The sequence below is a fragment of the Pipistrellus hanaki genome, assembly GCF_964339955.1.
Source record: "Pipistrellus hanaki genome assembly, chromosome: 5".
NCBI lineage: Eukaryota > Metazoa > Chordata > Mammalia > Chiroptera > Vespertilionidae > Pipistrellus > Pipistrellus hanaki.
In genome coordinates, this window is record NC_140507.1 from 75,259,381 (window position 1) to 75,316,445 (window position 57,065).

General features: G+C 38.8%; 5 protein-coding genes and 1 pseudogene across 6 annotated transcripts; 5 read left to right on the forward strand and 1 right to left on the reverse strand.

The window, feature by feature from the left end:
* Positions 1 to 1,290: 1,290 nt before the first annotated feature.
* LOC311623529 (olfactory receptor 7E178-like) lies at positions 1,291 to 2,235 on the forward strand (the record flags this gene model as incomplete). Its single annotated transcript, XM_084885723.1, has 1 exon — positions 1,291 to 2,235. One exon carries the CDS (start codon positions 1,291 to 1,293, stop codon positions 2,233 to 2,235), a length of 945 nt encoding a protein of 314 aa, XP_084741849.1.
* A 10,386-nt stretch (positions 2,236 to 12,621) lies between these two features.
* LOC311623530 (olfactory receptor 7E178-like) lies at positions 12,622 to 13,566 on the forward strand (the record flags this gene model as incomplete). The annotated part of the gene is made up of 1 exon (XM_084885724.1): positions 12,622 to 13,566. One exon carries the CDS (start codon positions 12,622 to 12,624, stop codon positions 13,564 to 13,566), a length of 945 nt encoding a protein of 314 aa, XP_084741850.1.
* A 3,370-nt stretch (positions 13,567 to 16,936) lies between these two features.
* LOC311623347 (olfactory receptor 7D4-like) lies at positions 16,937 to 17,478 on the forward strand (annotated as a pseudogene). Its single transcript has one exon. The product of its transcript is annotated as an olfactory receptor 7D4-like (transcript).
* An 8,787-nt stretch (positions 17,479 to 26,265) lies between these two features.
* Positions 26,266 to 27,210, forward strand: LOC311623528 (olfactory receptor 7E24-like; the record flags this gene model as incomplete). The annotated part of the gene is made up of 1 exon (XM_084885722.1): positions 26,266 to 27,210. One exon carries the CDS (start codon positions 26,266 to 26,268, stop codon positions 27,208 to 27,210), a length of 945 nt encoding a protein of 314 aa, XP_084741848.1.
* An 11,948-nt stretch (positions 27,211 to 39,158) lies between these two features.
* On the forward strand, positions 39,159 to 40,127 carry LOC311623348 (olfactory receptor 7E178-like; the record flags this gene model as incomplete). Its single annotated transcript, XM_084885350.1, has 1 exon — positions 39,159 to 40,127. One exon carries the CDS (start codon positions 39,159 to 39,161, stop codon positions 40,125 to 40,127), a length of 969 nt encoding a protein of 322 aa, XP_084741476.1.
* A 5,954-nt stretch (positions 40,128 to 46,081) lies between these two features.
* On the reverse strand, positions 46,082 to 47,014 carry LOC311623543 (olfactory receptor 7D4-like; the record flags this gene model as incomplete). Its single annotated transcript, XM_084885740.1, has 1 exon — positions 46,082 to 47,014. The coding sequence occupies one exon, from the start codon at positions 47,012 to 47,014 to the stop codon at positions 46,082 to 46,084; it is 933 nt and encodes a 310-aa protein (XP_084741866.1).
* Between the last annotated feature and the right edge of the window lie 10,051 nt (positions 47,015 to 57,065).

The window sequence follows — 57,065 nt, forward strand, 5'->3', positions numbered from 1 at the left end:
AGGGATGCGGGAGGTTGGCCAGTCAAAGAGATATTGTGGGAGGGATCCAGGGCTTCTCTGGCCCATTGCACTTAGTCCTGATCGGCCAGATCCCAGCAGCAAGCTAACCTACCAGTCAGAGTATCTGCTCCCTGGTAGTCAGGGCACATCATAGCGAGCAATTGAGTGGGCTAAGCATACCATTAGCATACTATGCTTTGATTGAATGGAAGTTCAGACGACTGGACACTTAGCATATTAAACTTTTATTATAGAGGACTAGAGGTCCCTTGCATTAAGATTCCTGCAATAGGGCTTCCTGTTGTGGTCTCCGCTGCCCCACCTGCTTCCCTTCCTTCTCTGCTGCCCCACTTGCTTGCTTCTTCACAGCTTCACTCCCTTCTGCAGCTCTTGGATTTTTTCTACACTATCTTCAGACTTTGCTGTGGCCTGTATATGCAAATTAACTTGCCATCTTGGTTGGGTTAATTTGCATACTTGCCCGAATTGGCTGGTGGGTGTGGCTTGTGGGTGTAGTAAAGGAATGGTAAATTTGCATGTTTCTCTTTTATTAGAGAGAATAATTGATGCATTCTAAATTTATACGATCTTTAAGATCAGTGGTACTGTATGATTTTGTGCATTTAACACAAACATGTTTTTCAAAATGTAAAGTCCACTAAGAACAAATAATTATATGTGAATTATATTTGAGGGGAATTTGACCAGACAATCCACACATTTAAATAAGCACTTATCTCTGTGGAAGATGAATGCCATAAAACCAAATAAAGATGAAAACCTAAATGATAACTGCCATATAAAAATGCTATGTGATTATTAATATTTTATTTTAAGTTAGAATACAGTTAATGTGGTTTTAGCTCCTCTATACTACATTCCAAGTTAAAAGCATTTCTTATACTGCATTTGGGTGAGATAAAGTACATCCAACTCTTAATGTCTTTTAATGATAATGATTTTTGTCTTAGAAAAGAATATTTTTCCTTCAAAAGTGAAAGAATGATATTTTACTCTGTTCATGGACTTGTAGACTCAAAATGTTCTTTTACCTCTAATATTTATTGACCCAGTGTCTCTTAAGTGAGTGTATATGGAAACAGGTGAATAGCCCAGACATTAATATGGAAAGAGTTCTAAAAAAGCTAACTGAGAAATGCCACTGAAGGTAATAAAAAGAGAGGGTATATGGTCCTCAACTGTAAATATTTTATTTATGTATCATTTGAATCCAAAGTATGGACACCTGTACACTTGTTCCATTTATTTAATAATCTCTTAATTTTCAAAATGTGTCCTATCTGCATAGAAAAACAGAATCTAACAGGTGATTCAGAATTCTTCCTCCTGGGACTCTCAGATGATCCAGAACTGCAGCCTCTTCTGTTTGGGCTGTTCCTGTCCATGTACCTGGTGACCATGATCGGGAACCTACTCATTATCCTGGCTGTCATCTCTGACTCCCACCTCCACACACCTATGTACTTCTTCCTTTCCAATTTGTCCTTGGCTGACATCAGTTTCAGTACCACTACAGTTCCCAAGATGCTGCGGAACCTCCAGACTCACAACAAGTCCATCACCTATGCAGGCTGCCTAACTCAGGCTATCTGTTATTCTCTTTTTGGATGTTTAGACAGTCTATTCCTGGCTGTGATGGCCTATGACCGGTTGGTGGCCATTTGTCAGCCCCTACACTACCTAGTCATCATGAGCCCTCGCCTCTGTGGCTTGTTGGTCCTGCTGTCATTTTTCATCAGCTTTTTGGACTCCCAGCTGCACTACTTGATAGTGTCACAACTTAGCTTCTGTGCAGATGTGGAAATCCCTAATTTTTTTTGTGAGCCTTCTCAACTTTTCAGCCTTGCCTGTTCTGACACCTCTACCAATGACATATTGATCTACTTTATTGGAGCCATCTTTGGTGGTGTACCACTCTCATGGATCCTTTTCTCTTACTATAGAATTGTGTCCTCCATTCTGAGAATGCCATCATCAGGTTCAAAATATAAAGCCTTCTCCACCTGCGGCTCTCACTTGTCAGTTGTTTGCTTATTTTATGGGACAGGCCTTGGTGTGTACCTCAGTTCAGCTGTCTCATCTTCCCTGAAGAAAGATGCAGTGGCCTCAGTGATATACACTGTGGTCAACCCCATGCTGAACCCCTTTATCTACAGCCTGAGGAACAGAGACATCAAGAGTGCCCTTTGGAGGATGGTCAGGAGAACAGTCTGATCTCTATACCTGTGCTATCATTTTTGTTCATAGACTGGAAAAAGCAGAAAATCAAACAATAGGAAATTCTGAATATGGCCTTGCCATTGTTGCTCAGTGGTTGACTGTTGACCTTTGAATCAGAAGGTCACAGTTTGATTCCCAGTTGAAGCATGTGTCTGGGTTACTGGATCAATCCCCAGTGTGGAGCATGCAGGATTTAGCTGATCGATGATTCTCTCTTATCTTTAATGTTTCTCTCTCACTTCCTCTCTGAATCAGTAAAAATATATTTAAAAAAGAAATTCTGAATATGTAGTCACATAGTGTATACTGTGTTCCTATATGGCTCTTTGCTTTCTGTTTACATAATTTTTCCTTTTAGCACAACTGTAATGGAATTGGGAGATTAATTTGGAATCCTTACTTAAGTCATAGCTCCTTCAGGATTATGCATAGGACCTCAGTATACCCTTCTCACTTTCCTTATGTACTACCCAAGACTCTTGGTTATGGGCAGTCTTGTTTCAATCATTGTAAATAGATACAGATATACAGCTTTGTGGGAGGGTGTTGGGGTGGTAGTGGGTGGATGGATTGAAGAGAAAAGAAAAACAAAAGAGGGAGAACTCATGGACATAGACAACAATGTGGTGATTGGGGTGGCGGTGGAGGTGGAAGACTGCATAGAGGGGATAAATGTGATGGAAAAAAGGAAAGATAAACCATAGCTCTCTTTTTCTGTTACTTATTCTTTCTATACTTTCGCCAGATTCTTCTCTGTTTTTTCATATTTTTGCTCCTTCATTATTGTGGTCAGATTCTTGAGAAAAATGGGGTGATTATTTTATTTCTTGTTCAAACCAGAATATCTTGAAATTGAATGGTTTAATAACATATTTGAATAAATTCTTATCAACAGGAGTTTCCTAGCAATACTGGGATATATGATTCCCAACATTCCTTATAATTCCTTCCTGCATTCTATCTAACATCTCTACATCAAATAGCCCAACTTGAAAAGACAAATACTGTATAACTCCACTTATATGGGGCACCTAAAGAAGTCAAATTCATAAAGACATGACATAGAATTTTGGTCTCCAGGGTCTGTGGGAAGGAAAATAGGGAGTTAGTATTTAATTGGGGAATAAGGAGTTTCATTTTTGCAAGATGAAGAGAGTTCTGGAGATGGGTGGTGATGATGGTTGAACAGCAATGTGAATGTACACAATACCACTGAACTGGACATTCAAAATTGTCCTAGATTGTGAGAGGGTGCAGACCAGGCCAAGGGACACCAGTGGTCCACAATTAGGACCAGAGAGGGAAGCAGGAGATTGGCAAGCTGGGGAGGGACTGTGGGAGGTCTCCAGGGCATATCTGGCCCATCTTGCTCAATACTGATCAGCCAGACCACAGCAGCAAGCTAACCTACTGGTCGGAGAATCTGCCCCATGACGGTTAATGCATGTCATAGTGACTGGTCTGCCAATTGACTTTCAGCCTTCTGATGGCCAGTGCACATCATAGCAAGCGGTTAAGTAGCCTTAGCATATCTTTTTTGTTCAGGGGCATGCACATGTCCTTTTTTATTTTTATTTTAAAAAGAGAGAGAAGTTTTGACAATAGGACAGGAAGGAGTAAGGTCTAGAGGTGCTTTGTCACAACTTGGAAGTCCGTTCTTCAGGTGATGGGTGTTACGCCCAGACTTCGTGATCCCCAAGGACCACCAGGGAGCCAAGACAGATGCAATAAACAAAAGAGCCTTTTCCATGCTAGCATGGGCTCTGTCCCACTCACGCCGACAGCATGGCAGAAGAGAGCGAATTTCGCCAAGCCCGGGGGTTTTACTCTGGTGGTGATGTCACTGCTTTGGCTGACCCTGATTGGGCTAGGGTCCAGTTAATGGAGGATAACTCCGCCCTGCCCCACAGTGAAGTAAGGAGTTTTATATTATACTTTCATTGTTTGAACTGCTGACCAGATGATCGGATACTTACCATATTAGGCTTTTATTATATAGGATTTTTGCCCTGAAGGAAAGCAAACATACATATCAAAGGTAAAGTTTGGTAAACAGTAAATTATCAGGTTGGGGGAACTGCCCTCAGCTGTTCAGCTGTTAGGCCAGCAGCAGGTAATAACATGTAGATTTTCAGGTTTGGAGAAATACTTACAGCTATTCCAGCCAGCAATAATATGTGTCTTCAGCCCTGCTGAAGCTTCAAGGTCCACCCACCTTTTGATGAACTTTTTGCATTTATGACCTGGAATTAGCCTCCAGCGTGTGCCCTGACTGGAAATTGAACCAGTTACCTCTTGGTGAATTGCCAATACTCACCCACACCAACTGGGTGCCAGACGAATTTTTAAAAATATATTCATTGCATTTCACCCAAAAGCAACCAAATATACATTCTTTTCAAATGCATATGTAACATTTTCAAGAATAGACCACATGTTACACACAAAACAAGTCTCCAAAAATTTAAGAAGATGAAATCACATCAAGCATCTTCTCTGTCCATATGATATGAAACTAGAAACCAATTTAAAAAAACAATGAAAAAGAAACGGAGATGTGGAGGCTAAATCACTTGTTATCAAATAGTGAATGGATTAACAATGAAATATGGGGAGAAATCAAAAGATACCTTGAAACAAATGAAAATGAGAACACAACAAAAACCCCAAATCTAAGGGACCCAACAAAAGCAGTCCTAAGAGGAAATTCATAGCAGGCCTACCTGAAGCAAAATTAAAAATTTCAAATAAACAATATAATTTTACCCTTAAAGGTACCAGAAAAAAACAAAACAAAACAAAACAAAAAAAAACAACAAACAAAAAATCCCAAAATGAGCAGAAGGAAGAAAATAACCAAGATCACAGTAAAAATAAATGAAATGGGATCTAAAAAACAAGCCAACAAACAAAAACAGCAATACAAAAAAAAAAAAAAATCTATGAAACCAAAAACTGGTTCTTTGAAAAGATAAAGATTGACAATCTTTAACCAGACTCATCAAGAAAAGATAAGTGGACCCAAATGAAGAAAGTCAGAAATGAAAGATAAGTAACAACTGACTCCAGGGAAATACAAGAGATAATAAGACAATATTACAAACAACTGTATGGCAACAAATTAAACAATCTGAATGACATGGATAAATTCTTAGAAACATACCACCTTAAAATCCAATACCCATCTATGCTATAAACTCTCAGCAAAGTAAAATAGCGGGAACATACTTCAACACAATAAAGGCTATGTAAGACAAAATCAGAGGCAACATTATACTCAACAGGCAAAAACTTAAAAGTGTTTCCCTGAAGATCAGGAAGAAGACAGGGATGTCCACTTTCACCAGTCTTATCAGCATAGTACTGAAAGACCTAGCCACAGCAATCAGACATGTAGAAGAAATAAAAGACATCTGAATTGGAAAGGAAAATATAAAACTGTCATTATTTGCTGATGACATGATGCTGTATATAGAGAAACCTAAGGAGCCCACCAAAAGCACCACTAGAACAGATAAATAAATGCAGTAAATTAGAAGGGCAAAAATAAATATCCAGAAATCAGTTGCATTTTAATATATCAACAATGAACCATCAGAAAGGAAAACGAAGAATAAAATCTGATTTACAATTGCATAGAAAAATCCCTAGGAATAAATTTAACCAAGGATATAAAAGACCTCTACTCAAAAAATTATGAGATACTTAAGAAAGAAATTGAAGAAGATACAAATAAATGGAAACATATACTGTGTTTTTGGGTAGGAAGAGTTAACATAATTAAAATGTCCAAATTAGTCAAAGCAATGTATAAATTCAACATCATTCCTATCAAGATACCAATGACATAGTTCACAGAACTAGAACAAATATTTCCAAACTTTCTATGGAAGCACAAAAGACCCCAAATAGATAGAGCAATCTTGGTAAAGAATAACTAAGTTAAAGTAATTATGCTACCTGAAATAAAATTATACTGCAAGGTTATAGTAATCAAAACAGCATGATACTGGCATAAAAACAGACATAAAGGTCAATGAAATATATAGAATAAAGAGCATAGAAGAAAACCCATGCCTTCATGGTCAATTAACACTTGACAAAGAAGGCAAGAACATACAATAGAATAAAGATAATCAATTAAAAATGGTGTTGAAAACATGGGATAGATACCAGCAATAAAAACCAAAACCAGACCTCCTTCTTACTTATACAGAAGAATAAATTCAAAATTGATTAAAGACTTTTATTTCAGACTCAAAAACCATAAAAATCTTTGAAGAAAACATAGGCAGTATAATCTCAGACATTTTTCAAAGCAATATTTTTTTCTGATATGTCTCCTCAGGCAAGGGAAATAACAGGAAAAAAAAAAAAAAACTAAAAGTTTTTGCCCAGCCAAGTATACCATCAAAAAAATGAAAAGACAACCCACTGACTGGGACAACACATTCACCAATGATAGTTCTGATAAGGTTTAGTAAACAAAATTTATAAACAACTTAAACAACTCAACAACAAAAACAATCCAATTAAAAATCAGGCAAAGGACCTAAATAGACACTTCTCCCTAGAAGACATAAGATGGCCAGTAGACATGAAAAGATGCTCAATGTTACTAATAATCAGATAAATGCAAATCAAAACCACAATGAGTATAGCACTTCACACCTGTCAGAATGACTATCATCAATAAATCAACAAACAATAAGTGTTGGTGAGGATGGGTAGAAAAGGGAATGCAGGTTGGTACAGGCACTGTGGGAAACAGTATGGCGTTACCACAAAAAATTTAGAATGGAACTGTCTGATGGCCCAGTGATTCCACTTCTGGAAGTGTACCTGAAGAAACCCAAAACACTAATTTGAAAGAACCTTATGTTCTTTGCCACATTATTTACAATAGCCACGACTTGGTAACAGCCCAAGTGCTCATTAGTATTTGACTGGATAAAAAAGCTGTGGTACACTTATACAGTGGAATATTAGTCTGTTATATTAAAAAAGAAAAGGAAATCTTATATTTTGGCTATTTTTTCTTTCTTTTTTAAAAATATTTTTTATTGTTGCTAGAGAGTATTATGCTAAGTGAAAAACAAGTACCATATAAGTCAGAGAAAGACAAGTAATCATATAATTTCACTTTTAAGTGGAATCTAATGAACAAAATAAACTAACAACTTAAGAACATACTCATAGATACAGAGAACAGACTGATAGTTAAAGGAGAAGGGGGCCAGGAGTGCATGTGAAAAAGGTGAAGGGATCAAGAAAACAACAACACACAACCTCATACACATAGACAACAGCAGAGTGATTACCAGAGGGAAAGGGTTGTGGCAGGAGGTAGAAGAGGGTGAAGGGTTCCGGTATAAGTGGTGGTGGAAGAAGACTTGACTTGGGGTGGTGAACACAGAATTCAATAAACAGATGATGCCCTACAGAATTGCACACCTGATACCTATGCAATGCTAATAAGAAATGTCACCTCAACAAATTCAATTTTTTAAATGACATGATGACCACAGTCCTACATTTAGAACACAGCCAGATGTGAAATTCTCTGCAGGATTTAGGAAAATTGTCAATTGCGTATATCAAAATAGGTGGTTGCCTTATGTAACGACATACATAATTTCTACTGCAAAAGTAGAACTTTGGTTGTCTTTCAAAATAAGAAAAGAAAAAACACATCTCAACATGTGAGATCCCAAAGTTCTTATAGAAAAAAAAATGAGGGAGGGAGTTCTTATTTAGAAACATAAATTTTAAATGACAAACTAGAAATCAAATATTATCCTTAGTATAAAAAACATAATTATCTCTATATAGAATGATCAATTCAATGAATGTGAACACATACAAATACACATTGATTTCATTAATTGAAAAATATTGTTTGAGTTTATAAAATCTCTGCAACTTGGAAGCTGGACATGAGACACACAGGGGAGCTTTCTTTTGAGAAGAGGAAGGGCCCAAACCCTTAACATGCACATTCCCTTTTCCTCTATGATTAACAACAGCAAGTCCTCGGAGGTTGGGATAATGTCGAACCATTATACTAATTATGAGCTCTGTGCATTGAGCTCCCAGGGCCATGCAGCAATAGATAATCTGCTGTGCCTCCAGCCCTTCAGCTTCCCATCTCAGTCCAGGGGCCTTCACATCTGAGTCTTCTCCTCTCGCCTCCACTGCATCAGGAGCCCACGACTAACTCTGACATCCTGCCAGTCTTGATGGAACCTGACCCTTCATTGCTTGCCAGGCAGGACAGGGGCAGTGGATTCCCACTCCTTGGTCATAATCCAGCAGAGACCGACCTGCCCAGTGAGTACTGTGGAGGCGATGGATGGAGAAGGGACTGTCAAGAGCTTTTTTTTTTTTTTTTTTTTCCTCTTTAGGACAAAAAGAGGGTTTAGGACAAATAGTTGAGAGGCAACCAGTATGGAAAGTTTCAGGTATTTTTGACCTTACAGTTAGAATCTGAATACCTGGAGGGAAATAACCGAGTCTCATTCATTTCTGATCCCCCAGGGCCTACCCTCTGCTTAGCAGTGAACAACAATCGCTGCTAAATACTGCATAGAGTCTTCCTCAAATCTCAGAAACAGTGTGTGGGTGACATGACTTCCACGTGCCCAGGGCTTTCTTTCCAGTAATTTCCTCCTTCCGGCAATGCCTCCTGGGGATAGCAGAGGACAAAACAGTGTTTGTATGCATCTACATCTGGGATTTTCTAAGAAACCTATCATTCCCCTTTTAATAAAATCTACAGATTTAAATACAAAGAAAAATGGTGGAGATTTTCATAAAAATAAAAAAGAGAGGAAAAGTGAAGTAAATCCTGTTGTGTGGACTGAGACACATTTCAGGATTTCCACTCAGTCCGTGGATAGGCTTCTACCTTTCTCTGCCCAATCATAGAATAACATGTCCTTCAGCCTTTCCTGGGATTGATTTTCATCAACAAACCCACTATTTCAATGTGATTTAAAACATAACTGAACATTTATTTAAAAGCAAACCTCTGTTTGATGCCACACATTTGCCAGAAATGGGTGTTAATCTCCCATTTCTGTGTAAGAGCCATCAGCACAGACAGGTGTAAGGAATTACCCACACTTCCCACTTAGTGGGAGACAGCTGTGGGACTCAGACACAGGCCTCCTGATTCCCAGACCAGGCTCTGTCCCCTCCACCGCGGCACAACGATTGTGTCTTTCCAAACAAGGGCACCACCACCAATTCCTTCTCTTGGGGTTTGGTGAGTTCATCTGTGGTTTGCAAGGACCTTTATGGATGTAGAATTGTAGGGCTTTCTATAGGTAGTAATGCACTTTTTTAAGCACATTTTATAAACATGAACTATCAAAACATCATTCCCTATACAAGATGGGTATTTTTATGGGTCTATCCTGAAAAGACTATGGCTAGTAAGACTTCAGGGAACTTTCTAATTTTATACCTTGGCAATCAGAGCATGTAATTGATTTTGCCTAATTATTCTATTGGGAAAACTAGTATAGGTAATCAATAGTAAAATTGCCTAGATATCAAAATTTTCAATTGAAACAATTATCTTTTATGCATATGTCTTTAGAATATTTTCACATGTGTGATGTGGAGAAGAGGCTTAAGGATTTTCTTAGAACTGTCATAATAAAAAATTGAAAAATAAAATGTAGTTTATTTGTCAGGTAACACTAAGCATCACTTAAAGTGCTGAAAAAAATGTATGTATTTCACAGAGAGACTTGAAATGTAATGCTGTGGTAAATGAGAACTTAGGGAATAGTAAGCGTAGTATGAGAGTATTTAGGTAAGTTTTCAAGAAAACTGCTTATGAATACATAATTCAATACTAATGTTATGAAAATATTGAAAGGAAAATGCATCCACCAAATTTATGATGGTATTTGTCTTTGAACAACTGAAGTGCAGGGGAAAATCATGCAGGGACAGCAAAATAACCTCAAGTTTTACCAATGATAAACATGCGTTCTGCCTGGCCAGTGTTGCACAGTGGATTGAGTGTTGTCCTGTGCACCGGGAGATCACAATTGATTCCCAGTCAGGACACATGCCAGGGTATCAGTCTCTATCTCCAGTAGGGGGAGTGCAAGATCTGTATTTCTTATTGATGTTATCTCTCTCTTCCATTCCTCTCTCTCTCTCTAAAAAAAAACCCAAATAAAAATGTATTTTAAAAATGAGTTCTATAGCATATTATTAAATATTTATATTTTAATATGGGAACTGGCTAAAAATGTACTGATAATAGTAGGTAGTATTAATACAACATTTATTAATAGCCTGGCAATGATTCCCTACACTGGCTGTATGTTAATATACCCAAAGGACTTACATGTAGAAATTCTGGTTTAATTCTAGGTTACAGCCAGCCCATCATTAAATTTTAAAAGATCGATAGATAATTATGATGATCAAATACAATTGATAACCATTGATTAACTATTTTATAGTTATAATTTAATTTTATTTTTTACAACAACCCTGTAAAGTCAGTTCAATTAATATACTTATTTTACAGATGAAGAAACCACCCAAGAGTTTGTAATAGTAGTCTTTGTTCTTTTATCCCCTTTAATTATTCCCAAATTACATCTTTTTAAAAATGCAAAGATAGTTTATTAAAAAATTGTTTACTTAAATAAAGTTAGGGAGTATTTACAAACTAGAAATGCTCAGATATATCCATAGGAATCTAGCATGTCACAAAAAGGAATAAATATTTTTAAAATTTCTTTATTGATTAAGGTGTTACATATGTGTCCTTATTCCCTTATTACTCCCCCCATTACTCCCACTCATGCCGTCACCCACAGTGGCTGCACCAGTCTACATTCCCATCAGCAGTGCATGAGGGAGGAATAAATATTTTGTCAAAGCAATACTTTATTAATTATATCATATTTTGACCTGACAAAAGAAATTACCCAAGTTGCCTTCAGGGGGATGAATTTAGGAGAAATGCAATCCCTCTGTAAGAAAGAATTGACTTGGAAAGCTCTTAAACTGGCACAAAAATGTGAACGTAAGATTTGAGGCCTGGCTTTGGTCCGAATTTTCTCAACTGTACATTGGAGAGTTGGTTTTGATGAGAAATCAAACCTTCACAAATGTTTGTGATTAGAAACAAATTTAAGAAGTTTTACCAATCTACTCTGAACCAAAACAGAAAAGTGCAAACTCAACCTCAGTTGTTTCTCTGAGATTCTGTATCACTTATGGAAAATAACCTTTCAAAAAAAAAAAAAAGTATAGAGTATTCATGAAAGTTATTATTTAACTAGAGGCCCAGTGCACTAAATTTGTGCACTCAGGTGGTGGGCACGGGCCCCCACTAGTGCACCATGGGGGCCTGGGAGGGATGCAGGTGGTTGGCCAGCTGGGGAGGAATTGTGGGAAGGCACCAGGCTTGTCTGGCCCATTGCACTTAGTCCTGATCAACCAGTTCACAGCAGTAAGCTAACCTACTAGTCAGAGCGTCTGCCCCCTGGTAGTCAGAGCACATCATAATGAGAAGTTGAGTGGCCTAACCATACCATTAGCACATTATGCTTTGATTGAATGGATGATCAGATGACTGGACACTTAGCATATTAAGCTTTTATTATATGGGATAATTGATGCATTCTAAATTAAGACCATATTTAGAATCAGTGGTGCTGTATGATTTTGTGCATTTAACACAAACATGTTTTTCAAAATGTAAAGTCCACTAAGAACAAATAATTATATGTGAATTATATTTGAGGGGAATTTGACCAGACAATCCACACATTTAAATAAGCCCTTATCTCTGTGGAAGATGGATGCCATAAAACCAAATAAAGATGAAAACCTAAATGATAACTGCCATATAAAAATGCTATGTGATTATGAATATTTTATTTTAAGTTAGAATATAGTTAATGTGGTTTTAGCTCCTCTATACTACATTCCAAGTTAAAAGCATTACTTATACTGCATTTGGGTGAGATAAAATTAATTCAACCTCTTTTAATTATAATGATTTCTGTGTTAGAAAAGAATATTTCTCATTTCATATTTTTTCCTTCAAAAGTGAAAGGATGATATTTTACTCTGTTCATGGACTTGTAGACTCAAAATATTCTTTTACCTCTAATATTTATTGAACCAGTGTTTCTTAAGTGGGTGTATATGGAAACAGGTGAATAGCAAGACAATATGGAAAGAGTTCTAAAAAAGTTAACAACTGAGAAATGTCGCTGAAGGTAATAAAAAGAGAGGGTATATGGTACTCAACTGTAAATACTTTATGTATTGTTTGAATCCAAAGTATGGACACCTGTACACTTGTTCCATTTATTTAATACTCTCTTATTTTTCAAAATGTGTCCTATCTGCATAGAAAAACAGAATCTAACAGGTGATTCAGAATTCTTCCTCCTGGGACTCTCAGATGATCCAGAACTGCAGCCTCTTCTGTTTGGGCTGTTCCTGTCCATGTACCTGGTGACCATGCTCGGGAACCTACTCATTATCCTGGCTGTCATCTCTGACTCCCACCTCCATACACCTATGTACTTCTTCCTTTCCAATTTGTCATTGGCTGACATCAGTTTCAGTACCACTACGGTTCTCAAGATGCTGCGGAACCTCCAGACACATAGCAAGTCCATCACCTATGCAGGCTGCCTAACTCAGGCTACCTGTTATTCTCTTTTTGGGGGGTTAGAAAGTGTACTCTTGCCTGTGATGGCCTATGACCGTTTGGTGGCCATTTGTCAGCCCCTACACTACCTAGTCATCATGAGCCCTCGCCTCTGTGGCTTGTTGGTCCTGCTGTCATTTTTCATCAGCCTTTTGGACTCCCAGCTGCACTTCTACCTGATGTCACAACTTAGCTTCTGTGCAGATGTGGAAATCCCTAATTTTTTTTGTGAGCCTTCTCAACTCTTCAGCCTTGCCTGTTCTGACACCTCTACCAATGACATATTGATCTACTTTATTGGAGCCATCTTTGGTGGTGTCCCACTCTCATGGATTCTTTTCTCTTACTATAGAATTGTGTCCTCCATTCTGAGAATGCCATCATCAGTTTCAAAATATAAAGCCTTCTCCACCTGTGGCTCTCACTTGTCAGTTGTTTGCTTATTTTATGGGACAGGCCTTGGTGTGTACCTCAGTTCAGCTGTCTCATCTTCCCTGAAGAAAGATGCAGTGGCCTCAGTGATATACACTGTGGTCAACCCCATGCTGAACCCCTTTATCTACAGCCTGAGGAACAGAGACATCAAGAGTGCCCTTTGGAGGATGGTCAGGAGAACAGTCTGATCTCTATACCTGTGCTATCATTTTTGTTCATAGACTGGAAAAAGTATAAAAATCAAATTACAAGAAATTCTGAAGATGGCTTTGCCAGTGTTCCTCAGTGGTTGAGTGTTGACCTTTGAATCCGAAGGTCGCAGTTTGATTCCCAGTTGAAGCATGTGTCTGAGTTACCGGATCAATCCCCAGTGTGGGGCATGCAGGAGGTAGCTGATCAATGATTCTCTCTTATCTTTGATATTTCTCTCTCTCTCTTACTTCCTCTCTGAATCAGTAAAAAATATGTAAAAAAAGAAATTCTGTATATGTAGTCACATAGCATATACTATGTACCTATATGGCTCTTTGCTTTCTGTTTAGGTAATTTTCCCTTTTGGCACATCTGTAATAGAATTAGGAGATTAATTTCAACTCCTTAAGTCATAGCTCCTTCAGAATTATGCATAGACCTCAGTATTCCCTTCTCACTTTCCTTATGTACTACTCAAGACTCTTGGTTATGGGCAGTCTTATTTCAATCATTGTAAATAGATACAGATAGACAGCTTTGTGGAGGGATTGAAGAGAAAAGAAAAACAAAAGAGGGAGAACTCATGGACATAGACAACAACATGGTGATAGGGTGATGGTGGAGGTGGAAGATGCATAGAGGGGATACATGTGATGGAAAAAAGGAAAGAAAATCATAGCTCTTTCTTTCTGTTATTTATTCTTTCTATACTTTTACCCAGATTCTTTTTTTTTCTTCATATTTTTGCTCCTTCATCATTTTGGTCAGATAATTGAGAAAATGGGGTGATTATTTTATTTCTTGTTCAAACCAGAATATCTTGAAATGGAATGATTTAATAACATGTTTGAATAAATTCTTATCAACAGGAGTATCCTAGCAATACTGGGATATATAATTCCTAATATTCCTTATAATTCTTTTCTCCATTCTATCTAACATTTCTACATCAATTAGCCCAACTTGAAAAGACAAATACTGTATGACTCCACTTATTTGGGGCATCAAAAGTAGTCAAATTCATAAAGACATGACAAAAAATTTTGGTCTCCAGGGTCTATGGGAAGAGAAAATAGGGAGTTAGTGTTTAATTGGGGAATAAGAAATTTCATTTTTGCAAGATGAAAAGAGTTCTGGAGATGGGTGGTGGTGATGGTTGAACAGCAATGTGAATGTACACAATACCACTGAATTGGACATTTAAATGGTTTTGATGGTATATTTTATGTATGGTGATTTTACCACAGTAAAAGAAAAGATGTCCTATTAGGAATAAGGAACATTTTGTCCCAAATTTTGGGTGTACCACTTACCCCTGAACATCAACCTCCATAGCAATCTGCCTCAACTCCAGAGAGTCCTCTTAACATCATGCCTCCTTCTGAAGCAGTCCACACCTTGGCACCAATTCAGTAAAGGATCATCCTCAACCAAGACCTTCTTGGTGATTTTAGGGAGGCCTTTGATGGGCTTCGGCTTGTCTTGACTTATTCCACAGCCCTTCCTGGCTTCAAAGAGTTTGCAGAACCACAGAGACTGAGGGAAGAGTCCCTGTAAGACTTTTCCACTTCAGACACCAGCCACAAGTTCAGGAGTCCCCAGGGCCACCCTCACTTCAGACCATTTGGCCACAAAATCAGGGACTCCCTCACATTCAATAATTTGCTAGAATGATCAGTGTTGGGCAATTTCCTCAAGTTAGTAATTCATCTGAATGAGTCACAGAAATTAGAACATTGCTACACTTATAATTACAGTTCTATTATAGCAAAAGAATGCAAATTAGAACTATTCTAAAGAATATACACATCTGGGAATATCTGAAAGGTCCCATGGATAAAACTTCTTGTTGTTTTCTCCCAATGAACTTCTGATTCATTACTTCCTCCTGGCCATATTATGAGATAACACTCACAGAATTGCTAACCAGGTATCACACCTGAACACTAATGGCCAGAGGTTTTATTTTAGTATTATTATTATATGTAATCCTCACCTGAGAATATATTTATTGATTTGAAAGAAATGGGCAGGAGAGAGGAGAGAGAGAGAGAGACAGAGAGAGAGAGAGAGAGAGAGAGAGAGAGAGAGAGAGAGAGAGAGAGAGAGAGAGAGAGACTGACTGGCTGCCTCCCATAGGTGCCCAGAGCATGGATTGAACCCATGACCTCTTTTTTAAAAAATTTTCTTTATTTATTAAGGTGTTAAATATGTGTCCTTATTCCCCCATTACCCCCTTACCCTCTACTCAAGCCCTGACCCTCCTATTGTCTGTGTCCATTGGTTAGGCTTATATGCATGCATATAAGTCCTTTGGTTGATCTCTTTTATCACATGCCCACTGTATATCAGGAACAACACTAGAAAAATTATATGCATCATGCCATTTAATTGCACATCTGTCCTACAATGTAAGGAATATTTAATACTCTCATTGTGGAGGTAAAGTATCTGTAGCTGAGGGAGATTAAATAACTTCATCAAGGTCAAAGAGATGTAACGTGGTAGAGCAAATTCTGTTCCAGGAAGTCTGACTCACATCCTATTTCTAAATCACAGGTCTGAACTGTACTTTGGAACAGTTATATCTAAAAAATAACTATAATGAGCCGGGACCGGTTTGGCTCAATGGATAGAGCATCGGCTTGGGGACTGAAGGGTCCCGGGTTCGATTCCGGTCAAGGGCATGTACCTTGGTTGCGGGCAGATCCCCAGTAGGGGGTGTGCAAGAGGCAGCTGATGATGACTCTCTCTCATTGATGTTTCTAACTCTCTATCTCTCTCCCTTCCTCTCTGTACAAAATCAATAAAATATATTTTTTAAAAAATAACTATAATGAAAGAATAAATTAACAATGATAATAATAGCTATAACACAGAAGGATCTTACTGTGATTAAAGGCATTTTATTACCTCATAAAAATTGTAATAGCAGAAACCACACTTTAGAAACACAATAAGGCACATAGAGAGTTAGTTAGCTATGACATCAATATAAAGCATCAGGTCACAGAACTAAGATTGTCTGAGCTGAAAACACATGTTTTAATCACTATTATGAAATGCAAGTAGTATGGAGATTGTTAAAGTAAGCACCTTAAACATCTTTAGTTAATTTGAAAGGCTGGTATGAAAGAAGAAATTGGTTTATGTCCATTGATTTCAATAAGTGAATTAGAACCAGTGAGTTGAAGATAAAAAGAGAAAGACTTCAGTTAAATTAAAGAAAGTCTGCATGTTTACATCATTTAAAATAAAATTGGGTAACCACTTAACCGAGTGAATGACTGGTGATGACCAGCTGAGATGCCATTTGGCGGCTTACTGGAGGTTGCTTTTTCCTCCTTTAGAACACACACCAGAGGCATGGAAGCTGAAAACCACACAGAAGCATCACAATTCCTTCTCCTGAGTCTCTCAGATGATCCTGAACTGCAGCCCATCCTCTGTGGAGAGTGCATGTGTATGTACCTGTTCACTGTGGTTGGAAATGCTTCATATTTTTCATCAGCTCTGACTCCCACCTGCACACAGCCATGCACTACTTCCTTTCCAACCTGTCCTTTGTTGGCATCTGTTTCACCTCCACCACATCCAAAAGATGCTGGTGAATATCCAGGCACAGAACAAAAACATCTCCTACATTGGGTGCCCCATTCAAGTGTATTTTACTATGATATTTTCTGTAATGGACCAGTGCATCCTGACTGTGATGGCCTATGGTCGGTATGTGGCCATCTGCCACCCCCTGTACTACAGTCATCATGAACACACGCTTCTGTGGCATTCTGGTTCTGATGTCTTGGTTCATCACTGTCTCAGTCTCCCTGCTTCATATTCTACTGACAAGGCAGCTGACCTTCTGTGTCGGCACTGAAATCCCACATTTCTTCTGTGAACTGACTTAGATCTTCAAGATGGCCTGCTCTGACACCTTCATCAACAGCATCGTCTTGAATGTGGCTACTGTTCTCATAGGAATTCTGAGATAAGCCATAGTCCAACAAAGGCCTCCTCTCATAAGAATTCTGTTTTCTTACTGTAGGATTTTTGCCACTTTAATGAGAATGTCCTCTGGAGGAGGGAAAATATAAAGCATTTTCCACCTGTGGGTCTCACCTCTCCGTGGTCTCCTTATTCTATGGGACAGGCCTGGGGGTCCACCTCAGTTCTGTTCTGACCCATTCTTCCCTACAAAACTCAATGTACACTGTGGTCACCCCCATGCTGAACCCCTTCATGTACAGCCTGAGGCACAAGGATGTGAAGGGGGCCCTGAGAAGGCTCCTCAACCTAGCAGCACCTTGTCTGTGATGGATCTCTGGCCTCAGAACTAAGGGCACATTGAGGGCCCCAAAGATAAATGTTGCAAATTTGAAATCTGATTCTTTTTTACTCCTCCAAGACAGGCTTGATTCCTTCTATTTCCAAACATGTATGATTTTGCTTTTGTTTGTTTTTGTATTAGTTTTTCCCCCCAGAAATTCCTCTTTTACTTTTCTTCTTTATATGCAGTCTACAGTATTCCATGTTTGGTCAGCATTCATGCAGCTATTTTTAAGATTTCTCACCTTAAACTTAAAGCACTTATTTTATAAGTGCTGAGTTAATTTCCAAAAAAGTAGTCCTTATATGTTGCTGATCTTCACCTATATTGTGTTGTATCCTTTTTTTCCAGATAAAATTATATGAAATTTAATTTTCATATAATCAGAACATCATGATAATGCTCTCAGGACTCTTCTTGTTTCTTCACATGAATGAGTTAATTTCATCTTAAAAACATTTTTTGAGAGATTTTTCTCTCATTCACTTTACTTTTTAAAATAAGAGACGGAAATGAAGTTGAACTACAACCTGAAAAGCTGACCTTACTATCCTACCTTTCACAGGAACTGTGATGTGATTTTCAAGTTTAGAGTAGGAATCTAGATTTGAAAGATGGTTTCATCAGATGCCCTATAGGAATTTTCCACCTGGAAAACTGAGAATTGCCATTTTTTATTATCCTTCTTTCCATCCATCTTCCTTCATTTCCTTTTTTATTTGACCTATATTTCTCATTCTTGCAATTTTGTAAAAGGCCTCTAAGATCTCAAACTGTGTAACAATGAGTACAATATAATAAGATTTTTTTTTTTTCTGAAGTGATTTAGTTATTTTTTGGAACTCTGTAGGGATGCCTCAGGAGGAATAGTTACACATTTTTGGAACATGTTTAGAACTTAATTCTTTTGAGGGGAAGAATTTGGCAGAATTGATTCTGCAAGGAAGCATGGAGGAGTACATGCTGGTAACATTCCTCCAATGTTACACGACATCCTCTCACCTTTCCATTGTATAACTGCCAACATCCAGTTCTAGCAAGAACCTTTGCCCAATATGTGGTAGCAGAAGTGACAGGGAATTATGTCCCATCAGAGACAGCTCTTGATGGAAAAGTGTGGAGTATAGCATGTCTTTCATCCTTTATCTGAATAATGCTGAGGTTTATGTTTTGTATCATTTACCGGAATTTCCCCTGGAGATGAAATCTCTGTTTATTCACAGTGGTAGGTGCCATAATGCAAGCTTCATTGGATATATTTTCTTTTGTGTATCAGTTCCTCTCTCTCCCATCCATGTCCCTGGCTCCTTCCAATAAAGTGTTTGAACATAAATCCTTGTCTCAGCACCTGCTTTTGCATAAACAAAAGTCAACACAGGGGCTAATAAGGTGAACAATTAAGATAATATAATGAAATTCATTATGGACTTTGGAGAAAAAATAGAAACGAACTATTGGGGACATAGTCAAGACTGTACAATTATTAAAAAAACAATTTTTTTAATGGAGGAAAGACTTATCTGATCTTGTTTTTATTGGGTTTAATTCAATATGTGTTTATTGTGTAGTCTAGAAACTGAAGAAGAAACCAGAGAGATACAAATGATTGTACTGTGGAGTGATGAGCATAAGATTGTTGGTGTGTAGCAGATCCTGTTCAAACAAAAGTTTTGAACTCACATTGAGTAATTTCAGAAACAAAACTCTTTAAAATTTATGTTTTAATATTTTATTGAGATACTAGAGGCCCAATGCACAAAATTTGTGCATGCGTAGGTCCGTTGGCCTGGCTTGCGCTCAGGGCCTTTCGGCTGCCAGCCAGGGCCTTTCTTTCCCGGATGCCAACTGCCTACCAAGGCCTTCTTTCATTCCACATTGCCCCCTGTGGTCAGCACATGTCATAGAGAGTGATCGAACTCCCAGTCTCCCGGTCAAACTCACGAGGGTACACTTTGCATTTTAGCCTTTTATATATATAGATAGTTCACACTATTTCATAAAATCCACCTATTGATGTGGTAAGTTCAATTATCTTAGTAAATTTCTAGTGTTAGGTATTCATTAACAAAATCCAGTTTTATAATATTTTTATCACCTTAAAAATATTTTTTTGCTCACTGATAGTTAATTACCACTTCCACTTTAGCATAGGAAACTGCTGATCACTTTCAGTCTTTATACATTTGTGTTTTCTTCATATCTCATATAAATTGAATCATAAAATAGGTGGCCTTTGTATCTTCCTTCTTCCATTTGGTGTATGTTTTACAGGGTTATTCATGTGGAAGAAAGTGTCAATATTTTATTCCTTTTTATTGCAGAATAGGCTTCTATTGAATGTTTATACCACAGTTTGCTTATCCATTTACAGCTGATGCCCACAGCATTTACAGTGAGCGATTTCCAGTTTGGAACTGTTAATAATGCTGATGTGAACATTTGTGCACATTTCAACGTACAATAAGTGTTGACAAGGATGTGTAGAAAAGGGCATGCAGGTTGGTACAGGCACTGTGGGAAACAGTATGCAATTACCAAAAAAATATAGAATGGGAGGATCTGATGGCCCAGTGATTCCACTTCTGGAAGTGTACCTGAAGAAACCCAAAACACTAATTTGAAAGAACCTTATGTTCATTGTGATATATATATTTTTTTACAATAGCCAAGGCTTGGAAGCAGCCCAAGTGCCCATTAACATATGAGTGGATAAAAAAGCTGTGGTACACTTATACAGTGGAATATTACTCTGTTATATTAATAAAGAAAAAGAAATCTTACCTCTTGGCTATTTATTCTTTCATATACACACACATATATATATCTATCTATATATATATACATATATATATATATATACATATATATATGTGTATGAAAGAATATATATACTTGTTGATAGAGAGTATTATGCTAAGTGAAAAGCAAGTATCATATAAGTCAGAGAAAGACAAGTAATCATATAATTTCACTCGTAAGTGGAATCTTAAGTTTGTTAATGAACAAAATAAATTAACAAACAAATTAAGAACATACTCATAGATACAGAGAACAGACTCATAGTTGTTAAAGGAGAAGGGGCCATGAGTGCGTGTGAAAAAGGTGAAGGGATTAAGAAAACAACAACACACAACCTCATTGATACAGACAACAGCAGAGTGATTACCAGAGGGAAAGGGTTGTGGGGGGAGATAGAAGAGGGTGAAGGGTTCCGGCATAAATGGTGATGGAAGGAGACTTGACTTGGAGTGGTGAACACACAATTCAATAAACAGATGATGCCCTACTGAATTGCACACCTGAAACCTATGCCATGTTATGAAGAAATGTCACCCCAACAAATTAAAAAATGTAAAAGACATAATGACTGTAGCCCTAAATTTAGAACACAGGCATCTGTGAAATTCCCTGCAGGATTTAAGAAAATTGTGAATTGCGTATATCAAAATAGGTGGTCATCTAATGTAACAACATACATAATTTCTACTGAAAAAGTAGAACTTTGGCTGTCTATCAAAATAAGAAAAGAAAAAACACATCTGAACACATGAAATCTCAAAGTTCTTATAGAAAAAAAAAGAGGGAGTTCTTATTTAGAAACATAAATTTTATTTTATTTTTTTATTTAAAAATATATTTTATTGATTTTTTACAGACAGGAAGAGAGAGGGGGATAGAGAGATAGAAACATCTATGAGAGAGAAACATCGACCAGCTGCCTCCCGCACATCCCCTACCGGGGATGTGCCTGCAATCAATGTACATGCCCTTGTCCTGAAACGAACCTGGGACCTTTCAGTCCGCAGACCGACGTTCTTTCCACTGAGCCAAACCGGTTTCGGCTAGAAACATAAATTTTAAATGCCAAACTAGAAATCAAATATTATCTTTGGTATAGAAAACATACCGTAGTTATCCCTACATAGGATGATCAATTCAATGAATGTGTACACATAAAAATACACATTGATTTCATTAATTGAAAAAAAAAATTGAGTTTATTAAATCTCTGTAATTTGGAAGTTGGAAATGAGAAGTGCGGAGGAGCTTTCTCCTTAGAAGAGGAAGGGCCCAAACCCATAAAAACTACATTCCCTTTTCCTCTATTATTAACATCAGCAAGTCCTCAGAGATTGGGATAACCCAGACCCATTGACTAATTATGAGCTCTGTGCATTGAGCTCCCAGGGCCATGCAGCAATAGATAATCTGCTGTGCCTCCAGCCCTTCAGCTTCCCGTCTCAGTCCAGAGGGATTCACATCTGAATCTTCTCCTCTCGCCTCCACTTCATCAGGAGCCCACGACTAACTCTGACATCCTGCCAGTCTTGATGGAACCTGACCCTTCATTGCTTGCCAGGCAGGACAGGGGCAGTGGATTCCCACTCCTTGGTCAGACTCCAGCAGAGACAGACCTGCCCAGTGAGTACTGTGGAGGTGAGGGATTTGAGAAGGGACTTGGGAAACTTATTTTTTCATCCTTAGGACAAACAGGAGAGTTGGGACAAATATCTGGGAGGGCACCCATATAGAAAGGTTCAGGTATTTTTGACCTTAGATGTAGAACATGAATACCTGGAGGGAAACAACTGAGTCTCATTCATTTTTGCCCCCCCCCCCCCCCCCCCGAGCCTAACAGAGAAAAACAATCTCTGCTAAATATTGAATGGACTCTTCCTTTGATCTCAGAATTATTTAGGTGATAAGGCTTCTACACATTTCCCCCCTTGGAGCAATGACTTTCGGGGGCTTGCAGAAGATAGTGTTTATATGCATCTCTGTCAGGGATTGTCTAAGAAAGCTCTCATTTTCCATTTAATAGAATCAATAGCATTTAAATATAAATAAAAACGGTGGAGATTTTCATAAAAGTTATAAAGAAAAAGAGAGAGAGAGTAAAAGAGAAAGGGAAGTAAATCTTATTTTGTGGACTGAGACACATTTTAGGATTTCCACTCATTCGATGAGTGATTACCTGGGACATAGGCTTCTACCTCTCTATGCTGTATCTATAATAATAAAAGCATAATATGCAGGGAGATCTGGGGGAGATGATAGATCAACCTAAGGACTTGTATACATGCATATAAGTACAACCAATGGACATAAAACTCTGGGGAAGGAGGGAATGTATGGGAGGGAGGGAGGGGGTCAAAAAAATCAATTAAATATATTAAAAATAAAATAAAACAAAATAAAAGCATAATATGCAAATCGACTGAACAACTGAACAGCAGGATGATGTCTAGACAACCTTCCTGACGACCATGCTATAACACACTCAGGTGCCAGACCAGACAAGGCAGGTGCAATGGATTGATGGGGGGCCCGCCATTGCCCCACAATGGCCCCATAGTGGGAGACCCACACCACGAGCCAGTGGGGTGAACAATCAGGGGGCTCCACTATCACCCCAAAGAGGCAGGCCCAGGCCACCCTCTGCAGGCTGATCGATGGGGAGGTGGCTCTGCAGTGGATTGCCCAACAGAGGGAGGCCCATGCCACTGGCTGGGGGGCAATCAATCAGTGGGAATCAGTGGGACAATCATGGGGGGCTCTGTGAAACCAGAGAACTGGGTGTGTGTGGTAGTGGACATGGACAGTGCCAGGCCAAGGTGGGTACAAAAGGAGGGCATGGCCAGGTAGCAGCAGGGCTGGGAAGCAGCCTGGGCTTGAAGGCCTACCCTTTATGAATTTCATGCGTTGGGCCTCTAGTAATAGAATAAAATGTCATTCTTCAGCATTTCTTGGATTGTTTTTCAACAAACCCATAATTCCAATCTGATTTAAATATTGTCAATGAATGTTTATTAAGGGCAAACTATTTGGTGCCACACATTTGCCAGAGATGGGTGTTATTCTTCCATTTCTATGTAAGAGATATCAGCAGAGAGTTGGAAGGATTTACATACACTTCCCATTTAGTGGGTGACAGCTGTGGGACTCAGACCCAGGCCTCCTGATTGCCAGCCCAGGGCTCTGTCCCCTCCACTGCAGCACGATTGTGTCTTTCCAACAAGGGCACCACCACCAATTCCTTCTCTTGGGGTTTGGCTAGTTCATCTGTGGTTTGCAGGGACCTATACTGCATGAATGTATGGTTTTCTATAAATAATAAGGCATGTTTCAGCACTTTTAGTAAACCTGAGATGTGAAAACATCATTCCCTATACCTGATGGGAGTTTTCATGGCTCTATCATGAAAAGACTATTGCTAGTCAGACTTTGGGGAACTTCCTAATTTTATAACTTGGCAATCAGAGCATGGAGTTGATTTTGTGTAATTATTATATTGGGAAAACAAGTGTAGATAATTAATAGTAGTGTTACCCATATGCCAATTTTTTCAACATAAGCAATTATCTTTTATGCATATGTGTTTGAAAATTCTCACTTTGTGATATGGAGAAGATGCTTTAGAACTTTCTTAGTGCTGCCATAATAAAAAATTGAAAATAAAATGAAGTTTATTCCTCAGGTAACACTAAGCATCACTTAAAGTGTTGAAATTGAAGTACGTATTTCACAGAGAGACTTGAAAGCAATGATGTGGTAAATGAGAACTTAGGCAATAGTATACGTAGAATGAGAATATTTAGGTAAGTTTTTAAGAAATCTGCTCATGAATACATAACTAAATACTAATATTATGAAAATATTGAAAGGAAAATGCATCCACCAAATGACAGTGTTTGCCTTTGGACAACTAAGTGCAGAGGAAGATCATGCAGGGATAGCAAAATACCCTCAAGTTTTATCAATGATAAATGAGTTACTTAATATGGTAGTGAGTAATATGGTATTGATAGCAATTGATAACATTAATACATCACTTATTAATAGCCTGGCAATGGTTCCCTGCATTGGCTATATGTTAGTAGGCCCAAAGGACTTATGCAAATTTTAAAGGATGCTTTTTAAAAGGTAATTATAAGAATCAATTAGTATTGATAACCAATGTTTAAGTTTTTTTATATTTTACTTCTTTCAACAATCCTATAAGGTCAGTTTAATTAATATAACCATTTTACAGATGTACACACTACCTATGTGTTTGTCATAGTAGTCTTTGTTCTTTTTTTCACTTTTGATTTTCCCAAATTACATAATTTTTAGGCAAAACATAGTTTATTATGATATGCCTTATCTAAAGTTAGGTAGTATTACAAAACAGAAATGATCAGATATATCCATAGGAAGCTAGCATGTCATACAAAGGATAACTATTTTGACAAACTAATTTCTCAGTAATTGACTCATATTTTGACCTGTCAAGAGTAATAACCCAAGTTGCCTTCAGGAGACTGATTTAGGAGAAATGCTATGGCTCTTTAAGGAAGAATTGACCTGGAAAGCTCTAAAACTGGCATAAGAAGGACAACTTAAGGTTTGAGGTCTTGTTTTGTCCTCAATTTCTCAACTGTTCATTGGAAGGTTGGTTTTGATGAGAAATCAATTCTTCAGAAATATTTGTGATTAGAGACAAATTTAAGAAGTATTACCAATCCACTACTAACCAAAAGACCAAGTACAAATTCAAGCTCAGATGTTTCTCTGAGATTGTGTATCACTTAATTGGAAATAACCTTTCAAAAATAAAAGTAAGTACAGAGTTTCCATTAATTATTATTTAATCATTGTTTATTATAAATTAATACCATCTTCAGGATCAGTGGTGCTTTATGATTTTGTGTACTTAACAAAAATATACTTTTCAAAATATGAAGTCTACCAAGGTCAACTATTTATAATTTGAATTATATTTGAGAGGCTTAGAACAGACAACCCACACATTTGAGTGAGCACTTATCTCCATGGAAGATTGATGTCATAAAACCAAATAAAGATGTAAACCCTTCAAAATCATTGCCATTAAATCTGATTATGAACATTTCATTTTAAGTTAGAGTACAGTTAATGTGGTTTTAATCTGCTCGATTACATTTCAAATTAAATAATTTCTTATACTGCGTTTGGATGAAATACAATACTTTCAACTGCTTCTTAGTGTCTTTTAAATATAATAATGATTGTCATATAAAAGAATATTTCTCATTCCATATTTTTTCCTTCAAAAGTAGAAGGCTGATATTTTGTTCCTTTCATGGATTTATTATCTCAAAATGTCTTTTCTTCTCTAATATTCTTTGACCTAGTGACTCTAAAGTATCAGTCGAAACCGATGAATAGTCCAGACATCAATAAGCAAAGTGTTCTAAAGAAAGTTAACAACTCAGACATGTTGCTGAAGGTAATGCGCAAGAGTGTATGTGGTCCACAAGTGTTACCATTTGTGAATTGCTTGGATCTAAAATATGGATGCCTCTACTCTTATTTCATTTATTTAGCGCTCTCTATTTTTTTCAAAATGTGTCCTATCTGCATAGAACCACAGAATCTAACAGGTGACTCAGAATTCATCCTTCTGGGACTCTCAGATGATCCAGAACTACAGCCTCTTCTGTTTGGGCTGTTCCTGTCCATGTACCTGGTGACCATGCTCGGGAACCTACTCATTATCCTGGCTGTCATCTCTGACTCCCACCTCCACACACCTATGTACTTCTTCCTTTCCAATTTGTCAATGGCTGACATTGGTTTCAGCACAACTACAGTTCCCAAGATGCTGCTGAACCTCCAAACACACAGCAAGTCCATCACTTATGCAGGCTGCCTAACTCAGGTTACCTTTTTTTCTCTTTTTGCATGTTTGGAAAGTCTACTCCTGGCTGTGCTGGCCTATGACCGTTTGGTGGCCATTTGTCAGCCCCTACACTACCTGGTCACCATGAACCCTCGCTTCTGTGGCTTGTTGCTCCTGCTCTCATTTTTCATCAGCTTTTTGGACTCTCAGCTGCACTACTTGATGGTGTCACAACTTAGCTTCTGTGCAGATGTGGAAATCCCTCATTTCTTTTGTGACCCTTCTCTACTCTTCAGCCTTACCTGTTCTGACACCTCCACCAATGACATATTGATCTACTTTATTGGAACCATTTTTGGTGGTGTCCCACTCTCAGGGATCCTTTTCTCTTACTATAGAATTGTGTCCTCCATTCTGAGAATGCCATCATCAGGTTCAAAATATAAAGCCTTCTCCACCTGTGGCTCTCACTTGTCAGTTGTTTGCTTATTTTATGGGACAGGCCTTTGTGTGTACCTCAGTTCAGCTGTCTCATTTTCCCCAAGGAAGGATGTGGTGACCTCAGTGATGTACACTGTGGTCACTTCCTTGCTGAACCCCTTCATCTACAGTCTGAGGAACAGAGACATCAAGAATGCCCTATGGAGGATGGTCAGAAGAATAGTCTAATCTCTGTTCCTGTGCTATCATTTTTGTTCATAGACTGGAAAAAGCAGAAAAATCAAATAACAAGAAATTCTGAAGATTGCCTTGCTAGTGTTGCTCAGTGGTTGAGTGTTGTCCTTTGAATCTGAAGGTCACAGTTAGATTCCCAATTAAAGCATGCGTCTTGGTTTCCGGATCAATTCCCAGTGTGGGGCATGCAGGAGGTAGCTGATTGATGATTCTCTCTTATCTTTGATGTTTCTCTCTCTCTCTCTCTCTCACTTCCTCTCTGAATCAGTAAAAATATATTTTAAAAAAGAAATTCTCAATATGTAGTCACATAGTGTATACTGTTTACCTATATGGCTCTTTGCTTTCTGTTTAGGTAATTTTTTCTTTTGGCACAGCTGTAATGGAATTGGGAGTTTAATTTGGAATCCTTACTTAAGTCATAGCTCCTTCAGAATTATGCATAGGAATTCAGTATACCCGTCTCACTTTCCTTATGTACTATCCAAGACTCTTGGTTATGGGCAATTTTATTTCAATCATTGTAAATAGATACAGATAAACAGCTTTGTGGGAGGGTGTGGGGTGGTAGTGGGTGGAGGGATTGAAGAGAAAAGAAAAACAAAAGAGGGAGAACTCATGGACATAGACAACAATGTGGTGATTGGGGTGACGGTGGAGGTGGAAGACTGCATAGAGGGGATAAATGTGATGGAAAAAAGGAAAGAAAAACCATAGCTCTCTCTTTCTGTTATTTATTCTTTCTATACTTTCACCAGATTCTTCTCTGTTTTTTCATATTTTTGCTCCTTCATCATTGTGGTCAGATTCTTGAGAAAATGGGGTGATTATTTTATTTCTTGTTCAAATCAGAATATCTTGAAATTGAATGGTTTAATAACATGTTTGAATAAATTCTTATCAACAGGAGTATCCTATCAAAACTGGGATATATGATTCCCAACATTCCTTATAATTCCTTCCTGCATTCTATCTAACATCTCCACATCAATTAGCCCAACTTGAAAAGTCAAAGACTGTGTAACTCCACTAATATGGGGCACCTAAAGTAGTCAAATTCATAAAAACATGACATAGAATTTTGGTCTCCAGGGTCTGTGGGAAGAAAAATAGGGAGTTAGTGTTTAATTGGGAAATAAGAAATTTCATTTTTGCAAGATGAAAAGAGTTCTGGAGATGGGTGGTGGTGATGGCTGAACAGCAATGTGAATGTACACAATACCATTGAACTGGACATTTAAATGGTTTTGATGGTATATTTTATGTATGGTTATTTTACCACAGTAAAAGAAAAGATGTCCTATTAGGAATGAGGGACAAATTTTGGGTGTACCACTTACCCCTGAACATCAACCTCCATAGCGATCTGCCTCAACTCCAAAGAGTCCTCTTAACCAACATCATGCCTCCTTCTGAAGCAGCCCACACCTTGGCACCAATTCTAGTCAACAATAAAGGATCATCCTCAACCAAGACCTTCTTGTTGATTTTAGGAGGCCTTTGATGGGCTATGGCTTGCTTTAATTTCTTCCACAGCCCTTCCTTGCTTCAAAGAGTTTGCAAAACCACAGAGACTGAGGGAAGAGTCCCTGTAAGACTTTCCACCTCAGACACCAGCCACAAGTTCAAGAGTCCCCAGGGACAGTCTCACTTCAGACCATTTGTCCACAAAATCAGGGACTCCCTCACATTCAATAATTTGCTAGAATGACTCACACTGGGGCAATTCCCTCAAGTTTAATAATTCATGTGAATGAATCATAGAAATTAGAACAGTGCTACACTTATGATTACAGTTCTATTATAGCAAAAGAATGCAAATTAGAACTATTCTAAAGAATATACACATCTGGAAATATCTAAAACGTCCCACGTATAAAACTTCTTGTTTTTTCCCTCCCCATGAAGTTCTGATCCATTACCTCCTCCTGGCTACAATATGAGATAACACTCACACACTCACAGAATTGCCAACCTGGTATCACACCTGAGCACTAGTGGCCAGAGGTTTTATTTTATTATTATTACATGTAATCCTCACCTGAGGACATATTTATTGATTTGAGTGAAAAGGAATGGAGAGAAGAGAGAGAAAACAAGAGAGAGAGAGAGAGAGAGAGAGAGAGGGAGAGAGAGAGAGAGAGAGAGAGAGAGACTGATTTGCTGCCTCCTAAAGGTGCCCAGACCAGGGAGTAAACCGATGAACTCTTTTTTAAAAATTTCTTTATTGATTAAGGTGTTACATATGTGTTCTTATTCTCCCATTTCCCCATTACCCCCCCCCCCCACTCATGCCCTCACTCTCCTGTTGTCTGTGTCCATTGGTTAGGCTTATATGCATGCATATAAGTCCTTTGGTTGATCTCTTTTATTACATGCCCACTGTATATCACAGGAACAACACTATAAAAATTATATGCATCATGCCATTTAATCACACATCTGTCCTACAATGTAAGAAATATTTAATACTCTCATTTTGTAGTTAAATTATCTGTAGCTGAGGGAGATTAAATAACTTCATCAAGGTCACAGAGATGTAACGTGTTAGAGCAAATTCTGTTCTAGAAAGTCTGACTAACATCCTATTTCTAAATCACAGGTCTAAACTGTACATTGGAACAGTTATATCTAAAAAATAATTATAATGAAAGAATAGATTAACAATGATAATAATAGCTATAACACAGAAGGATCTTACTGTGATTAAAGGCATTTTATTACCTCATAACAATTGTAACAGCAGAAACCACACGTTAGAATCACAATAAGGCACATAGAGAGTTAGTTAGCTATGACATCAATATAAAGCATCAAGTCACAGAACTAAGATTGTTTGAGCTGAAAACACATGTTTTAATCACCATTATGAAATGCAAGTAGTATGGAGATTGTTAAAGTAAGCACCTTAAACATCTTTAGTTAATTTGAAAGGCTGGTATGAAAGAAGAAATTGGTTTATGTCCATAGATTTCAATAAGTGAATTAGAACCAGTGAGTTAAAGATAAAAAGAGAAAGACTTCAGTTAAATTAAAGAAAGTCTGCATGTTTACATCATTTAAAATAAAATTGGGTAACCACTTAAACGAGTGAATGACTAGCATTGGAATGATTACTAGATCATGAACAATGGCCACACAAAGAGGGACTCAAAAGGTGATGACCAGCTGAGATGTCATTTGGCGGCTTACTGGAGGTTGCTTTTTCCTCCTTTAGAACACACACCAGAGGCATGGAAGCTGAAAACCACACAGAAGCATCACAATTTCTCCTCCTGAGTCTCTCAGATGATCCTGAACTGTAGCCCATCCTCTGTGGAGAGTTCATGTGTATGTACCTGTTCACTGTGCTTGGAAATGCTTCATATTCTTCATCAGCTCTGACTCCCACCTGCACACAGCCATGTAGTACTGCCTCTCCAACCTTTCCTTAGTTGACATTTACTTCACCTTCACCATATCCCAAAGATGTTGCTGAATATCCAGGCACAAAACAAAAACATTTCCTACATTGGGTGCCTCATTCATGCATATTTTACTATGATGTTTTCTGGAATGGACCACTGCATCCTGAATGTGATAGCCTATGGCCGGTATGTGGCCATCTGCCACCCCCTGTACTACACGGTCACCATGAACCCACGCTTCTGTGGCACTCTGGTTCTGATGTCTTGGTTTATCATTGTCTCAGTCTCCTAGTTTTATATTCTACTGAAGAGGTGGCTGACCTTCTGTGTTGGACTGAAATCCCACATTTAAAAAAATATATGTTTTATTGATTTTTTACAGAGAGAAAGGGAGAGAGATAGAGAGCTAGAAACATCGATGAGAGAGAAACATCGACCATCTGCCTCCTGCATACCCCCTATTGGGGATGTGCGGGCAACCAACCAATATATGATACATGCCCTTGACCGGAATCGAACCTGGGACCTTCCAGTCTGCAGACCTACGCTCTACCACTGAGCCAAACTGGCTTCGGCTGAAATCCCACATTTCTTCTGTGAACTGACTTAGATCTTCAAGGTGGCCTGCTCTGACACCCTCACCAATAACATCGTCTTGTATGTGTCTGCTGGCCTCCTGGGCGTGCTTCCTCTCATAGGAAATCTGTTTTCTTACTCTACGATTGTTGCCACTTTAATGAGAATGTCCTCTGCAGGAGGGAAAATATAAAGCATTTTCCACGTGTGGGTCTCACCTCTCCGTGGTCTCCTTGTTCTATGGGACAGGCCTGGGGGTCCACCTCAGTTCTTCTCTGACCCATTCTTCCCTACAAAACTCAGTTGCCTCAGTAATGTACACTGTGGTCACCCCCATGCTGAACCCCTTCATCTACAGCCTGAGGAACAAGGATGTGAAGGGGGCCCTGAGAAGGCTCCTCAACCTAGCAGCACCTTGTCTGTGATGGATCTCTGGCCTCAGAACTAAGGGCACATTGAGGGCCCCAAAGATAAATGTTGCAAATGTAAAATCTGGTTCTTTTTTACTCCTCCAAGACAGGCTTGATTCCTTCTATTTCCAAACATGTATGATTTTGCTTTTGTTTGTTTTTGTATTAGTTTTTCTCAGAAATTCCTCTTTTACTTTTCTTCTTTATATGCAGTCTACAGTATTCCATGTTTGGTTAGCATTCCTGCAGCTATTCTTAAGATTTCTCACTTTTAAACTTAAAGCACTTATCTTATAAGTGCTGATTTAATTTCCAAAAAAGTAGTCCTTATATGTTGCTGATCTTCACCTATATTGTGTTGTATCCTTTTTTTCCAGATAAAATTATATGAAAATTTAATTTTCATATAATCAGAACATCATGATAATGCTCTCAGGACTCTTCTTGTTTCTTCACATGAATGAGTTAATTTCATCTTAAAAACATTTTTTGAGAGATTTTTCTCTCATTCACTTTACTTTTTAAAATAAGAGATGGAATTGAAGTTGAACTACAACCTGGAAAGCTGACCTTACTATCCTACCTTTCACAGGAACTGTGATGTGATTTTCAAGTTTAGAGTAGGAATCTAGATTTGAAAGATGGTTTCATCAGATGCCCTATAGGAATTTTCCACCTGGAAAACTGAGAATTGCCATTTTTTATTATCCTTCTTTCCATCCATTTTCTTTCATTTCCTTTTTTATTTGACCTATATTTCTCATTCTTGCAATTTTGTAAAAGGCCTCTAAGATCTCAAACTGTGTAACAATGAGTACAATATAATAAGATTTCTTTTTTCTGAAATTATTTAGTTATTTTCTGGAACTCTGTAGGGATGCCTCAGGAGGAATAGTTACACATTTTTGGAACATGTTTAGAACTTAATTTTTTTGAGGGGAAGAATTTGGCAGAATTGATTTTGCAAGGAAGCATGGAGGAGTACATGCTGGTAACATTCCTCCAATGTTACATGACATCCTCTCACCTTTCCATTGTATAACTGCCAACATCCAGTTCTAGCAAGAACCTACTTTGCCCAATGTGTGGGAGCAGAAGTGACAGGGAATTATGTCCCATCAGAGACAGCTCTTGATGGAAAAGTGTGGGGTATGAAATGTCTTTTATCCTTTATCTGAATAATGCTGAGGTTTTTGTTTTGTATCATTTACCGGAATTTCCCCTGGAGATGAAATCTCTGTTTATTCACAGTGGTAGGTGCCATAATGCAAGCTTCATTGGATATATTTTCTTTTGTGTATCAGTTCCTCTCTCTCCCATCCATGTCCTTGGCTCCTTCCAATAAAGTGTTTGAACATAAATCCTTGTCTCAGCACCTGCTTTTGCATAAACAAAAGTCAACACATGGGCTAATAATGTGAACAATTAAGATAATAAAATGAAATTCATTATGGACTTTGGAGAAAAAATAGAAACGAACTATTGGGGACATAGTCAAGACTGTACAATTATTAAAAAACAATTTTTTAAATAGAGGAAAGACTTATCTGATCTTGTTTTTATTGAGTTTAATTCAATATGTTTTTATTGTGTAGTCTAGAAACTGAAGAAGAAACTAGAGAGATACAAATGATTGTACTGTGGAGTGATGAGCATAAGATTGTTGGTGTGTAGCAGATCCTGTTCAAACAAAAGTTTTGAACTCACATTGAGTAATTTCAGAAAAAAAACTCTTTAAAATTTATGTTTTAATATTTTATTGAGATACTAGAGGCCCAATGCACAAAATTTGTGCATGCGTAGGTCCGTTGGCCTGGCTTGCGCTCAGGGCCTTTCGGCTGCCAGCCAGGGCCTTTCTTTCCCGGATGCCAACTGCCTACCAAGGCCTTCTTTCATTCCACATTGCCCCCTGTGGTCAGCACATGTCATAGAGAGTGATCGAACTCCCAGTCTCCCGGTCAAACTCCCGAGGGTACACTTTGCATTTTAGCCTTTTATATATATAGATAGTTCACACTATTTCATAAAATCCACCTATTGATGTGGTAAGTTCAATTATCTTAGTAAATTTCTAGTGTTAGGTATTCATTAACAAAATCCAGTTTTATAATATTTTTATCACCTTAAAAATATTTTTTTGCTCACTGATAGTTAATTACCACTTCCACTTTAGCATAGGAAACTGCTGATCACTTTCAGTCTTTATACATTTGTGTTTTCTTCATATCTCATATAAATTGAATCATAAAATAGGTGGCCTTTGTATCTTCCTTCTTCCATTTGGTGTATGTTTTACAGGGTTATTCATGTGGAAGAAAGTGTCAATATTTTATTCCTTTTTATTGCAGAATAGGCTTCTATTGAATGTTTATACCACAGTTTGCTTATCCATTTACAGCTGATACCCACAGCATTTACAGTGAGCGATTTCCAGTTTGGAACTGTTAATAATGCTGATGTGAACATTTGTGCACATTTCAACAAACAATGAGTGTTGGCAAGGATGTGTAGAAAAGGGAATGCAGGTTGGTACGGGCACTGTGGGAAACAGTATGGAGTTACCACAAAAAATATAGAATGGGAGGGTCTGATGGCCCAGTGATTCCACTTCTGGAAGTGTACCTGAAGAAACCCAAAACACTAATTTGAAAGAACCTTATGTTCATTGTGATATATATATTTTTTTACAATAGCCAAGGCTTGGAAGCAGCCCAAGTGCCCATTAACATATGAGTGGATAAAAAAGCTGTGGTACACTTATACAGTGGAATATTACTCTGTTATATTAAGAAAGAAAAGGTAATCTTACCTCTTGGCTATTTATTCTTTCAGATATATATATATTTGTTTCTAGTGAGTATTATGCTAAGTGAAAAACAAGTACCATATAAGTCAGAGAAAGACAAGTAATCATATAATTTCACTTTTTAAGTGGAATCTAATGAGCAAAATAAACTAACAAACACATTAAGAACAAATCATAGATACAGAGAACAGACTGATAATTGTTAAAGAATAAGGGGGCCATTGGTGAGTGTTTCTTATTTTGAAACATAAATCTTAAATGACAAACTATTGTAGAAATCAAATATTATCTTTGGTATAGAAAACATAGTTATCCTTACATAGAATGATCAATTCAATGAATGTGTACACGTACAAATACACATCGCTTTCGTTAATTGAAAAAAAAATTGAGTTCATAAAATCTCTGTAATTTGGAAGTTGGAAATGAGAAGTGCGGAGGAGCTTTCTCCTTAGAAGAGGAAGGGCCCAAACCCGTAAAAACTACATTCTCTTTTCCTCTATTATTAACATCAGCAAGTCCTCAGAGATTGGGATAACCCAGACCCATTGACTAATTATGAGCTCTGTGTATTGAGCTCCCAGGGCCATGCAGCAATAGATAATCAGCTGTGCCTCCAGCCCTTCAGCTTCCTGTCTCAGTCCAGAGGGCTTCACATCTGAGTATTCTCCTCTCGCCTCCACTGCATCAAGAGCCCAAGACTAACTCTGACATCCTGCCAGTCTTGATGGAACCTGAACTTTTATTGCTTGCCAGCGAGTACAGGGGCAGTGGATTCCCACTCCTTGGTCAGACTCCAGCAGAGACAGACCTGTCCAGTGAGTACGGTGGAGGTGAGGGATTTGAGAAGGGACTTGGGAAACTTATTTTTTTCATTATTAGGACAAACAGGAGAGTTGGGACAAACAGCTGGGAGGGCACCCATATAGAAAGGTTCAGGTATTTTGACCTTAGAGGTAGAACATTAATACCTGGAGGGAAACAACTGAGTCTCATTCATTTTTGACCCCCCAGATCCTAGCAGAGAAGAACAATGTCTGCTAAATATTGAATAGACTCTTCCTTGGATCTAGAAATAGGTGGGTGATAAGGCTCCACATGCCCAGTGCTTTCTTTTCAGTAATTTCCCCCCTTGCAGCAATGCCTCCGGGGGCCTAGCAGAAGATAAAAGTGTTCATATGCATCTCTGTCAGGGATTGTCTAAGAAAGCTCTCATTTTCCATTTAATAGAATCAACAGCATTTAAATGTAAATAAAAATGGTGGAGATTTTCATAAAAGTTTAAAAAAAAAAAAGAGAGAGAGAGAGAGAGGAAAAGAGAAAGGAAAGTAAATCTTATTTTGTGGACTGAGACACATTTCAGGATTTCCACTCATTCCATGAGTGAATTACCTGGGACATAGGCTTCTACCTCTCTCTGCTGTATCTATAATAATAAAAGCATATATGGAAATCGACCGAACGACTGAACAGCAGAATGACAGTCTGGACAACCTTCTGGACGACCACGATATAACATGCACAGGTGCCAGACCAGACAAGATAGGTGCAATGGGATTGATGGGGGGCCTGCCATTGTCCCATAATGGCCCCGTAGACGGAGACCCACATCACCAGCCAGTGGGGTGAACAATCAGGGGGCTCCACCATCACCCCAAAGAGGCAGGCCCAGGCCATCATCTGCAGGCTGATCGATGGGGAGGTGGCTCTGTAATTGATCGCCTAACGGAGGGAGGCCCATGCTACTGGCCAGGGTGTGATCAATTGTGTGTGTGTGGGGGGGTGCTCTGTGGGGCAATCATCAGGGGGCTCTGTGGAACTGGGGAACTGGGGGTGTGTGGTGGTGGATGTGGGCAGTGCCAGGCTAAGGTGGGTGCAAAAGGGGTGTGTGGCCAGGAAGCAGCAGGGTTGGGAGGCATCCCGGGCTGTGAAGGCCTACCCTTTATGAATTTCATGCGTTGGGCCTTTAGTAATAGAATAAAATGTCGTCCTTCCGCCTTTCTTGGATTGTTTTTCATCAACAAACCCACAATTCCAATCTGATTTAAATATTGTCAATGACAGTTTATTAAGGGCAAACTATTTGGTGCCACACATTTGCCAGAGATGGGTGTTATTCTTCCATTTCTATGTAAGAGATATCAGCAGAGAGTTGGAAGGATTTACATACACTTCCCATTTAGTGGGAGACAGCTGTGGGACTCAGACCCAGGCCTCCTGATTCCAGCCCAGGGCTCTGTCCCCTCCACTGCAGCACAACGATTGTGTCTTTCCAACAAGGGCACCACCACCAATTCCTTCTCTTGGGGTTTGGCTAGTTCATCTGTGGTTTGCAGGGACCTATATGCATGAATGTTGCGGATCGTATGGTTTTCTATAGATAATAAGGCATGTTTCAGCACTTTTTGCAAACCTGAGATGTGAAAACATCATTCCCTATACATCATGGGCGTTTTCATGGCTCTATCATGAAAAGACTATTGCTAGTCAGACTTTGGGGAACTTCCTAATTTTATAACTTGGCAATCAGAGCATGGAGTTGATTTTGTGTAATTATTATATTGGGAAAACAAGTGTAGGTAATTAATAGTAATGTTACCCATATGCCAATTTTTTCAACATAAGCAATTATCTTTTATGCATATGTGTTTAGAAAATTCTCACTTTGTGATATGGAGAAGATGCTTTAGAACTTTCTTAGTGCTGTCATAATAAAAAATTGAAAATAAAATGAAGTTTATTCCTCAGGTAACACTAAGCATCACTTAAAGTGTTGAAATTGAAGTACGTATTTCACAGAGAGACTTGAAAGCAATGATGTGGTAAATGAGAACTTAGGCAATAGTATACGTAGAATGAGAATATTTAGGTAAGTTTTTAAGAAATCTGCTCATGAATACATAACTAAATACTAATATTATGAAAATATTGAAAGGAAAATGCATCCACCAAATGACAGTGTTTGCCTTTGGACAACTAAGTGCAGAGGAAGATCATGCAGGGATAGCAAAATACCCTCAAGTTTTATCAATTATAAATGAGTTCTTCAGCACGTATTATTAAATAATCATATTTTAATATGGGTAGTGAGTAATATGGTATTGATAGCAATTGATAACATTAATACATCACTTATTAATAGCCTGGCAATGGTTCCCTGCATTGGCTATATGTTAGTAGGCCCAAAGGACTTATGCAAATTTTAAAGGATGCTTTTTAAAAGATAATTATAAGAATCAATTAGTATTGTTAACCAATGTTTAAGTATTTTTATATTTATAATTTAATTTTACTTATTTCAGCAATCATATAAGATCAGTTTAATCAATATAACCATTTTATAGATGAGCACACTACCTCGATGTTTGTCATAGTAGTCTTTGTTCTTTTTTCACTTTTGATTTTTCCCAAATTACATAATTTTTAGGAAGAAATAGTTTATTATGATATGGTTTATGTAAAGTTAGGTAGTATCACAAAATAAAAATAATCAGATATATCCATAGGAATCTAGCATGTCACGCAAAGGAGTAACTATTTTTGACAAAGTAATTCTTCAGTAATTGCCTCATATTTTGACCCATCAAGAGAAATATTCAGGAGACTGATTTAGGAGAAATGCAATCGCTCTTTAAGGAAGAACTGACCTGGAAAGCTCTTAAACTGGCATAAGAAGGACAACTTAAGGTTTGAGGTCTTATTTGGTCCTCAATTTCTCAACAGTTCATTGAAAGGTTGGTTTTGATGAGATATTAAATCTTCAGAAATGTTTGTGATTAGAGATAAATTTGAGAAGTATTACCAATCCACTACTAACCAAAACACTAAGTACAAACTCAAGCTCAGATGTTTCTCTGAGATTGTGTATCACTTAATTGGAAATAACCTTTCAAAAATAAAAGTAACTATGGAGTTTTCATTAATTATTATTTAATCATTGGTTATTATAAATTAATACCATCTTCAGGATCAGTGGTGCTTTATGATTTTGTGTATTTAACAAAAATATACTTTTCAAATTATGAAGTCTACCAAGGTAAACTATTTATAATTTTAATTATATTTGAGAGGCTTTGACCAGACAATCCACACATTTGAGTGAGCATGTATCTTCATGGAAGATTGATATCATAAAACCAAATAAACGTGTAAACCCTTCAAAATAATTGCCATTAAATCTGATTATGAACATTTTATTTTAAGTTTATGTACAGTTAATGTGGTTTTAATTCTTCTTGATTATATTCCAAATTAAAAAATTTCTTACACTGCATTTGAGTGAGGGAAAGTACTTTCAATTGTTTTTGAGTATCTTTTAATTGGAATGATTTGTTTCTTAGAAAAAAATATTTCCCATCCCATATTTTCCTTCAAAAGTAGAAGGGTGATAGTTTATATGTTCATGGATTTGTTATTTCAAAATGTCATTTTTCTCTAATATTCTGTGACCCAGTGACTTTTAAGTGGGTGTATATAGTAACTGGCAAATAGGTCAGACATCAATAAGGAAAAAGTTCTAAAAAGAATTAATGACTGAGACATGTTGCTGAAGGTAATGGGGCAATTGTATGTGATCCTCAAGCGTAAATAATTAATGTGTGAATTGCTTGAATCCAATATATGGATGCCTCTACACTTGTTTCATTTATTTAACTCTCTCTCTCTCTCTCTCTTTCTCTCTCTCTCTTTCTCTCTCTCTCTTTCTCTATCTCTCTTTCTCTCTTTCTCTCTCTTTTTTAAAAAATGTGTCCTATCTGCATAGAATCACAGAATAGAACTCATGGCACAGAATTCCTCCTCCTGGGACTCTCAGATATTCCAGAACTGCAGCCTCTTCTGTTTGGGCTATTCCTGTCCATGTACCTGGTGACCATGCTTGGGAACCTACTCATTATCCTGGCTGTCATCTCTGACTCCCACCTCCACACACCTATGTACTTCTTCCTTTCCAATTTGTCCTTGACTGACATCAGTTTCAGCACCACTACAGTTCCCAAGATGCTGCTGAACCTCCAGACACACAGCAAATCCATCACCTATGCAGGCTGCCTAACTCAAGTTACCCTTTTTCCTCTTTTTACATGTATGGACAGTCTACTCCTGGCTGTGATGGCCTATGACCGGTTGGTGGCCATTTGTCAGCCTCTACACTACCTGGTCATCATGAGCCCTCGCCTCTGTGGCTTGTTGGTCCTGCTGTCATTTTTCTTCAGCCTTTTGGTCTCCCAGCTGCATTACTTGATGGTGTCACAACTTAGCTTCTGTGCAGATGTGGAAATCCCTCATTTCTTATGTGAACCTTCTCAACTCTTTAACCTTGCCTGTTCTGACACCTCCACCAATGACATATTGATCTACTTTATTGGCGCCATCTTTGGTGGTGTCCCACTCTCAGGGATCCTTTTCTCTTACTATAGAATTGTGTCCTCCATTCTGAGAATGCCATCATCAGGTTCAAAATATAAAGCCTTCTCTACCTGCGGCTCTCACTTGTCAATTGTTTGCTTATTTTATGGGACAGGCCTTGGTGTGTACCTCAGTTCAGCTATCTCATCTTCCCCAAGGAAGGATGCGGTGGCCTCAGTGATGTACACTGTGGTCACTCCCATGCTGAACCCCTTCATCTACAGTCTGAGGAACAGAGACATCAAGAATGCCCTATGGAGGATGATCAGAATATCTCTATACCTGTGCTATCATTTTTGTTCTTAGGCTGGAGAAGGCAGTAAAATCAAACATTTGCAACCAGAAATTCTGAATCAGCCGTCACACAGTAAAGATGTGTCTATATGAGTCTTTGCTTTCTGTTTACAAACTTTTCCCTCTTATCACAGCTGTAATAAAATTGGGAGATTATTTTGGACTCCTACTTAAGTTGTACCCGCCCCCCCCCCCCCCCAGTATTATGTATAGTACATAGGTATAGCCTTCTCACTTTCCTTATGCATTACGCAGGACTCTCAGTCATAAAGAGTCTTGCTTCTATCAGTATAAATAGAATAAGTAGACAGATATGAGGTCATATTGGTGGTGGTGGTGGTGGTGGTGGTGGTGTGTGTGTGTGTGTGTGTGTTGTGGGGGGGGGGTTGAGCAAAAAGAGAGAGAACTCATTGACATGGACAACAGTGTGTAAATTATGTGGTGGAGGAGTGTGGATGGAGATGATAGAGTGCATTTGGGGATAAGTCCTGATGGAAAAAATAAAAGAAATGAAAAAGAAAACATCATAGCTCTCTTTTTCTTGTTATTTATTTTTTCTATACTTTCCTCATGATTCTTCTCTCTTCCCATATTTTTTTCTTTCATGATCTTGGTCAGATCCTTGAGAAAAATAGGATCACTATTTAATTTCTTGTCCAAACCAAGATATTTTAAAATTAAAATGGGACAGCATCAGTAGTGAGTTTGAATAAATAGTTATCAACTGGGACTTTCCTAGCAAAACTGAATATATGATTCCAATATTCCTTTTTTCCCTATTCCATCTAACATCTTCTCAATCAATTATATAGCCAAACATGAAAGGACAAATGCTATATAATTCCACTTATGTGAGACACCTAAAGTAGTCAGATTCATCCAAAAAATAAAGAGGAAATATGCTAATTGACCCTCATGCCATCACAAAATTGGATGAATATGCCAATTGACTGTCATGTCCTCAAAGATGGCAGCACCCACAGCCACAAGATTGTGGTGCCCAGTTCCCTCAGCCCCACAGCCACCCAGCACCAGCCCAAGGTGCAGGCAAGCCTTGGATGGTGTCTGCCCAGCTACCCAGGGATGCCAGAGGCTCAGGTAACCAAGGCCAGCTGAAGCTTGTGCTGTGGAAGTGGCAGCATTAGAGGTGTGATGGAGGCATTGCCTTCCCCTGATTGCCGGGTCACCTCCCGCCCCTGAGGGCTCCATGATTGTGAGAGGGGACAGACCAGGCTGAGGGACCCCCACTCCAGTGCATGAATTTTCATGCACCGGTCCTCTAGTAGAGACATAAAGTAGAATAGTGGTTGCCAGAGGTTAGGGGATGAAGGAATAGGGAGTTAGTGTTTAATTGGAAAACAAAGAGTTTCATTTTTGAAAGATTAAAAGAGTTCTGGAGATGGATGGTGGTGATGGTTTCACAGCAATGTGAATATAGTTAATACCACTGAACTCACACTTAAAATAGCGAATTTTACATTAGATTATTTTCCACAATAAAGGAAAACATATCCTATAGGAATGAGGGACATGTTGCCCCAGATGTTGGGTATATCACTTCGCCCTCAGCATCAGCCCCCACAGGGATCTGCCTCAGCTGCAGAGACCCACCTTAACCAAGGTCATGTCTACTTCTGGGACAGCTCACTACTATGACATATGCCCCCTTGTCACCAATTCCAGAAAATACTACAAGATCATCCTAGATCCAGACCTTCCTGGTGATTTTAGGAGGCCTTTGATGGATTTCAACTTGGCTTGACTTCTTCCTCTAGCCCTCCTTGCTATAAAGAGTTTGCCAAACCACAAAGTCTGAGGGAAGAGACCATGTAAGACTGTCTTCACTTCAGACACCAGCCACAAGTTCAGGAGTCCCCAGGGCTTCCTTTACTTCAGACCAGTAGGCCCTAAATTCAGGGACTGCCTCACATTTAAAAATTTGCTAGAATGACTCACACTGAGGCAATTTCTTCAGGTTCAATAATTCACCTGATGAGTCACAGAACTTAGGATAGTGTTACACTTATGATTATAATCTTATTATAGCAAAAGAAAACAAATTCGGACTAGTGAAAAAAGATTGGGGAATATCTGAAAGGTCCCATATGTATAACTTGTCTTCTCCCCATGAATTTCTTATCCATTACCTCCTCCTGGCCACAATGTGACACAATACTAAGAGTCTGGCCAACCTGGTAGCACACCTGAGATTCAAAGTCCAGAGTTGTTATTGAGGGTTCATTATATAGGTTTCACTAATTGAATTATCGCCCATTTGGTTAAATTCATATTATAGCTCTCCTGCCCAGGGCTGACATCAGTGCACCTAAAGCTCTGTCAGAGCCAGCAAGAGCCCTGCTTAGCACTTTTGCTCTGTGTTGCTCTGAGTTCATTTATTCCTCTAAATTCTTCCTGATGATGCTAGGGCAGGTTTTTTCATGAATTCCGTCCACTGTATTAACTGTTGGGAACTTAGTCCAAGCCTTTATCCTCTGCTCAGTAGTTACAGGTGTAGGATCCAAGCCCCTCTACGTAGGACTGGACCTCCTTGGAAGCCAGGTCTTATACAAAGAAGCCATGTGAAGTTGTGGGTGTATAAGAATGAGTCTTTACTGCAGAAACTAGTGGCCACATAGCCACCAGACAAGACAGTCTATTAGAACAGTCCTATACAGGCAGGCAGTGTCCCAATGAGACAGGAAGCTGGACACAGGCTGGTTAACATGTACATCTTTCCCACAAAGCAGCATTATTCTCTGTACCCACAGCTATCATCTGAGCAGCCAAACGCTGGTCCCTAGACTCACCGCCTCACATCATAGCTGTTTCTAATCTCTATGCGTCAGCAGCTTCTCTAGTCTCTCTGGCTCAGTATCTTCTTTCGTCTCACCTGCCCAGCACACTGGCTGGTCTCTGTAGCCTCACATAGTAACCACCCCCAAGCTTCTCTCCCAGCACACTGGCTGTTTAAGGTGGTAGCTATGTCTGGGCTCTCTCTGAGCTCCTGGCCTTACATTATAGCAGTATCAGCTCTCAGCTCCATCTGAGCTCTTCTCTCTCCTGCACACATGGGAGCTACATTCTCTGTGCCATCACCTCTGCTTCTCACACTAGCTGGTCTATAATGCATATTACCACTTAGACAAAGAAGACTAGTTGTCAACAGTGGCATCAATCATTTGACTGTAGAAGGGCACAATGTGCCGTGAGATTGCTGTGGCCTTGCAGCTATGTATGGTATCTAAGCTTAGGCCTTGAACAGTCCGGTGTATTGACAGTGAGGCCTCTGTGCTTTAATTGGCCTTGACTATCAGGCACCCCTGGCATGGTTCCACAAGCTCCATCTCTCAATTTACATGGTTGGGCTTTTTGGCATGACCCCTTTTGGAGTCATCTCAGAGGTGTTATTCTGGTAATGGGGAAAGGCATGAAATAAGAATAGAGTCACAGTTGTCTAATAATTATTCACCACTACCTATAGAAAAGAAGTTTTCTTACAGACCCTGGGAAACTAGAGGATGAAACAAAGCTGTAGAAAGATAAGATGCTTCCATGGGTCCATTATTCATAAAAGAAATACATTTGAGAACAGACCGAGGACAGGACACTCTTTGATTTGGTGGCTGTGCCTGGACCCTTTGGGGAGTTTTTCTCAGGAACACTGACCATTCTCCAGTCCCAGGAATGGGCTGAGCTGTTTGTAACATCATAGAAGATTAGCCACCTTGTTATCGGACTTTGAGCACCTGAAGGCTCTATTCTTTCTTTTCCATGTTATACTTAGGACTCACAGCTGTACTTAGCTATCTTCTTCCTCCTGTGTATATTAATCAGCCTACAGGTGAGGGGGGTCAGAGCAGAATTTCCAGGGTGACCCGACTGCTCTCCCATACTGCTGGCATTATGGCATTAACTCTCATATGTGATTCAACTCTGTTTCTGTTTAATTTGGCTCAAGTAGTGACAGGCAGCCTTGGACCCACTGTGTTTGGTTTCAATTCCACAGAAATAAAACTTTCTATGATACCTTATCTTTCTAGGGGGGCCTCTGGAAATTCTTATTTCAATGGTACCCCTAGGAGTTACTTCCTCCAATAACAAAAGGGGCATGAAAAGAATCTGAATGATACGTTTTCTAAAGTAAATGTTTTTAAAAAAGAGATCTCAGGAGCCTAAATCAAGGAATAAATTCTTTTCAAGTTTAGCTGAGCTGAGGTAAATGTTAAATCAATTGATATGCAAAACTTCTACTGTTGTTTTAACTTTGTAATTCTTGTGTGTGTGTATGTGTGTGTGTGTGTGTGTGTATTTAAATATGGTTCCATTAATTAATCTCCATACCAAAGCAGAGTTTTAAAATTATGTTTACAAGTTTCTTGAGTTCTAAAATAAAATGGCAGCAATAGCTTTGAGAGGCAAGGTAAATAAATTATTGAACAACAAATCCACAATGGCAACTGGGGTCCAAGAACTACAGGGATCTGTAGTGGTGGCAACATATCATAGAGGAGCAGACATTGAAAGTATTTTTTAACTGAAAGAACCAAAACTATCAAGGGCAGAAAAAAAATCACATGGCAGCTACCACAATTGAAAATCATTTATTAATTTTCCAATTTCCAAACCCAAGTCTGTTTTCAGACTCAAATCCTAGAGATCAATGGGGACTTTGTTCCTGCATTTTGGAAGCCAATTATATGGTTCTTTGAAATGGTAACATCCCTCAAGAATACCACTTGGGCATAAGATGATTCCATTTGACTCCTTCAATTCTGGAGTAGGCAGTGATTCATCTGTACTGAGATAAATATTTACACATTTTTGTTTGCTTTTTCCTGTCTTCATTCCTTAGCAAACACCACCACCTAAAGACTTAAAACATCCAATTTCTTTATGGTGAAGAAGATATGCAAATAAACATGACATATCGAGAGATCCACATGTTCTAACATATTCTGTATCACCCAAAGCCTCTCAGCATCATATACATAAATTGACAATTCTATGGCTCAATTATTGCTCTTCTGAATTATAATACAGTGCTCTGTCCTGAAATCATACTTAGGGATATGTCCCATTCAGCCAGATTTTGTCTCTATTTGGACACTTCTATTTGAGTCTTGGTGAATTCACCTACAAAATTAGACTAGACTTACTAGCACCTGATCAAATATAATATTCTGGGTCATATAGTTTTCCTATCTTCACTGATACATTTTTATAGCTTATTTTGGAAATGAACTAAACAAACATATGGAGAAAAGTTCAACCTCACTAATAACCAAATAAATAATGAATCCACCAGAATATTTTCTGTTGTACATATAACATTATGTGATAAACTCTGAGACATGATTTAAGTTTTGTGAGGGCAAAGTTTTAATCTTTTTTTTTTTCTTCACTGCTGTATTCCCAACACCTACAACAGCATGGCACCAAAAGTGCCCAATAATTCAGGAAGAGACTGAACATAAACTGTACACCTATGGATGAGGACAATGGGGGGTAGGGGGAGGGCGTAGGGTGGGGTGGGAACCTGGTGGAGCGGGGAAGAAATGAGGAACCTTTGTAATAATAGGAACAATAAAGATTGATTTAAAAAATTTTAAAAAAAGTGCCCAATAATTATTGTTGAATGAGTGAGTCTAGGAAGAATTAACAATGGTTCTCAATAAAATGCACTATGTTGTAATTCTTATTCACCTGTTCCATGTTGATTTCTGAAATGGCTGGTCTCAACCTGCAGGGCTGGAAATACAAGCTGAGGTGCAATAATGGATAAGTAAAAGGAAAGCATGTGAGAATAACAGAGGAGTCACCATAAGAGATTATGACAGAGCTTAAAAGGCAATTGTAACCAAAGTCACTTACAGAGAATTGGATGATAGGCAAAATCCAATGTGGAATTTCTTTAGCCAACTGTTGCTACCACTGTCAGTCTGAAATCCAAAGACGAATGTTCCCATTTATTGAACATAGAATGTTCTCCCAAGAACTTTTTGCAGGGCCCTCTTAATGTCCCTGTTCCGCAGGCTATAGATAAAGGGATTCAGCATTGGGGTGACCACAGTGTACATCACAGAGGCAATCATGCCCCTCCAGGAAGATGCATTAGAACCAAGATACACACCAAGGCCTGTCCCATAGAATAAAGAAACCACGGACAGGTGGGACCCACAGGTTGAAAATGCTTTATATTTCCCATCTGCTGATGGGATTCTCAGGATTGAGGAGGCAATTTGAATATAGGAGAAAACAATGCCTAAGAAGGGAATAATGCCAAGAAGGCCAGTCACCATATACAGGACGATGTAATTGATGAGTGTGTCTGAGCAGGCAAGTGTGAGGGCCCGAGCCAGTTCACAGTAAAAGTGTGAAATTGCCCGATTGGTACAGAAAGACAGCCGCAACATCAACAAACCCTGGATCAGGGAGTACGTTAAGCTGATGAACCAGGACACAAGAACCAGCTGGCCACAGAGACGGGGATTCATGATGACTGAGTAATGTAAGGGGTGACAGATGGCCACAAACCGGTCATAAGCCATCACAGTGAGGAGAAAAGTGTCCATACCTCCAAAAACCAAGAAAAAATATATCTGGGTGATGCAGCCTGTATAGGTGATGGCTTTTCTCTGTATCTGGATGTTCACCAGCATTTTCGGGATGGTGGTGGAAGTGAAACAGATGTCAACAAAGGACAGGTTGGAGAGGAAGAAGTACATGGGCGTGTGGAGGTGGGGGTCAGAACTGACGGCCAAGATAATGAGCAGGTTCCCGAGCATGATGACCACAAACATGGACAGGAACAGCCCAAACAGAATGGGTTGATGCTCTGAGTCTTGGGAAAATCCCAGAAGTAAAAAATCTGAAACACTTGTTTGATTTCCTGGTTCCATGTTGCTGACACATCAGCTAGATGATTGAGGAAAGAAAATAACATGAAATAGACACTGGACAGACTCTAGCTTTTAATTTTTTTTTAAAGTAAATGACTGGGCATAAAAGCCTTACCTACAAAATTTAGGAATTCATTATTCTGCTATTTGTTTACATGCAGTATTTTGTAATATTGATCAACCCTTGCCCATTCTCTGGAACACTCATACATCTTCTTCATCTCTAAACAGTTCAGAGCAACTTTGGGCCTTAGAAAAGAAATGGTTATACTCCCTCTAACACAAATTGTGGAGCATGAGGTCTGGTGAAGCTCAGTAACTTGATCTGGGTGGTCTGCATTCTCTGGGACTCAGAAAAGGGTCCCTCTTATGTCTCAGAGATAAGACAATTTAAGAGTATCTCAAATATCTGGATAGAATATTGAAGGATGAGGAGAATGTAGGTTTACTTCTCAAAGGAAAAGATAAAAAGAAAAACAAAAGAAAATATTTTCACCAAATAAGAAACCACATTCACAAATGCTTAATGCTTAATCTACCAGGGACCAGTCACACCTTGTAGGAACAGGGCCAGATGCTTCCTGGACATTTGTCATTTAACCAAATACCCTTAATCTGTGAAGTTAAGAGATTGGTTAAAATGCCCAAAGAAAGAGCAGATTTTAAGGCTTAAACCATTGCAGGACCCTAAGACACAACTATAAAGGTCATGTAATACAGAATTTTGAGTCATGTTATCTACAATGTTCATTGAATATTGAGGGAAGGATAAATCGCACCAGGATTTTCACTTATGAGCCAGAAAGGATGAGATTCAGATTTGGCATGCACATGCTTGTGATGCTTAGAATGGGGCTGAGAGCATGGGGACACTCATCTAGAGCCCATCTATTTTCTCTTCACTCCAAGTCCTAAGAGTCTTGTAACCAAGGAATGGGTCCTATAACCTGGGACAAAAAACAACATAATACCATACATGGATCTTCAATGTTCTGTTTTACCTTGTTATACATATTTTTATACACTTGCTATTCCACAATTCCCCTAACCACAAGAGAGACCACCATTAGCTGTCATCACTGTCAGTCTTCTTTAGTATAAAAATCAAAGTGGGAGGGCAGGGGTTCAAAAGGGACAAACTTACTATATTGCATTTTTGAAAGTTACTGAAAGAGTAGATCTTAAAAGTTCCCATCACACAGACACAAAAAATAATGTTTGTAACTATTTATGGTGAAGAATGTTAGCTAGACTTATTGTGGTGATCATGATCATTTTGAAATATATATATATATATATATATATATATATATATATATATATATATAATGAATCATTATGTTATACGCCTGAAACTAATATAATGTTACATGTCAATTATATCTCAATTTTTAAAACCACAAAGCAGATAGTGGTATAAAAATGGCCATATCAGATGCCAATTTTTAAGCAATGGATGAATATCTTTGTTTGACCCTTTGGTGGAGGGATGGTTTGCAATAATCTCTGGTAGGTTCTGATCAATTGAGAGCAAATTGAAATGACACATTTCTAAAGTATGACTGCTTGTAAAAGGTTCTCTTGACATTTACTAAGTGTGACTTGCTGTCTTGCATATGATTTATTTAATTTTCTTTTTAAGCAGAATAAGAGTGAGTGCGTGGGATCTTCCTAGGATTCTGAATATTCTCTTGACTGTGTTGTGTGTTAAAAGCATTAACTGCATTGGAAAAGAGGAAACCATTTTATTTCTTACGAGTCTATTGCAGGTGCTTCCTTCCTGGACTCCAGTTTCACATTATATTCCTCCACACAACTGTCTGACTTAGATTTTCATAAGAGAAATCTGATGGTGTCACTCCACTCCCTAAAATGTTTAGAATGCCTCTGTGCCACCTTCTGAGAACATACAGACTCCTTGGTGTATCAGGGCTTCACTCTGACCCTCCAGCCTTATTTCTCACCACTTCTCAGCTTATTATTATTATTATTATTATTGTTGTTGTTGTTTTACAAATAGTAACACATATGTCTCCTTTTATCCCCATTGACCTCCCCCTGGCCTCTCCCAAACCCTGACATATGCCATTACCCCCACCTAGTGTCTCTGTCCATTGGATATGCTTATATGCATGCATACAAGTCCTTTGGTTAATCTCTTACCTCTCCCCCAACCCTCCCCTGCCTTCCTGCACTCCTCAGCTTTTATACTAAACTAGAGGCCTAGTGCATGAATTTATGCACTGGTGGGGTCCAGCAGGCCCGCCCCGATGGGGGCCTTTGGAAGTGGGCTGGCTGGGGTGGGGGACTAATTGGAGGCAAGGCTGGCCAAGGCAAGTGGCCATGGGGGGGTTGCTGGCCAGCCCTGCCACCAATCGGGATGATGGAGCCCGCTGGGGGGGCGAGCCAGCTGCAGGGAGGGGCCATGGGCATTTTGGTCATTCTGCCGTTCAGTCTATTTGCATATTACCTTTTATTATATATGTGAAAGAAGAGAGCCACATGCTAACCAGACAAGCTCAGGGAAGGCCTGCGTGGCAGTCTTGCAAACCCAGAGACCTAAGATAACCACAAAAGATGGTTTGAAAATTAAATATCTAACAGGTTATAGTAGGTAGTCATGTCCCAGATATTTCACCTGACAAAGATCAACTTTGATCTACTTTTCCTGAGCCCATCTGCCTTCCTGCATCTAAGATAACATATCTGTGAGATGTCTGGGTAACTTGTAACTTCCTTTTTACCCGGGACCCCTCAGGGCACAACAAATGGCCTCGAGACATTCCCTCATTGTTATTGTTATCAAGTTAATTGTCAACTGTTAATTACGTTAGAGTATCCTGTATCCATCTCTGTAAAAGAAGCTCATATCCATCATTTAACTTTTTACCTCATCCCAGAGGTTTCCCCCGCTTCGCTTTGTCCCACCTCCCTAATCTATCACCAATAAATTTCATGTAACTCACCTACGTCCCTTTCCTTTGATCGCAATGTATAAATATATAAATGTAACCCGCCATTCTCCGGAGCATTATCTCAATCCGTTGAGATTCTGCTTCCCCGCATATGTCGACAGTTTGGCTCAAATAAACTTACAAAAAAATTCTTTACAGTTTTCAATTTTTTTTTCCATTAACATATAGGATTCTGATCATTCTGAAAAACTTTTCTTTGCCCAGATGGGCCATATTCCCTTATGTCTCTGAAGCTTTTCAAGACCTTCTCCTTTTGCCTAAACCTCCCTCTACTTGGTATTTTTTATTTCTACCTACTTAGGTAACTCCCAACCGCCTCATTCTCAACACCAATGAGTTCTTAGCACAATAGGGACTCTCCATATTGGTTGGTGGCAGATTTAATAAATGGATGAGCCTACAAAGCAATATTTTCCCATTGCTGCAGCTCATCATGTAGTCTCTGCATGTGCATTACTCTATAAACTTTACCACTTCTTACCCTCAAAGAAGTTCCTACGTGGAGAGAGGATAAGATGTTGATGGAGAAAAGGTAGAAAGGGAGACAGAAAAGGAACATAAAGTTTCTGCTCATTAATTTGCCAGTTTCTCTTCTCAGTCCTGGGCAATATTCATTCCCAATGTTGACCCTCCAGGTCCCAGTTTTCTCTTGTTCTTACCTGGGATCTTTACCCATAGTTGCATCAACAGCTGCTTTTCCATAGCCTTTGTTTGAAATACCTACATATAAATTCCTGGCTTTCTGTCCTAATTATCCAGAGGCATAAACAGAAGGTGACTGAGAGACTATACAGGGAAATGACAGGTGTCATTTCCTGGGATTATAAATGAAGACATTCATCATCTTCCAGTTCCCTTCCTGGCAGTCCCTCAACATTCCTACTCTCTCAGTCCTTTTACTTGCATGTGAAACTGCTAACTACTCTTCATCCCTGTATGAGGAGCCATTGCCTCCTGTGTGCTCCCTCCTCAAAGAGTTGAAGATACAATTTGCAAGAGAGAACTATACAGGAAAGTGAATAACAATACCCATTCTTTTACCTCTGATTACAGGACCCCCAGGGCCTGGGAATGAGAGAGCCAGAAGATAGGCAGACATTGGCAAATGCCCTCTTTCTCCATCTTCTCAGTGCTGCTTTAAGCATCACCTCATGTCTGACCCTCATCCTTTTGGACTGATATGCAAACATCCTGGTGCAATTTCTCTCTTCTTACAAGTACACCAGGTCCTCAAATAACATTATTTGATTCAACATTGTTTTATTAAAAATCGAAAAGATGCTATAGGAACTTAACTCTTGTTTGTAGCAATTAGATTAGCCTGTGGTAAAATTGGTGTTGTTACATGTTGCTTCTTCACAGTCCAGGAACCTACTGAGGAAATTAAGAGAGGACTTAATGTATTCCATGAGCACCATGGAGGGTAGTATTAAAATTCTTTCCATGATTTTTGCTGATTTGAGGAATATTTAAAGAAGGGGTCATCCTTTGAAGCTGGTGTTCTCAGATGCTCATTGCTTCCTTGGAGGAAGAATGAATGGCCCATGGGTACCTTCCAGGTTTAAGAAAGACGTGTGTTTGAAGAAGAGAAAAATGTAATTATTTGGCCAAACAGATTATTTTATGCCTAGGATTATAAAATACTGCTTCCTTGAGCCAAATAAAGAGATTGAGGATTGAGACAGTGAAGGTATCCAATGAAAAAAATCATGGGAATGAGGGAGAGAAACTAATGAGACTGCATCTTATTCTAATGGACAAAGCCGGGGTGGGTGTGGAGGGACTGGATGCTGCAGGGTTTTTTCTTAGGTTCTGGAATTCAAATCCACTACAATGATTCCTCCCCACCCCTCCCCCCCACACACACATATCCCACCTGAAGTTGCAGAAGCAACTGAGTTATGAAATGAGTAATCATATTCATCTTAAGAAAGAGTTTCCCACACAATAGAAATATTTTACCTTAGGACCAGAGGTTAGAAATCAGAAGTGGAGAATACAGCCATTTGCCACTTACATGCTCCTTTTTACTCATGCACCAAATATGTCCTATACTGTTTCTAGAATCTAATGTCAGTGAGCAATTCTGTTGAGTCATTCTGGGAAGTAGAGAACTGAACTAGGCTGTTTTGTCAGTCACTGAAAAACTTCTGGAAGCCACTTGGCAAGGAGGGCTTCTTTGGGACATGGCCCCTATCCCCTGGGAGCCCACCTTCCATAGATGGATACATCTTCCAGAGATAAATGCACAAACAGGTCATCGTAATACAGTGAATCAAATGATAAGGTGAAGGCATCAGGAGAGTATAGTACTTTGAGGAGTCCCAAATCCAATCTAGACTGATGGAGTCAGGGAAGAAACCCTAGAGTAAGAGATCCCTGGGCAAGTACTTATACAGGTGGATTATTGAGTAGGGTCTTTCCTTGAAGAGAAGAGAGCAAAGGGGGAAAGTCTATAAGCAAGAAGCAGCATGGAACAGAGTGCTTTTAACAACTTTCTGAAGCACACAGTGGGAAATGGAAACAGTGAAGAATTAGATTAGAGAGGTGACCTGGGAACCTTGAAACGAAGAATGAATAAGGAATGAGGGTTGTAGGGGAACTGCAACCAAAGGAGAAATGTGATTTGTATCACAGTTTTCCTTTGTGTCTTGAGTGAACAATGGATTTAAAGCCAACAAAACTAAGGGCACAGTGAATAGGTTGGGGAACTCTCACATCATTAAAGTTAAAGAGCAACTTACTTATTTTAAAGAAGAGGACAAAGGCCAAAAGCAGTGAAGAAGTAATTCTGATCTTGCTAATGTTTCCATGTCCCTGATTAACGTTTCCAAATAGAATCAAGGGGAACTATGGGAAAGGGACATGTGAGTTTTAGTGTTTCCTAGGATTCCCAGAGCAAAAGGGTAAGATGTAAATAAGGGATTAGATATTGGACTGTCCTACATCCTTTCCCTTTCCTCTCTCACCCACCACACCCCAGTCTGTATACACTGTGGTCCTAGATACCAGGGACCTCCAACCCTTCCCTCTTGAAGGTCCCCTAATAATAGTAAGGATAAGGTTGCATGTGGGAGGATGGGAAGGAAAGATCTTTTTTTTTTTTTTAAACAGGAGATGTTCCCAAGTAAAGGAGGTGGCAAAGAAGAATTATGAAAGATTTGTCTAGGCTGAGTGAAGATGAAGGCTCTGGAGCTCTTGGACCAGGTATCAAGAGAAAAGAAGAGATCTAAAGGCTATGAAGAACCTAATTATCAGCACATTCATTTGTAAATCAAACACTGGTAACTATATCAACATACAGTGTGCTTCTGAAAAGTGCTATGGCGTCAGAGTGGCCTCTTCCTTCCCCTCCCCATAATTTCCACCAATCATCTAACCAAATATATATGGGTAACTAAAATAAACACTCCTCATGCAATGGTAAGGTCAAACAAGGAGTCTAGCCATTCACCATCTCAAGCAAGTAACCTCTAGAGCTCATTCTCCATAGACAGTCCTTTGTTTAACAACAGTCAATACACTATTCACTCCACCACCTCATTTTCCTCTTTCCTACAATACTTACAGGGCTCTGCAGACCCACCATAGGAACAAACTCCCCTGAATCTTGTTACTTCATGGAAGTTGGTAATGAAAAAAGAAGGGATACAGAGCCAGCCTTTTGGTATAGGGATTTGTGGTTTCCTTTTGGAGAAGGCATGAGTGCCTTGTGTGTGGCACATTAGAGCCTTGGTTACTATAAGTTGATGTTACAAGTTTGTTGCCCTGGGGGCAGAATTCCCTCTGAAGCTAATTAGACAAATTGATCAATGGATCTTTGATTTCCTTATCAGGTTGACTCTTCAGGAACACGGGGTCACAAAGGAAAAGGTCTCTATCTTGCCAATTCCTTGTCCCTGGAGATAAACGGAGCAGCTCTGATTATTATTATTTTTTCCATTTTGATTTCTTTTCTCTGGAAAGAATTACTCTAGTCTTTCTTGGATCTCCTCTTGGGAATAAGTGTCATCATTTTCAGACTTATAGTTTCCTCACTGGAGAAATGATTGAGTAGCAAATGGTCCCAGGATTCACTAGGGTAATGGTTCTCAATCATTAGCTTGCACTAAGATGAACTTGAGGAGTTGTTAGACAGATTTCAGAGTTCCATTCCCCAATTTCTGTCTTGGTAGACCTGAGTTTGGATATGATAATTAGGAATTTTCACAACCAAAATTTGCTGGTCCCTATGACAATCCACTGAGACCCATTGCCCTGGATATGAGTTAATATCATAATTCAAAGTAACTCAGGAAATTGATTTAGAGCTACTAAAGACCAGTTGCAAATTAATCTTTTTTACATGTCTATCAACAGGTAAATAACTAAATAAAGCATGGAAATTCATACTATGGAATCCAATGTAGTACATTGATGAGGAAAAATAGCAAACAATATAACCGATATGATCCCATCTGTTTAAAAAATCACAGGACAAAATTACACTTTGCTGTGGTTATAGGTTTATGTATTTGAAAGGACAGGAAATGTTCTCAGTCTAGATGAAGTATAATTGGTACCAAGAGAAGGATAGGTTGCAAGTATAAGAAACAGATAAATGATCTGTTTCCTGTCTCTCCCCAAGAGTTTGATCTCTTAGGACTGAGTAGAGAAAAGAGGGAATTAGATGTTGTGAGTTGTGAAGATTGTATCTTTCTCTGATGCAATGTCTAGGAAGGTCAGGGGTTAGGGCAGCGTTTTTCAACCGCTGTTCTGCGGCACACTAGTGTGCCGCGAGATGTTGCTTGGTGTGCCGTAGGTGCAGACAAGACAAGAATTTTATAATTTTTCACTATTTTGTTTACTTAATATTTCATAATAAAGTAATTATACTTTCTTTGTGTTTGATTCCTATTCAAGAGAATTACTTTATATATAGTCAATATAGGCACAGAGTTAAATTTTTTAACATTTTCTAATGGTGGTGTGCCTCGTGATTTTTTTCATGAAACAAGTGTGCCTTTGCCCAAAAAAGGTTGAAAAACACTGGGTTAGGGGTTAAGCAGGGAGTGGACAATTGATGCCTGCTGGGGCTAGAATGAAGCCATGCCCTGTGGCCTTGGGCACAACTGCAGAGACACTAGTAGAGAAGGAACACAGTTTCAAGTGAGCCACAGGAGGAAACATAATGTCCAGGAACATGGAATGCCATATGCTCCAAGGATAGAAGATAAGAACAATGGTTTGTGGTGACCACCTTGTAGAAAAGATGAGACTTAACACCATTTTCTTTCTTTCTTTCTTACTTAAAAATATATATATATATATATATATATATATATATATATATATATATATATATATATATATATAATTGATTTTTTATAGGAAGGGAGAGAGATAGAGAGCTAGAAACATCTATGAGAGAGAAACATTGACCAGCTGCCTCTTGCACACCCCCCACCAGGGATATGCCCGCAACCAATGTACATGCCCTTGACCAGAATTGAACCTGGGACCTTTCAGTCCGCAGACTGATGCTCTACCACTGAGCCAAACCGGTTTTGGCTCCTCCTCTCTCTCTCTCTCTCTCTCTCCTTCTCTCTCTCTCTCTCCCCTTCTATCTCTTACCAATTTTTATAAAAAATTTTTTTAATTGATTTCAGAGAGATGGAGAAAGAGATGGAAACATCAACAATGAGAGATTATTATTGATTGACTGCCTCCTGCAAGCCCCACACTGGGGAATCCAGCCCCAAACCTGGGCATGTGCCCTGACCAGGAATCAAACTGTGACCTCTTGGTTCATACATTGATGCTCAACTGCTGAGCCACACCAGCTATGCAACGTCTTACCAATTTAAAATCTAGTTGGGCACACTGTGATTCGCCATGCAGTTCTCTCAGTAAAATCATATAGACTCCAATTGTGGCAGTTTTAAAACATAGCTCCCAAACTCCTTTATATTCCTCTCATGAGAGTGGAGTCCATGTTCCCTGTCTTGAATCTTAACCTGTGATGTTAAGTCTGAATTGCATTTGAACTACTTACTACCTCTGTAAGTTTTGGATCACTAATCCAGCCTCTCAAAACTTTAGTTTCTTAGTTGTAAAATGGGGCTGATAATAATTACAATTCTGCAGGTTGTTGTTGTTTTTTAATTGAGGATCAAATGAGGTAATATCCAATGCTTATCTCTGTTGACTCTTTGCAACTCAATCTTTATTCTATTTAAGCAGTATCTTCTCAGTAAAATGTTCTGCCTGTCTGGAAATAAAGCCCTGCAGAGTTAGTTTTTAGAATTCACAGAGGCTACACTGCACTAGCCTTTTTCATCCTTCTTATCAGAGATCTCTAGTACTTCCTGGATATGGGGGTACACACAAGTCCTCCCAGTTTCAGGTGCCACTCCAGTGAATGCCAGTTGGTCATTCTCCATTTCTTCTATTCCTCATGTCAATCAAATGCTGCCTTGTTGCTGCTGCTGCTGATGATGCTTCTTACTCTTGAGGGTCTTGTTGTTTGGGTGGTTTTTCCTTATTCACTTATATTTTGGGTTTCTGAAAATAGCTGTCACTTAGTTTAGTTGCAAATGTTTCCAGGGATAAGGACGCATATGGAATACCTTAATAAAGAAAGAAAAAAAGAAAGGGATTTTAGTTTTGATATCTAGTTGCTGTCTCTGTTTTTCAGGGGAAATTTGCAGACTGGTGGCTGCTGGAAAGCACATCAGTTTCACTAAAAAGAGATCTTGACAGGAAGCCAGGAAGGTTGGTCAACAACCTTAATTGCTCTAACCACTCACCCTTTAGTTGAGGCATTGTTAGCTGAAGCAGCCTCCACCTTGTTTGTCTCTTGTAAGTTTCTGTTATTTCCTGCCTAAGGGCTACATGTAAATTTCTGTTTATGTTGCCTAAGATGTTTTCCCCGAAACCTTAATGAAAGGGGATGGCAGGGCCAGAGCAGAGTAATAGTTCTCCCACTAGAGTTGGACTACCGCCCGGCCCCCCATGTCGCCAAATTGAATTTCTTCAAGTCTCAAGTCTTTTCATTTGTGTGCGGCCCTTCTCCAGATCGCGAACCCTGAATTGTA